Source organism: Serinus canaria, chromosome 26 (assembly GCF_022539315.1).
Source record: "Serinus canaria isolate serCan28SL12 chromosome 26, serCan2020, whole genome shotgun sequence".
Classification (NCBI taxonomy): Eukaryota; Metazoa; Chordata; class Aves; order Passeriformes; family Fringillidae; genus Serinus; species Serinus canaria.
Window position 1 is genome coordinate 1420093 of NC_066339.1, and position 69418 is coordinate 1489510.

Below are 69418 nucleotides of genomic sequence, written 5' to 3' on the forward strand. Positions count from 1 at the left end.
TGTTACTGTGATGTGTCCTCCCCTCATTGTTATCATGGGATGGCCTTGGTACTTGGGAGGGTTGGCTCGTTACTATGGCAACACCTGAGCTCCACCCAAGGTGTAAGAAAGTGACCTGCACCCCTGGAGAGCCAGGAAGGGGTTAACTGACAGGACTTTAAGGGGGTCTATAGATATAAAAGGGGGAGCATCCATTTTGAAGATGAGCACGTGGCTGATTGTCACAGGGGCTCCCAGTAATTTTTCCTTATTTAGTCCTTTTGTTGGATTTTTGTTAAGGTTCAATAAACCTTTAAAATTTTAAAAGGTTTAAATTGCTGTTTCTCACAAACCAACCTGTGCCTCACACTGGGGAGGACAGCAGGGAGTCCCTGCCTCCAGAAGGGCTTGCAAGGGCAGGAGAGGATGCAGAGAGCCCTAGTCAGGATCCCAGGGCACAGGGACACCAGAGACAGAATAAACATCACCAGGAGTGGTCCATGTGTGCTGTGGCACTCACTCCTCCCCCTCATCTGACATCTCTGTGAGGGGACACTCACTCCTGGGACAGGATCTCCCTTGGCTCCTCAGCCTTGCCATCCCTGGCTCCTCCTGGAGCTGATCCTTTGGCTTCCAGGTGGAGCAGTCAGACAAATGGTGTCTAAGTTTGATGTATTGACTAAGGTTTCTAAAATATTGGGTTTTGGTTGACTTACTGGTAAAGTTATATAATTAAAAGTAAATAAAATAAGTAAAATATTTGATTGAACTTTATATATATATTAGGCTATCATCTAATAAAGAATTTTATAACACTACTGATTTTTATACTTATAAAGAAACTTAAAGTTTACAGTTTTTTGTGGACGTAACATAAGACCTTAGGTGCAAGTTGGAATTTTTGTGTAATTTATGTTTGTGTGTGATCCAAACCAGCAGAGCTGGAGCAGGATCCAGGGGTCTGGTAATTCAGATGTGTCTGTGAGCCCAGCCATACCCTGTGGAGCCACCCAAGGTCAGGGGCAGAGCAAAGGCCACGGGAATATTCCTGGAGACCCCACTCCCATCAGGGCATCCAAAGGCTGGGACAGCTCTGCCAGGCTCTGAGTCTGGGCCTGTGGTGGCAGCTCTCATGAAGAACATGAAGAACTTTCCCAGGCACCATTCTGGAAAAGGCTGTGAGAAGATCAGAGAAAATGAGAAACAATTCTTACAAATGAGAAACAATTCTTATCTTATCTTGCTGCACCTGGTGTTTGTGAACATGCAGAATGTGTTATGGAGATCTGTTTGCCAAAGGGTGGCTTCTTAATTAACCAATAGTGATGGGGTTTTAATTAAAGGACCAAGCAGTCCACCTGTAGCAAAGTAGGGTGTAAAAAGCATGGGTTTCTTAATAAAGTAGAATTAGCCTTCTGTAAATGTCTTGAGAGTCTGCATCACTTATTACCCAGTCCTCACCCATTGTGCTGACATCTGGGGTGCCTGGGAAAGTTTTCTGTTCCTCTCTGGGACCACAGAGCTGCCACCACATGGGCCCAGCAAGGATTCCAGAGCCTTTCCAGAATGTCCCAGCAAACACCTGCAAACAGCAGAAGGTGCCAGTGCCCAGCAGTGGCCCCAGCTGGGGCAGGGGAAGGACAGGGACACCTGTCCATGCTTCCTGACAGTGCCTGGCAGCTCACAGGGGAAGGAGGTTCCAGCCTGATGCCCAGGGCACAGGGCAGCACCATCTCCAGGTGCCCCTTAACTCCTTGTTCTGGGAGGCACTGCTGGCAAAAGGGGCAGACCTGTGGCTCCATATCCTGCAGAGAAGAGGGACAGAGGTGCAGAACCAGGTAGGAGGCCTGTTAGGTGGACCAGAACCCTGGTCCAGTGTCCTACATGCTTTCTTTTGGAGCACCTGCCCCTCAGCTGGGTCAGGGAGCCACAGCCATGGCAACCCCTGCAGGTGTTGAGGTGAGGAGGGACCCTCAGCTCCAGAACTGCTCACCTGTCCCTGGAGGAATAAACTAAAACACAAGAAATTCCACCTCAAGATGAGGAAGAACTTCACATTTAGGGTGGCAGAGCAGTGGAGCAGTTTCCCAGGGAGGTCCCTGGGTGGATTCTCTCTCTGGAGATGTTCAAACCCCCCTGGATGTGTTCCTGTGTCACTGCTCCAGGTGATCCTGCCTTGGCAGGGGGGCTGGACTGTGGAGGTCCCTTCCAGCCCTGTGGTTCTGTGAATTCCCCTCAAAGTTCAGACCTGCCCTCAATCTGTGCTGGCCCCAGCACTTCTGCTCACCAACATTAGCAGCTGATGGTGGAGGATGCAGGAGATCCTGGGGGCATTGGCTGCAATCCTGCTGCTCCTGCTCTGCTGCAGCTCAGCTGGAAGAGGTGGTGGGCAGAGGGTGTTCCATGCCATGGCTGGTGCCAGCACCTGCTTCCATGGAGGTCCCAGCTGGGGATGTGGCAGGGTGAGATGGAGCAGGGGTCCCTCACTGTGCTGTGCAAAGCTTTGGAGCAGCTGGACCCTGGCATGGGGAGAGCCTGGGGTAGAGGTTCAGTGCTGGAGAAGCTGTGGGATCAAGGAGCTGTTGTGGGGGTACCAGCTGTGGGTTTCTCTGGGTCTGGATTGAAGCTACTTGAGATGATAGTTCATTTTCAGACTCAGGTGTTCATTATTTCTTATCAGTAAAACAGCCTCACTACTGTGAGTTTGGCAGCTTTTCATTAGAAGGCACAAAATGGCCAACAATCTCTTGTTCCAAGGTATTTAAAACTAAACTATCCAATTAAGAACTGACACCTGGATTATTTTCCCTTTTAACCCAATAACTGATCTCACAGTGGGGACTTTTCTGCCCAATTACAAAATGCCACCCAAACCTATGGAGAAGGAGGAAGAAGAAACCCAGGACAGCACCCTGTGCCCTCCATCCTGCTTCCATCCACAACACACTAAAAATCCCAAACCCTCCATTTCTCACCCAGTGACACACCTACACTGCTCTCTATAATCTATTTCACACTTTTGTGGATTCCAGTCTATCTTGAATTCTGGGAAACTTTCTCCATGAATGAGGGTCAAAGTCAGAGCTCCCCTGGGTGTCAGGGCACCCCAGAGCAGACAGAGAAATGTTCCCAGTGCCCTGGGTTTCCACAAGCTGTGCTGCTCCAGCAGCCTCCATCAGGCTCCCATGGCTGTGCCCCCAGCTCTGAGGGGTTGGTGTGCCCTCTCCTGTCATTTGGCAGCTGCAGCCCAGCCTGCCCCTGCTGAACCAGCCAAGGGAAGGGGAGCAGGGAGTAGGAAGGGGGATCCAAACAGGCAAGATCTTGCTCATCTCCTGTGTTTTGACCACTGGCTGGGGCTGATGGAGGAGGGCAATGGTTGGATGCTGCTCATCTGGAGCAGGACAAACATGAAGTACAACACGGCATGGCCCAGAACTCACTGGGCAGCTCAAGCCAGAGGTTTGTTTTGTTTTAGTGCTCTGTTGTCTTTCTCTCCCCCTCTGGGTTTCATGGCTCTTGAGCTGCAGGGCTGGAAAATTATTCATCCCAACCACAGCTCCCACAACACCCTCTGTAAGCATCTGTGGCTCCAGACCCCACTGCAGCCCTGGGTGGGAGGCCATAAATTCATCATCATCACCAGCCTGGCCTCCTGTCAGGCAGGAGGAGCACAGAGCAGAGGCTGTGCCACAGACACACCCTGGCTGGCACAGCCATGGTTCTCACTGGGCAGGACCTGTGGGACACTGTGTGTGACAAATCCTGCGCTGCCCTGGGATCAGGAGTGTGCAGGAGGTTTTACAGCAACTCCTGTGAGCCAGAGAGAAGTTTGAGAAGAGGATCCGTGTTTACCCCTGAAAGAATTTTCTAGCAAGGTCATTGACATAGAAACCAAGAAAGGAAGAACAGAAATAAGAGAAACCAGTCTATTCCAATAAGCACCTTGTTTGTCTTTTGTGACCAATGAGTAAAGTGTAAACTTAGGAGTTTTGTAGGAATGCATAAAAAGCAAGCATGCTAGAATAAAACCAGTTTGAAGCCTTCTGGAAATGGAGTGTTGCTCTGTATTGTCTCTGTCTCTTCTGCAGCAGGGGAGCTCCCACCACAGCTGCTGGAGAAGCTTTACTGCAGATGTCTGCAGGTTCACCCTGTGCTGGGAGCACCATGCAGATGTGCTAGCCAGATGTGAGGGCCAAGGCACCACTCACTCCTGGACCTATGGGAGCTCTGTGGGCAGCACCATGGCTCCCCCACCATGGCTTTAACTTCCCTCCTTCTGTCTCAGGGCCAGTGCCCTGGCAGCCCTGTGCCACCAGCTGTGGGTGACACCCTGTGTCCTGTCCTGGGGCTGTGGCTCTGTGCACAGACACACAGGAGACACAGGGACACTTCCCCAAGGGACTGTGGAAGGTTCCTGGTGCCTTGCCCATCCATGGAGGAGGATGGACAGTCCTGTGCTGGGCTGAGCTCCAGGATGAGAGCTGGTGTGGTGCCAGCAGAGCTCAGCCCAGCCTGTGCTTGGTCACTGCCACCCGAGCATGGCCCGGGTGTGGCCAGGTTCATGTTCTGCTCTTCTCCATGAAATCAGTTCTGTCCCACTCTGAGGCCTCCCTCCTCTGCCAGGAGCTGTGGAGGCAGAGCCAGAGCCCCTCCTCACAGAGCATGGCTTTGAGCAAAGCCCAGGCCATGATGGCTCTGAGCACCACAGGGCAGCTCTGTGGGAGAGCAGCAGGGAGAGCCTGGGGGTCTCCTGCCTCTCCTTATTCCTGGCAGCTGCCCGTTCTGGAGGAGGCAGTCCTGCCTGGGCTGCAGTGACACGTGGGAGGACTTGTCCCTGCAGAGCCCTGGGCTCCTGAGGGGTGACGCAGAGCCCAGAGGGACAATGCCCACCCATGCAGGGGAGCAGCCAGCAGCACAAGAGACTAAAACCCCATTCAGGCTTCTTCTGTGCCCCTCACAAGGCTCCTGCTAGCCCATGGCATCCCCACTGCCACTGTGACTGGCCCTGCTTTGCATGTAGGGCACTCCACAGATCCTGAAATCCTCTGAGACAAGGAGCATCAGGAGCTCTAACATCAGAACCCGTGCAGGGACACACAGGGGCCAAGGCTTCCCAGGGCTGAGTGCAGACTGAAGGAGAGTCTGATGGCAAACCCCACCTCCACACACACCTGAGGATGTGTCACCATGCTCAGGATGCTCCATGGCCTCAGCATTAGCCATGGCCCAGAGCTCCTGGGCCATGCAAAGCCAGGAGAGCCACAGGCTGTGCCCAGCAGCACCAGCAGGGTGGAGCTGGAGCTGGATCCAGGCCTGGGTCACCTCTGCTCTGTCTGAGGACATCACACCAGCCCTTCCCCACAGCAGCAGCTCCCTCACTCCTTCCAACACAGGAGGCTCTGCCTGCACATGCTCTGCAGCTCAGCTGTGCTGAGGGTGAGCAGTGACAGGAGCTCTGCTGTCGGAGTTCAGGATATCCCTCTGGCTGTCCTGGAGTGCCAGGAGCCCTGCCAGGGGGCTCAGAGACCCTGGCTCAGAGCCCAGGACACCTGTGGTTTTGATTATGACCCATGGAGCAAATCACCAACCTTAGATGAAGATCTGCAAGCCACAAAAGTATAAGTAGAATAATAATAAATTTGTCACGGGGTGAAAAATAGATTTTTTGGGGTTTTTAGAATGGGGGTTCAGGGGGCAAGATGGAGGAATCTGGGCATGTCCAAACTTTCTCCTTCTTCTTCTTGGCCTCCATCTTCTGCTGTGATGGTGGCACTTTTGGATTGGTTTAGAGCAGAAGCTCACTGTCTAACACAGGTGGTGGGCATTGGGAAGTTATGGTAAATAATGCACACATCGTTTTTTGTATAAAAAGATAACACCACCCTCGGGGCAGGCAGAGTGCCTCTGTCTGTCCTGCTGAACAGACCTTGGCTGGACAGGAGAAAGAATTTTATAGGTAAGAAACAATAAACAACCTTGAGACTGAGAACAGAAGAGCTCTGACTCCTTCCACTGCTGGGCTGGGAAAAGAGACTTTGTGACACATCTCGGGGTCACTGTGAGCAGCAGAAGTCCTGAGACTCTACAAGTGGGTGGGATTGAGTCTCCAGGATGAAAGTATCAGCATTTTCACTGCTCTTCCAGGGGTAGGCTGGAGTGGACCTGCAGGTCCTGGCAGAAAAGCTGTTGTCCTGTAGCCCAAGAATTGTTTTAAAGGCTGGATGTAGCAGGAGGGTGAAAGCTGGACACCAGAGTTGGATGGGGCTGTGTGCATGTGTGAGCAGGACACAGGGGTTTGAGACTGCTCCTTCTTGGGGGCTCTTGGTAAGGCCCCCAGCACAGGGGAGATTCTGTGCTGCTGGGCAGCTCCAAACTTCACCAGACTCTGGACAGACAAATGGCACATCATGCTTTGGACCAGGTTTGCCTTTGCAGTTTGCTCCATGTTAACATCCAGTGTGCCCTGGGGTGTCCTCCCATGGTGGCCCAGACACACAGGGCAGGTGCTGCTGCTGCAGAGCAGCCAAGAGCCCAACGCCTTGACCCTGCCTGTGGAAACTACATTTCCCTCCTGTGACCCTCCTCCTGCAGCCCCAGTGTGCTTTAGGACTTACTGGTTACATAAAAGCCATAAAGCCATCAGGCTCCCTGTGAGCTAGGCTCCTCCCAAGGCAACACCATAAATCCTTCTGTGCACATCAGAACACTGAGCTTCACAAGGCCTTTTCATGTTGGGAGCATTCACTCATCCTCCTGGAGAGCCCCTGGCATGTTGGCATCTCCCCAGGAGCAGCAGTGTCACTGGATGGTTACTGGTGCAGGCTGAGCAGCAGTGACAGGGCCCTGCACACTTGGCTGACCCTGGCACAGAGATGTGGTGACACAGGAACATTTCCAAACACCAACTGCATCCAGAACAATGCAGCTCACGAGGGCTGAGGGGGCCCGTGGGCAGCCCAGGATGGTCTGGGCTGTGCTGAAGGCAGCACTGCCCACACAGCCTGTCCAGTGTGGGAGGAAATCCAGCCCTCCATGGAGCCTGAGGCTCTGCTCCACCTGGGCTCCTCCAGAACAGGAGTGCTGCAGCTTGGAGCTGGGAGCAAGCAGAGGGGGCTGAGCAGCCCTACAAGCAGCACAGAAGGTGCCCTGTGTGCAGGGTGGCACAGAATTTGTCCCGTGTGCAGGGTGGCACAGAATTTGTCCTGTGTGCAGGGTGACACAGAAAGTGCCCTGTGTGCAGGGGTGGCACAGAAGGTGCCCTGTGTGCAGGGAGTGTCCTGTGTGCAGGGTGGCACAGGTGTCCTATGTGCAGGGGTGGCACAGAAAGTGCCCTGTGTGCAGGGGTGGCACAGAAGGTGCCCTGTGTGCAGGGAATGTCCTGTGTGCAGGGTGGCACAGGTGTCCTGTGTGCAGGGGTGGCACAGAAGGTGTCCTCTGTGCAGGGTGGCACAGAATTTGTCCTGTGTGCAAGGGTGGCACAGAATTTGTCCTGTGTGCAGGGAGACGCTCCTCCCAGCCAGCTGTGCCCTGCTGTGGCCACAGCTGGGCAGTGGTGCAGGGGACAGCAGGCAGCACACCTGGCTGGGGCTGCACAGCTGGGTGGTTCAGGGTGGGAGTAGGAGGCTCGTGGGACAGCAACTGCCAAAGAGAAACCTGATTTAGGAGAGGGAAAAAGGATGCCCAGCTGCAAAAGAGCCTCATCCCAGGGCTGGCATGGCCAATGCTGAGGTGCCCTGGGTGTCCCATCCTGGGATGCAGATCCTTGTTTTGGAAGGAGAAGCTTCTAGTGGCATCACAGGGGCATTAGGAGGAATGGCCAACCCAGTCACCCACCTGGGGCTCTCTGCTCCTCATGCCAGCTCTTGGGAGCCCCTTATCACACCTGTCACACCTCCTCACCCCACCCCAAGGCAGAAGAACGTGGAACTGTGGGCAGGGTGTGAGCCGCACTGGGACAGGGTCACTGCCTTGAGGCTGCACTACAACCCCACCCTGCCTGAGGGGAGAAGGGCAAACAGGGCCCAGATGCAGTGTTTTCCACATGAGGAATATGCTTGTGAAACCAACTTTTTTTTAAACTCTTCCTTCTGTCCTGCACTTGCAGCTCAGTGAACTGAGTTGTTCTTGTGATTTCAGCTTGTGCATGGCCAGCCCTGCTTGCAGCAGCCACATCCCTGCATGGACAACCCAGCCCCCAGAGCAGCAGGACTGCTGAGGCTGCCAGCTGCTTCCAGTGTGCAGCTGAGGCAGGTGGCTCTGCCCTGGTCCTTGGTGCAGGTTCACCACTTTGAGCCCTGAAAATGTGCCTGGGTGGGCTGGACATGCACTGCCCAAGTGTTGCCCCAGGGGAAGGAGCAGATGAGAGTGACCAGAAGCTGCTGAGCCATGGACTGCAGCATCTGGAGTGCCAAGGGACACTGCTGTGTCCTATGGCTGGGGACACAGCTGCTCTTTTGGGAACAGCTGCTGTGCTGGAGCCTTTACTTCAGCTGGACCCCTCAAAAGCCAAGCTCCCCCTTACAAGCACACACCTTCCTAGGGCTCTTTATTGTTTGTACCTAAAACCATTCCAGCTGAGACAAGGCAGTTCCCCCCAGGCTGTGCCCACAGCACACCTGAGAGCTCCCCACACCAGAGCCCAGGGGTACCTGACCATGGTGCTCCACACTTGTGCTGGGCTCAGGGGCACCACAGAGCCCCACAGTGTGCACTGAGGGGGCAGAGAGCCCTCCAGGCACCAGAAATCCCAGGAGATCTCCAGAAGAGGAGAGGATCCTGCCCAGCCCCTCGCTGTGTGTGCACTGAGAGGCTGCAGTGGGGTGTGGCAGGACACTGTCCGTGTGTCCAGGAGTCACAGCTGGCACCACGCTGGGGACACTGCCCAAGAGGTCACTGCTCCTGCAGGGCTCCTCTGTGCCAGGAGTCCCACGGTGCCCCCAGCAGCCCCCAGCTCTGTACAGGACCAGGCAGGGGCAGGCAGAAGGTGCCAGAAGGGCCCCAGGTGGTGTCAGGGCTGGTTCTGAGCCATGATGTCCTGGATGCAGCTGTACAGGAAGATGTACTGGTCCTGCAAGAGAGAAAGGTCAGAGTCAGGTTTGTGACAGAGATAACCTTGCAGTCTGCTTTAAAAAAAATCCTAATTAAGGAGCAGTGTCTGGTACCAGAGCAGGATTTGCTGTCCCCAGCAGTCCACGGTGGTACTGTGTCACCACAGCCACCCAAGCCTGCTACACCATGTTGGTTTCCCCTTCCTCATCCCCTGTGATGGGGCTGAGAGGAACATCCCATCCAAGGTGCAGAGGAACAATTTCATTTGGCTTCCCCTCCAAGGGCCCCAGTGACCAAAGAGCAACTCCAGGGATGTGCAGGGCAAGGAGCTGGAGGCTTGGGGTGTGGTAGTGACCTGGGGCCAGGAGGGAAGACCCTTGGACCAGCATCTGCCCTGCTCTGCTGTCAGCTCCTGACTCTGGTACACTGAGACTGCACCATGGGAAAATGGGGAGGACCCCTGGACCAGGAGTTTCCCTTGGTGTAGTCACAGTGTACCAGAGCCAGGAGCTGACAGCAGAGCAGGGCAGATGCTCACAGGCTCACAGAGGTACAGAAAGATCTGTGTGGGTTTAGCCCAGCTGCATTGTTTGTCTCTTTTTAGTGTCACCAAACTGATCCATCAGGTCCAAATGTGAGCTCTGGGGTCCCGAGTCCCCTGTGTTTGAAATGAGGTTCTGCCCAAATGCCAGGCTGCCCCACAATGACACCAGGCCACAAACCCAGGACTGAGTAGGCAAATGTGAGGAAGGTAAGTGGGGTTGTACTCAGGGCGCAGAGCTGGAGGCAAGGCCAGCCAGCACATGGTGTGGGCTGGAATCACGTGGCATGGCCAGGGGGGATTAGGGCTGCAGAGGGGCCCCAGCAGCATTCCCCAGAGCTCATTAATGCTCTGGCTGAGCCACAAGTCACGAGGAGCCTCCTCCCTGTGCTGGGGGCTCAGCCTCACCAAGGGTGAGCACACAATGGCTGAGGCTCGGGGTCACAGAGTGTCTGCAGTGAGTCAGAGATTGTGAAACGGGCAGTGACAGCCCAGGGCTGTGACAGCCCAGGCACACTCGGTGGCTGGCCACATGCAAGAGCACATCCCCTGGGACAGGCACCACGCTGGGGCTGGTGGTGCTTAATGTCTGACAGCTATCCCTGAAGATCCATCAAAGGTTCATCTTCCCCCTTGCTTCCCCCCAAAATCTGATGCCTCCAGCACGGCAGCAGCCGCTGACCCTGCCAGACACAAAGGGGTGCTGGCAAGCCCCCAGAGGGGTGGAGGAGGCTGGAGGGCAGCCCTGCTGCTCTGAGGGGAAGCAGCTCCTCTGCTGCCCCCCTTCAGCAGGACAGCAGCGTTTGATGGGCCCTTGCTGGGGAGTTGTGTCCCTGCAGGGCTGGCGCTGCGGGAGCACAAAGCGGCTCTGAAGAGGGGCAGGGGACGCCTGGCCCTGCTCTGCCTCCCACCACACACATGGTTCACATTAATTGAGAATGTAATTAGCTTCTTGAAGGAGGCTGTGCAGCTGGGAAGCCTTGGAGAGATCTTCCCCAGTTCTGCTGTGCCCTGTGGGGAGTGTTTCCAGGGCTATGCATCAGCTCACTCAGCAGCTGCAGCAACTGAAGCATGTCCAGAGGCACTGGTGCCACCAGCAGCCACCAGGGCTGGCACACCAAGGCTGGGCTGGCACAGAACATCCCCATCAGACAGTGCTACAGCCCACAGAGCACCTGCTAACGTGGCACTGTGTCCCACTGTCCCCCTGGCAGGCAGCCCCAGCTGTGACAGCAGGCTCTGGGTCTGGGGGATGCAGCAGGAAAGGTGCTGGCCAAGGGGAAACCAGCAGGCTCTGTGTCCCCAGCCTGACAGCCATGCCCAGGAGCCAGGGGGCAGCAGGCAGGTTGTGTAGGGTGACCCCAGAGCTCCACTCTCCCTCGAGTGCAATGGGAATAGTGCTTTATTTACTGTGAGTTCACATGCAATTTAACTGGAGAGGCCAAACTCTTGCCTGGGAAAAGTCAGTGCCCTCAGCCCTTGGTGGTTGGCAGAGCCACAGGGTGGGGAAGGAACACGAAGGAAATCCCTGCTGAGGCTGGACAGGCAGTAGGGAGCACCCAGGAGTGGGCAGGATGCTGCCAGCTCCAGGCAGGTCAGCAGAAGGCTCTGCTGCACCCTGCCCACCACCCGCCCTCCCCTTCCCACCTACCAGGGTGGGGGTCAGGAGGCAGCAGCTCCTGGCCAGCTGGAGGCTCACGCCGTAGATGTCCACGGTTCTCTCAGCTTTCATCTGGTGCAGCAGGCAGTCCAGGGAGATCAGGGTCCCCATCTGGCTCATGTCACCACTGCAGGGGACAAGGGGGGGTCACTGATGCCAGGCCAGGCAGAGCTGAACCTCTCTGGAGGAAGGCACCAGTCCAAGGAGCCATGTGGGCACTGTGGGACTGTGAGCTCTCTCTGTGTGCAAGGGAGGGTATCAGCCCTGCCCCCAGCACCCCTGCAGCCACCCAGGGATGGCCTGGGCACCGCAGCCTGGGAATGCCTGCTCCACCCATGCTCCACCAGCCCAGCCCTGTCTCCTCCCAGCCCCTGGCAGAGCACTGTGACCTCCCAGGCTCAGAACTTCCACTGGCTCCAATGGACCCAGGGCATGGCCCATCTCCAGAAGCCCTGGAGCTCCAAAGGAAAATTCCCCCCTTGTGCAGGATCCCTGCTCCAGCAGAACCACAGCTGGCACTGCAGGAGGGCTGTGCCCCCATGGGATGGGACTGTGCCACCTTGGGATGGGATTGTGCCACCACCCTGAGCCACCCTGGGATGGGACTGTGCCACCACCCTGACACACAGGGGGGCAGGACCTGTTCTGACTCTGTCAGTGGTTTTTTTCGTTTGTTTATACTATTGCATTTGTATTTTTAATTTTCCTAGTAAAGAACTGTTATTCCTGCTGCAATATCTTTGCCTGAGAGCCCCCTGATTTCAAAATTACAATAATTTGGAAGGAGGGGTTTACATTTTACATCCTCCATTTCAAGGAAGGCTCCTGCCTTCCTTAACAGACACCTGGCTGTTCAAACTGAGACAGATTTTGTCATGCCAAGGCCCTGTGCTGGCTCTGGGGTACCTGCAGTGCAGCAGGACAGGACCCCCTCTCCTGCGGGGGGGGCTGCCCCGTCTGACAGCCTCCAGCAGCTCCACCAGGCTCTGCACATCAGGCTGCTTCTTGCTGCTCCAGAGTGTGTACAGGAACCTCTGCACCTGCCTCTCCTTTGCCTTCTTCTCCTGTGAGACACAAAGAGCTGATGTGGGTATTGGGGAGGGAGGGGTGAGTCTGGATGCAGAGGAGCCCCAGCTCTCCCATCCTTAGGCTCTCTGAGGCTTTCCTAAACTTTCTGCTAGCTGGAAAGCTGTCCAGGCACCTCCACTGGGGCACTGCCCACCACCCACTCTGGCAACCTGCTCTCATTCCCCACAGCACCCTGGATTGCTCTTGGAGAGGGAAAAGAGACCTTCAAAAGGCTCAGACAGACCCATCAGCCCCCAGGACTTCTCCCATCTATCTCCTGTGTCCACTCAGTTCTGGATGTTGCAATCCAGACTCACTCCTGCATTTGTGGACTGCTGGCACTCTGCTCTTGCAGCCTGGAGAAGTCCCACAGGCCCTTCAGGCCCTCCAGATCCCTACAGACCCACCCCCAGCCAGGAGACAGCCCCATGGACACACACGTGTTTCAGTTTGAGCTGGGTGCATCTCCATCCTGAGACAAGCTTCTCTGTGTCACACTGGATGGTCAGGGTCCTTGTGCAGAGAGAGTCTCCTTCCAGGGGCCAGCACACCTCACCTGCCACCTGTGTACAACCAGAAATTTGGCTTTTTGTTGGTGGGCATTGTCTGTCATGCTAGTCACCATCTCTGGGGTCTGTGCTGGGGCTGCACCAGGAGCACTCCCAGCATCTCTCCATGTCAGTTCACCCCCCACCTAAAACCTGAGGGAGTTCCAGCAACACCAGCAGGCTCAGCCAGCTCAGCTGCCTGGCAGCTCTGCCCAGAGCTCTGAGCTGGAATCTGCCCAGCCAGAACAGAACCTGTCTCCCATGACAAGTTGTGGGAGCACCTGGGCACAGGAAAGGTTCAGCTTTAGCTAAGCTGGGTCTGCACCCAGGACTCGGGAGGCAGGGAAGAGTTGAGAGCTCTGCTAGTTCCAACTGCCCTGAACAGATTTCCCCCTCTGCCATGGCACAGGTGGGCACAGTGCCTTACCTCCCCCTTCTGCCATGGCAGAAGTGTGAGGATTGTGTGAATATCCTGTTCCCACACCAGGGTCCAGAAGTCCTCCATGGTCAGCTTGTCAGGGCCGTGGACAGCCAGGTAGTCCCTGCTGGAGCTGCAGCCCTGAGTGGGGAATGGGAATGTCACTCTCCTGCTGGAGAGGGGGCTCAGCTGGCCCAGGTGGCTGCAGGAATGGTCAGGAAGAGCAGAGAGCTCAGCAGGTCAGGAGGCAAGGAAAGAAGGGAAAGCACCAAGGGAGGCAAGTGAGGGCAGCCCAAACTGGGCAGGGGAGGGAAGGGATGTCCTCAGTCCCTGCAGTCCCCTCTTCTCCACACAGGACCACTACTGGTGATATTTCTGCCTGACATCTGGGAGGAATTATGTATCTGACTCTATTGATATTAGAAGGCTAATTAATTACTTTTTTATACCATACTATTCTATACTCTATTACACTATATTCCATTCTATCTAAACTGAATCTGCACAAGCACCCAACCCAACTCCACTGCCCAGAATCTCCTGACTGTCTGCTGCACACAGCCTGCACACAGCCTGATGGGCCAAGGAAACAAAACACCATCACTGTGGGTAAACAATCTCCTGTTCCAGATTGCAAGGCAAGATGTGTTCTATTCCCATCTCTATGGCAGCTGTCTTTTGTCAAGTGGGCAGTTTGCCGTATCTCTCTCTGAGTGATCACAATCACTCCTCCCTCGGGGAGACACCTGCTGATAAGAGGCCATTGGATGTCCCTGCATGGCTGATAAGAGCTACAGCATCCCACTGGGAGATGTGAGCCCAGGGGGAGGAGCCAAGCATTCCTACCCAGATATAATCTGGAGATTCTGGAACACCAGCACAGCTTCTCCACTGGATTTCCCAGAGGAGCAGCAGCTGCCTCTGCCCCTGGCCCTTCAGAGGAAGACTGCACCTTTCTCCAGGATCCCTGCTCCAGCAGAACCAGCCCTGGCACTGCAGGAGGGCTGAGCCACAATTCCAGTGGGACTGCTGCCAGCCCCCTGACCCACAGGGTGTCAGGTTGTGCTCTGGCTCTGGGTTGGTTTGGTTCACTGCATTGTTTATTTAATCTTTTTATTTTCTTCCCTAATAAAAAGATTATTTCCTGCTCCCATAAGTTTTGTTGCCTGAGAGCCCCTTAATCTAAAATTCATAGCAATTCGGTGGGGGAGGGGGGGAGGGGTGTGTTCATTTTCTCCATTTCAGGGGAGGCTCCTGCCTTCCTTAGCAGGCACCTGGCTTTCCAAACCAAGACACCTCCATATTGCATTCTACTGTGGCACAACAAGAGCAGCCAATGAGATAAGAATTGTTTTGATCATTCTTTTCTCTGCTTCTCTCAGTTTCAGAGAATGTGAATCCCACAGAGCACAGTGACAGGGAGCAGTGGAGCAGAGCAGGAGCACAGCCAGGATGGGGACAGGCACAGGGTGGGTGCTGCTGCTGGGGGGGATTTTGGGAAGGATGAAAGTTTGACAAGTCTCACAGACATGTGTGCTTAGCAGAAAGATTTTTGGATGTAGAATCTGAAGAAGGAATAGAGATGGAAGCAAGTTTTGATATAGAAGAAAAGAATTGCTGAGCCAGTCTGACTGGATAACCAAGAAGGCAAAGGGTGTGTTAATTAGAAGGGGTTTGTATGGCTTAGAGCAAAAAATAAACCCCCCCCCAAACAAGAAGATGTTTTTACCAAGCAGAAAGAGAGCACAGGCAAACAAGGCAGCAAATGTGGCAAGTAGAAAAAAGGTCTCAAAATTTTACACTACAAGAAAACTGAAAAATAACTTCTAGCTTGATCTGTGATGTGCTGACTGTGAGTGATTGGAGAGCAGTGCCATGAACATGGTAATTACAGGAGTTATGATGGGCTATAGATAAAAGCTAAGGTATAGATTGGTTCTACTGTATTGAGATGCTCAGCAAAGAAAAGTACAGAATGCACTGTAACCTAAACTCAGGGTCTCCAGGGCTGCCTGCAGCTGGAGCTGACAGCTGTAGGCACAGCTCTGTCACCCACAGCCCTGGACTGCTGTGACATCTTGGATGTGATAAACTGCATTTTGGAGAGCTACCTGGAGTCCTGCATCCCTCATTCAGGCTCTTACAGGGGGGGACTCACCGGGACACGCCAGACCTGCAGCAGTCCTGAGAGAGGGCCCTGCTCCAGCAGGGAGAACTTCACCCTGGAGCGATCATCTGCAAAGAGAGCAGCAGCTGGAGGGACTGCAGGGCACTCCAGGGACTGGAGGGACTCGAGGCACTCCTGAGCTCAGACAAGTTTTGCAGACTGACTGCCACACAAACCCAATCCTCCCTTCACCATTCCTGGGCAAAGGCCTCCTGCAGTGCTCATCTCCAGCCTGTTGGCTCCCACAGGACAAGTCTCTATCCCTGCTCCTGCAGTGCAGCTCACTCAGTGTCTGAGCCAGTGGAGATCTGCCTCTCTCCAAGGATAGAGAGCCTGTGAGCCCCCTGGACCTCTGTTCCAGGGTTTGACATCTCCATGGAAATTCACTATTCCTTCTACTGAGTTGGATTACCCTCCCAAGCCACCCCCTTGTCTCTTGTCCCTCCGTGGCACACCTCTGAAAAGACTCCATGAATTCCCTGTGCCTTCCTACAGGTAGTTGAAAACAGCAATAGGATCTCCCCTTTTCTTTCTCCAGGCTGATCAAACTCACCTATGCCAGTCCCAAGCACCAATTACTCCATCCCAAACACCTTAATAACCTTCTGGGGGAGTCACCAAAGCCTCAAAATACTTTCTTATGCTCTGGACTACTGGCCCTGGTTCTGTCTGGCTCCATGTGGGAGGAGAAGGAGCAGGAAGGAAGAGGATGCAAGGTGTCCCAGAACTCACAGGGCAGGATGCTGGAGGAGGGCCGTGCCTGCTGGCTGCCTGAAGATGGAGATGCAGAGCTGGCTTCTTCCTTGACAAGCTCCAGGAGAGCCTGCCAGGGTGAGAGAGTGGAGGAGGCAGTGAGGGAAGGGTCAGGACAGGAGGAACCAGGGCCTCCTGAGGACCCTTGGACTCAGCAGAGGGGTCATGGCAGCACAGGCAGCAGCCTGAGCAGGAGAGCCATGAGAGCAGCTCTGCAGAGGGCTGCCAGGGCTGTGCCATGCTGTCAGGAGAGGGCTGCTGCTGTCCAGGCAGGCACCTGGGAGGGAGGGGGTGGTAGACAGACCCTGAGCAGTGCAGAATGCAGGAGGGAGCTGTGTGCCTGGGCATGCAATGCCATGGAGAGGGGACACTGCCAGAACACCCAGGGAACGGGGGCATGGGACCACTCAGGAAGCACTTACAGGGTGTCCTCCAGCCCCAGCAGGTTCAGTCACTCCCCAGGTCCCCTCAGCACACTCAGCCATGGCAGCAGTCCCTGCACCTGCCCAGGCCAGCTCTCACCTCATACTCCCTCAGGAAGCCCATGTGGGACTTGGCTGCCTTCTGGGCACAGTGCTGGGCAAAGCTCTTCAGTGGGATGGGGCAGGACCTGGGGAGAGAGCCAGGGCATAAGGGTGAGGCTGAGCTCACTGAGCAGCAGCCAGGCTGGGTCTGCAGCAGGTGACAGGGCTGTGAGCAGACCTTCACTCCTCAAATGCCAGCAGTGTCCCAGGCTCCCAGCCCAGCCTGTGACAACCTGCTCTCCCCTAGACAGAGGCAGGTCTCAGGGGTGACACAGCCCAGGGCTCATTCCCAAGAGGCAGCAAGGACAAGGACATCCTGTTCTGCTTCAGGAGGGAGACAACCCGACCACAAAGACAAGTGCATGACCTCCAGATGTAGCCCCAGCACAGTGAGATAGGTGGTCAAAGCCATGCCCAGCTGGACCCTGCTCCATCCTCTTGGCCTCCATTAGGAGCACATCCCAAGGTCACCCAGCTGCCATGAGCCTCTCCAATTTTACAGATCTCCAGGGCATGTTTGTGGGCTGGGAAGCCAGAGGCTGAGGGAAATGCCTTCCCCAGGACAGCTCTGCACATCTCTGGTGTTGGTGTACCCAGGAGACTGCACTTTGTTCTGTGCTGCAGGGATAACCCACCCACAGCAGCAGCTGGGATGGCTGCTGGGCTTCCTGTCCTTCTGTCCTGCAGCCAAGGCTCACTGGGAGGGGCTGTGATCAGGCTGGGCAGAGTGGCAAAGCACAGCAAGGCCTTACCTCTGTGTCCCTGATAAATCCAGGAGAGGCTCCTCCAAGATCTTGTCCAGAATGCAGCTGTGCAGGAAAATGTACTGGGACTGGAAGGCAAAGGCAGACAGAACACAGAGCATGACACTGCAGAGACAGCACCAGAGGGGGCTCTGCTCCCTCTCCTAAGGGCAATGCTGACACCTTGTCCCAGCCCCAGGGACTGGAGACAGGAGACAGCCTGTGGGGCATCACAGACCAACAACATGGTGTGAGTTAAGAACTGCCTGCTAAGGGCCTGATCCTGTTCCTCAGTGCTCCAGGGTGTTTCTGAGCCTCCTGGGAGGTCTCTAAGACTGGATGTTGCTGTTGTGGGTCTAGCAGGGCATGAAGCAGCTGAAGACGCCCCCCCAGCAATTTCCACTCCAGCTGAGCTGCAGCTTTCAGCAGCAGGATGGCAGTGATAGGCTGAGGAGCAGCCTGGGGGTGCTGGGGCTGGCTGGCCAGCTCATCCAGCTGCCAGCCCTGTGAACTTCAGAGGAACTAAGTGAGGGGCCAGGGGAAAGAGGGAGCAGAGATCTCACCAGTGTCTGAATCATCAGGTACCGGTTCATCCTCAAGGAGTAAACAACACCAAATATGTCCACCACCTTCTCCTGCCTCATCTGCTGCAGCAGCCGGTCCAGCGCAATGAAGGTGCCCGTGCGGCCCACGCCAGCACTGAGGGCAGGGACAGAAAGGGTTAAACAAGCCTGACACACAGCCCTGGCTCCCTCCTGCTGCTGGACACGCTCCCAAAGGCTGCTGGACATGCTCCCTGGGCACCCAGGCACTGCCCCAGCAGGGAATGGGGCCAAGGAGCACCCAGGCTGCCCTGGGCTGGTGCTGACCACCTCCCCCTGCCCTCTCGGGTTTCTGTGGTTGAGATGACCCCCAGGTATCAGAAAGTCTTTTTTTCCCAGCCCTGCAAACGAAGAAGTTGGGATTCCTCGGCTCTGCTTTTCAGGGTTTATTTTCTCTTATCTATTCCATTCTCTCTCTGCCCTGCTGAGATCTGTCCAGCAGGTCGGGTTGTGGCACAGTCCCTGCCCTTGGGGTGGTGTTAACTTTTCATACTACAAACTACTTGTGCTTTATTTACAATTATTTCCCAATACCCATCACCTATGTTAGACAGTCTGTCTCTATCTTAAACCAATCTAAAAGTGTCACCATCCCAGCAGAAGATGGAGGACAAGAAGAAGGAGAAGAAGGACAGGACACACCCAGATTCCTCCTGTCTCTTGAACCCCCATTCTAAATCCCCAAAATTCTACTTTTTCACCCTGTGACAAATGAACTAACATTCTACTCAAACTCTTGTGGCTTGTGACTCTTCACACAAAGTTGGTAATTGTTCCCATGGACTAAAATTAAGGCACAGGTGTCTTTGACTCCATGCCAAGGTCTCTGAGCCCCCTGCCAGGGTCTGGAATCACTCAGGGCAGCCAGAGGAAAGTGCTGGGTCCCAACACTGCCCCACACCCTGGAGCTGGGTGCCAGCAGACCTGTGCTCCTCAACACTGAGCAGAAGGCTCCAGAGAGCAGCTGTGTCTCCTGGGCTTTCCCTCACTCACAGTTTGTGCACAGGTAGGACCTTCATCCCTCCCTGCCCTCTCCCATCCTCCCCCAGCATCCCATGGGGCAGAGCCTCACCTGCAGTGCACGAGGGTGGGCCCTGCATCCTTGGTGCTCTGGATGTGCTCCTGGACCAGCTCCCTGAAGGCCATGATGGAAGTGGTGGACTCGGGGATGCCGTGGTCGGGCCATGCTGTGTAGTGCAGGTGGGACACGAAGCGCTCTGCCCCCAGACCCTCCTGCAGGGGAATGCTGATGGGTGTGCAGCCCCCAGGGCAGCCTCACACCCCTGACAGCACCTGGGCACTTGAGGACACCTGGCTCAGCTGCAGGGAACAGCCAACATCAGGTCTGCACTGCCTGGTGGCTTCTGCTCCTCCAGGCTCCCCCCCAGCCCCTGCCATGCTGTGGAGGTGGGAGGGAGCACATCTGCCTTTGGCTGCCAGGGAACATGGCCTGGAAACCACAGGGACATGCTGCAGGGACATGGAAATGAGAGAGCAGGGGTGGAGATCAGCATGACACGTGCTGGACACCCCCATGTCACCCTCACTGCTCCTCAGGGCTTGGGTCTTCTCTGAGCCCCAGAAATGGCAGGGAAAGGTGAGGAGAAATGCCAGTGCCCAGCCCAAACCCCTGACAGGTCCCCACAGCCCCTGGAGTCTGCACTCACGTGCCACAGCTTGAACTCCCGTACTGTCCACTCCTCAGAGCTGCTCTGCATCAGCAGGTGCACCCTCACCTGCCCATAGGACACGGGGGCAGACTCTGATGGCCAGTAATGATCACACAGCACCTGGAGCAGGACAGGGCCCAGTCAGGACCTGGCTCCCAGGGAGATCTACAGAGCAGCAGCTGGAGGGGAGCCAGGACAGGCCTTGGGGAGCAGGCAGGGGTGTTTCCCCTTCCCGCTGGGAGCTTTGCACAGCTCTCCCTCACAGCCCCTTCATTTGGATCTCAGCCTCCTCCAGACAAAAGGACCTGTGTGGGTCTCATCATCCCTGGAGACTCGAGGAACAGTCCATGTGAGGTGGCTCACCCCCAGGACATGGCAATTTCAGATTCTGCAGACATATCTGAGGGTGATGGGCATGGTCCTGGCTGAGCTCCCACCCCAAGCTGAGGCTGAGTGCACAGATCAGCCTCTCTTCCCCCAAGCTGTCAGGGAAGCTGTGTGGGCTGTGCTCATGCTGGAGCCATATCAGAGCAGGGTTTTGTGGAGAACACAGCCCCAGCCCTGGGCTCAGCTCCCACCACCAGGGCAGGCAGGGCTGGGGCTGGCACAGACCTACCCTCCCGTTCTCCATGCACACGGTCAGCATGATGATATTGCAGACATTCTGCTCCCACACCAGCCTCCAGAAATCCTCTATGGTTTTCTTTAGGGGTCCCTGGGTGGCAATGAACTCTTGCTGGGATGTGTAGCCCTGGCAGACAAGAGCAAGATGAGTTAGCAGGTTGCCAAGGCAGGTGGGTCTTGCCCTGGGACCAGTCAGTGCCTGGTCGGTTTTTGTGGTAGAAGGAGAAATTCCGGTTGCCCTCAGCCCACATGGGCACAGTTCCCAGGCAGCTGATCTCAGCAGCAGCTGATTTCACAGGAAGCATGAGCTGCCCAGCTACACTTTCTACATATTTGGAATAAAGTGACCCACACCATTTCCCTCCAAGCAGTTCCTCATTCAGTCTAACCAGAGAAAGACAGATCTGGGCTGTCCCTGTGCTTCCCCTTGCCTGCTGAGGGCAGGGTGAGCATGCAAGGTCTCAGGGCACTTCTTTGCCCTTGGGCACACACATGCCCCCAGATGCACACAATGGCCCATGCATGCAGCGTGCCCTGCCTGTTACCTGGGAACACCTCACACAGGGGGGATGAAGGCACAGCTCCAGGCTTGTTCAAATGCAGCTGCACAGACCAGAAGGGAAAAGAGCAGGCAGAGAGACAGGGCAGTAAGCTGGGAGGTGATGGAAGAGGATAGATGAGAAGAGAGCAGAGAGACTTCCCACACTCACAGCATTTGCCATCTCACAGGCTCCATCAGTGCCTGCTACAGGGCAACCATCCCTCTCCACCTTCCCCCCAGCTCCTTGCTGGCCTGTGCCAGCTGTGCCCAGCTGTTCACCAGCACATCTCATGGCCACCAGCCCTCACAGAAGGGGACACTGCCTCAACCCTGGCAGAGTTCCTGTGACGGAGCCCTGTGGCCACATCTCAGTGGGGAAGGCAAGTGGGCACTCACTGGCATGAAGTTGGCATTGATGTAATCTGAGTGTGGATCCTCGCCCAGCTGGCTCAGCTTGACCCGAGAGTGATCATCTGAAAGAGACCCCACACAGGTGAGCCCCAGGAGCCTTCAGCAGGACATGGGACTGGGTGAGCCCCCAGGAGCCTCCACCAGGACATGGGACTGGGTGAGCCCCCAGGAGCCTTCATCAGGACATGGGACTGGGTGAGCCCCCAGGAGCCTCCACCAGGACATGGGACTGGGTGAGCCCCCAGGAGCCTTCATCAGGACATGGGACTGGGGAACCCAGTGGGAGAAGCCTCAGCAGCCCCAGCAAGGAGGCTCTGCGCTCTGCCAGGCACCTTCTCCCCAGAGAGGTGGGAACTGCTTGCCAGCTGGGCTAGCAGGGCACTGGCAAACAGAGCTGGGGTCATGAGGGCCACCAGTGAAGCTCATGGACCCCCTCTGGTCTCCTGGTGGGACCCATCCTGAGCTGGGCTCACCCAGCACAGCTGGAGGAGCTGGGCAGGATGGTGGCTCAGCCCTGCCTCAACCTTTAAGCATTCAGTCTGCAGCAGGAAAATGGAAACTGAGCCCATTTCAAGAGTTCTCCTGCACCCAGGAAAGAAGCCAGGCACTGACCCTGGCAGGGATGCAAGGTGAGCCTGTCCTTGAACACTGCCCTGTGAGCTCCCACCTGGAGGCTGGGGGAGAAGGAGGAGACAGCACTTACAGGGTAACACATGGGGATATCTGTTCTTGGAGACATTTGCTGGCAGCTCAGCCTCCACCTTGGACTGCTCCTTCCCAACTTCCTTCAGCTCCTGCAGGACAGGGGAAAAGATAAGCACAAACATTTCTCTGGAGAGCTCCTGGTCAGCTCAGCTCCCTGCTCATGGCTTGTCTGGAAGGTAAAGAGGATTATCCTCACACAGAGAACTGCTGCACTCTCCCCTCACATGGCCTGTGCACTCTGAGCCATGGTGGCTTTTCCCACTGCCTTTCCCAACAGCTTGTTCATATTTAAAAGAAAAGCCTAAGAACAAGTTCTGGGGGGAAAAGCCTTGGAAATCTACCACAAAGCTCAGAGGATTTTCTGCTGAGAAAACAGAAATATCTTGTGCTGCATCTGCTTCTGCCCCTGTCCTCATTCAAGAAGTCAGAAAAGCTTGATCTGGGGAGGGTTTGAAATTGCTGAATTTGAAGCTGCTGCAGCAGAAGAGTCCAGAGGCTGCAGGTGTTGGCAGTGGGAGCCAGGGAAGGCAGCCTGAGGTGAAGCTCACAGCCTGACCCTGAGGTCTGAGAGTGCTCCTCGACCTTCCTTCTGGCTGCAGGCTCTTTCCTACCACTGTCAGGGTGGTTCTCATCACCACCCCTCTCCCTTCACCTCCAGTCAGGGCTGGGGCTCTCTGCTCTGTGCTAGTTCACCTCATGCCACATGTGCTTTGACCAGAACTTGAACAAAACAGGTTTTGAGCAAAGGAACTGCTTGACACTTGGTCCATCCAATTTTTGGCCTCCAAGGCTGCTCCTCAGGCTGGCTGGATTGCTGGAGATGGGTGACCAGCCCTGGAGAGGAGCACTCCATACTGGACACCCAACAGCATGAGCCATGGAGTGCAGAAACCAAATGTCATCTAGGAGGTGTCACTGACACATTTTCTGAAAAATTCCTTCACCAGGATTTCTTCTCTTGGGAAGCTGGGAAGCTTCAGCTTCTCCATGTTTGCTCCTCTGCAATGTGATTTGGAGAATTGTTTACCCAGCATGTGAATTGTTTTTAATTAATGGCCAATCACAGCCAGCTGGGTCGGACTCTCTGAGTCCATCATGAGATTTTATTATTCATTCTTTGCTAGCCTGCTGATGTCTCCTTTCTCTTTCTTTAGTATAGTTTTAGTATATAATTTTCATATAATGTAATGTAATGTAATGTAATATCATATCATAATAAATCAGCCTTCTGAGAACTTGGAGTCAGATTCTCATCTCTCACCTCATCCTAGGGGCCCATAAACACCACCACAAGGAGGGTCTCATCTCACCTCAAACTCCTGGAAAAAAGCATGGTTAGCACTTGCTGCCTTCATCTCATAGTACTGCTTGAAGTTCTGCAGGGGGACTGGCCTGTGGACGTTTCTGCAGGAAATGAAGTCCAGAGGAAAACTTGCATTAGTTACTGGGAGGCCTGGCCAGCCTGCCAGGGGCCACTGGGACAGCCCTGCTGGGAGACCTGGATGCACACAGGGAGGGTTTACAGCCACCTCACTGCCCAGGGAAATAGGTCCAACAGCTGAAATATGGAGGGATTTCAGGGTGATGAGAATATTCTCCTGCTGCAGAACTCCTCCTGCAGAGGAGGTGTGGACAGTGCATTGACTTGGAATGGAGCTGGGCAGTAAATACTGGACTTGGGAAAGGTTGGTTTATAAAATAACTGAGGGGAGGAGACAGTTGGACTTTTCCTGAGTCAAAGCATGAAAAAGGAAGTAGGTAAAGGCCAGTGGGAGCTGCAGTGGGGCCATACAGAGGGCAGAGTCCAGCACTCACCTCAGGCTGTAGGTCACCATCTCCTGGGGTGGGCTGCTCTTCTGGGTTCTAGATTCAAAGCACAGGGTTAGGGAATAATGTGCTCTGACTCTATGATTTAGAAGGCTGAATAATTGCTTTATTAAGCTATTCTATATTCCACTAATACTATACTAAATTATATATTAAAGAGATATTATACTAAAGAATATTACACTAAAGAAATACTAAAGAAAAATCCATGACTGTCTCCAGATAATCATGATACACGTAGATTTAATTAGTCAAGGAATTAAAACAACTTTCACTAGTGTCCAATTAACAAATCACTTTAACACATTCCACATGTGCAAAACAACAAAAACAGTAAATAAAGATAAGAATTGTTTTCTTTTCTTCTTTGTGCTTCTCACTACCTTTCCCAGAGAGAAATCCTTAAAAACTTGTGCCTGCTGCTCTCTGTAAAGAGAGCTGGGCTACACACAGGCACTGTTACTTTTGCCTGCAGTGCAGAGATTGATGCCATGAGGTATTGTGGAGCCCTGGCAGGCACACTGCCTTGCACACCTGTAGGGTTTTGTGACCTAACTGCACATGGGCAGCTCCTCTGTCCCCTCTGCCTCTGGCTTCTGAGCTTGCCAGGCACAATTCCACCAGCCCACTAGTTTGTCCAAGTCTCTTCTAACACCCTCTCCCTGCTCTCCTCCAGGCTTGGCACTGAAAGCTGGGTATCAGCTGGCTCACGCTCACCTCTTTGCTTTGAGCTGTTTCCAGTAAACCAAAGCAAAAACAGCTGCAAGTGTCAGAAGAAATCCCACAATTATTCCAGCAATTACTGGCATTGAGAGTGGAGCTGTGTCTGCACTGGATCCAGCAGCTGGAATTGAAAGGAGAGAGTATAGAGAGAAGAATCAGTAAAAATGTTTTTAATGATGAGGGTTATGAGGCCCTGGCACAGGGTGCCCAGAGCAGCTGTGGCTGCCCCATCCCTGGAAGTGTCCAAGGCCAGGCTGGACAGGGCTTGGAACTATATGAGGTCCCTTCCAACCCAAACCATTTTATAATCCTATGAAGGGCTGCATTTATTGTATTTATTCTATTTACTATAGCCTATGAGCTCCCTCTGGCTGCTCATTACCTCTAACCTGCACAGCCAGGTAGGGAAGACGCCCTCCAGCTTACCTGAGAACATGGTGAATGTCACAGCAGGGGCCACTGGGTCATATTTGGTGAAGGCAGCAATGCTGAACCTAAAGGCAAAGCAGAGTCCTGAGTCAGGACAGCCTGAGCTGAGCACAGCACCCAGAACTCAGCACCTAGGGGGACACAACTGCTGCCTGGTTTTCTGTTATGGATTTAGGGAATGTGTGGAAATGGTCTTCCCTCCCTTTGCTGCCCCTTGGACAAGTTTGTTCCACTTGGGAAAGCATGAGAAATAGTTCAGGAAGCACAAATGGGAAGCAGCTCTCCTCCAAAGGGTTATCAGCAGAGAAAGGTAGAGTCTGGTCTCTAACAGGACACAAAAAATTAAAACCACATCGTTCATGTCAGCTGGTTAGCAGGGTTGACAAGAAAGAGCTGAGCCCTGTTTGACACTTCAGCTGGAAGGGCCAGACCTGTCCAGACCCTTCCTTGCACACACACACAAGTGGCTGGTGCATCCTCTTCCCTGTGCAGACCTGCCCCTCATCCCCTCCTGGCAGCAGGCACACCAATGCCCACAGCTCTCTGACTTTCCTTCTCAGCAGGTGATCTGGAAGGGCCCTTTCTTGTGCCCTGAATCCAAGACAAAGCTTTTAAAGGTAGCACAGGATTTTAGCAGCCAAGGGTTTGTGCCTCTGTGTGGGTGCCCACACCTGGCTGCCAGGGCACAGACCTCCTCTGAAAATGAGCCTGCAGATGCCAAGGCATGGAAGATGAGGGCTTGTGGATAAATAACTCACTGAAAGACAGGAAACAAGAACAGAAATTCTGAGTGGGAATGAGCTGTCAGCTTTTCACCACCCTAATAATCATTAATTCAGCAGCACACTCTACTGTGGATATTTAGGTTGGATATTTAGGCTGAGTGTTCCATGTACTGAGGATATTTAGGCTGGATATTTAAGATATTTAGGTCAGATATTTAGGATATTTAGGTCAAGTGCTGTTTGTACGGAGAACATTTATGTTTTTAGAGCAGCCAAACTGAAAGAAAGCTGTGATGTAACAGCAAGAAAGCTGTGGTGTCAAAGTACCTTCTAGTCCTGAACAACTGGACAGTTCAGTACATGGTGGTGACTCATGGGACTGAGTCAGGGCAGGACTAATGACAGGGCCTGGTGTCCCCTGAAAAGCTGCTCCCCCAAGGGAGGTCCCTGCTGGAGTGAGGAGCCCCAGTGGCTGGGGCAGGTGCAGAGCTGGGCCTGGCTCAACAGTGCCTGCGGTGATGGTGCTGCTGTGGAAGCCCCCTCGAGGCTGCTGACAGCCCTCAGTCTGAGATCTCTGCCCTGCTGCTCCCCCTCCATCCCAGCTGACCCCTCTCTACCCCTGCAGAGCTGAGCCTGAGGGCTGAACCAGCAAGTCCTGCCCTGAGCAATACAGAACAGACAGATTGGATGGGGGATCAGTCTCCAGGCTTCTGAAACCTTCTGAGATGCCCTGCCAGCCCAGGGACCTGGGATGGACACGGGATGGGAGTGCACTGTCAGCCATTCTCCTGCCAGGCAGGATCACACAGCACACGAAACTGCTCTCTGCTCTCCATGACCCCACTCTGCTGGAATTTCCCAGGCAGTGGCTCTCTGGAAACTCCCTTTTTTTTCCCCCTTAGGAAAAACAGCCATTCCCCACCCCCTGGGTGTTATCACCAATCTGGGCCAGTGCTGCCCTAACCAGCAGCTTAAGAGCCCCTCTTTGGCACAGGTGTATAATATTAAATATTATATTAAATAACTATTAATAAATATATTGTTAAATATTATATTAAATAAATATTATATTAAAACAACTCAGAATCAGGTAAAGTTTTCCAGGGTTGGTTCGGCAAACAGGAACATTTGGAAGGAAGGGAAAAGGAAGGGGAAAGCAGCAGGAAGGAAAAGGAAAGGAAAGGAAAAAGAAGGAAAGGAAGGAAGGAAGGACAAGAAGGAAGAAAGGAAAGGAAAGGAAGGCAAAACGTAAAGTTAAAGGACTGCAGGCAAAGGAATGAAAGGAAGTGGCGGAAGGAAGGAGGGAAGTAGTGGCGGAAGAGTGGGGCGGAAGGAATTGGGGCGGAAGGAAGGGTGGGCGGAAGGAGGTTGGGTGGGGGAAGGAAGGAAGGAAGAAGGTTGGCCCCGAAAAGAAGGAAGGAAGAATTGCGTAAAGGAAGTTGGCGGAAAAGGAAAGGAAGGAAAGGGAACGGAGGAAGGAGGAATGAAAGGAAGAGGGAAATGGAAGGAAAGGGGACGGAAGGAAGGGGCGGAAGGAAGTGGCGGAAGGAAGGCAAGGAATGAAGGAATGAAGGAAGTGGCAAGGAAGAAGGAAGTGAGAAGGAAGGAGGAAGGAAGGAAGTGCGGAAGGAAGGAAGTGCGGATGCACATTCGATGGACCGTGCCGCAAGGTACAGTGCATTACGGACCTTCCCGGCAATTCCCTGTGCGGAAGTGCGGAAGAATGGCGGACGAGAAGTGGCGGAAGATGAAGTGGCGGAAGGAAGGAAGAGTTGCGGAAGGAAGTCGGGAACGGAAAGGTAAAAAAGTGGCGGAGAAGCGGAAGTGGCGGAAGAGAAATGAAAGGAAGGAAGTGGCGGAAGGAAGGAAGGTGGCGAAGGGAAGTGGCGAAGGAAGGAAGATGGCGAAGGAAGGAAGTGGCGGAAAGGAAGGATGGAGGAAGGAAAGGAAGTGGCGGAAGGAAGTGGGCGGAAGGAAGTGGCGGGAAGAAGTGGCGGAAGGAAGTGGCGGAAGGAAGTGGGAAGGAAGGAAGTGGCGAAGGAAGGAAGGAAGTGGCGGAAGGAAGGAAGGAAGTGGCGGAGAAGGAAGGAAGGAAGTGGCGGAAGGAAGAAGGAAGGAAGTGGCGGAAGGAAGGAGGAGATGGCGGAAGGAAGGAAGTGGCGGAAGGAAGGAAGAAGTGGCGGAAGGAAGGAAGTGGCGAAGGAAGGAAGGAAGTGGCGGAAGGAAGGGGAAGGAAGGCGGAAGGAAGGAAGTGAAGGAAGGAAGGAAGGCAGGAGGAAGGAAGGAAGGAAGAAGGAAGGAAGGAAGGCAGGAAGGAAGTGGCGGAAGGAAGGAAGTGGCGAAGGAAGGAAGGGAAGTGAAGGAAGTGGCGGAAGGAGGAGGAAGGAAGGAAGGAAGGAAGGACGGAAGGAAGAATGAAGGAAGGAAGTGAGGAAGGAAGGAAGGAAGGAAGGAAGTGGCGGAAGGAAGGAAGGAGTGGCGGAAGGAAGTGGCGGAAGGAAGGAAGGAAGTGGCGGAAGGAAGGAAGTGGCGGAAGGAAGGAAGTGGCGGAAGGAAGTGGCGGAAGGAAGTGGCGGAAGGAAGGAAGTGGCGGAAGGAAGTGGCGAAGGAAGTGCGGAAGGAAGGAAGTGGCGGAAGGAAGTGGCGGAAGGAAGTGGCGGAAGGAAGTGGCGGAAGGAAGTGGCGGAAGGAAGTGGCGGAAGGAAGTGGCGGAAGGAAGGAAGGAAGTGGCGAAGAAGGAAGTGGCGGAAGGAAGTGGCGGAAGGAAGTGCGGAAGGAAGTGGCGGAAGGAAGGAAGGAAGGAATGGCGGAAGGAAGGAAGTGGCGGAAGGAAGGAAGTGGCGGAAGGAAGGAAGTGGCGGAAGGAAGTGGCGGAAGGAAGTGGCGGAAGGAAGGAAGTGGCGGAAGGAAGGAAGTGGCGGAAGGAAGTGGCGGAAGGAAGTGGCGGAAGGAAGTGGCGAAGGAAGTGGCGGAAGGAAGTGGGCGGAAGGAAGTGCGGAAGGAAGGAAGAAGGAAGGAAGGAAGGAAGGAAGGAAGGAAGGAAGGAAGGAAGAATGGCGGAAGGAAGGAAGGAAGGAAGGAGGAAGGAAGGAAGGAAGGAAGGAAGGAAGGAAGGAAGGAAGGAAGTGGAGGAAGGAAGTGGCGGAAGGAAGGAAGTGGCGGAAGGAAGTGGCGGAAGGAAGTGGCGGAAGGAAGTGGCGGAAGGAAGGAAGTGGCGGAAGGAAGTGGCGGAAGGAAGTGGCGGAAGGAAGTGGCGAAGGAAGGAAGTGGCGGAAGGAAGGAGGAAGGAAGGAAGGAAGGAAGTGCGAAGGAAGGAAGTGGCGGAAGGAAGGAAGGAAGGAAGGAAGGAAGGAAGGAAGTGAGGAAGGAAGGGAAGGAAGGAAGTGGCGGAAGGAAGTGGCGGAAGGAAGTGAGGAGGAAGTGGCGGAAGGAAGTGGCGGAAGGAAGTGGGCGGAAGTGCGAAGGAAGTGGCGGAAGGAAGTGGCGAAGGAAGGAAGGAAGGAAGTGGCGGAAGGAAGGAAGTGGCGGAAGGAAGGAAGGAGGAAGTGAAGGAAGGAAGGAAGTGAGCGAAGGAAGGAAGGAAGGAAGGAAGGAAGGAAGGAAGGAAGGAATGGAGGAAGGAAGTGGAAGGAAGGAAGGAAGGAAGGAAGGAATGAAGTAGGCCTGTCCTGTAGGCCCAAGGAAAAGGGCTGTGCCCGAGAGGTCCGGTGCCAGGCACGGCCGGCTGGGCCGGAGTGCCGGAAGGAAGGGGAAGGAAGGGAAAGGAAAAATGGAAAGAACCCCTTCCTTCCTTCCTCCTTCCTTCCTCCGCCTTTCCCCTCACTTCCTGCCCCGTCCTTCCTGCCCTTCCATGCCTTCCTTCCCTCCCTTCTGCCTTCCCTTCCTTCCTTCTGCCCTGCCGTCTTCCCTTCCTTCCCTTCCCTTCCGCCTCGCCTTCCGTCCGTCCTGTCCTTCCTGTCCCCGTCCTTCCGCCGTTCCCTTCCCTGCCTTACCCTTCCGCGCCAGCCCAGACACATACTACAGTCTTCCTTCCTGTGCCTTTCCTTTCCTTCACTTCACTGAAGGACATGGTCCCCAGCCGGTACACGCCCCATATTCTCACTTCTCTCTCCCTCTCTACCACTTTTTGCCATCCCTACCCCTCTGGAAGGGGGAAAGCTCTAGCTCATTGCACACAGAGAGATTCTCCCACAAGAACTTTCATTCCTCCTTTTCCTAATGCTTGCTCTCAGCAGGTGGCCCTCTTTAAATCACCATCAGCCATCCTTGCTGCCAGTTTTTTTAAAGTGAAATGAGATAATCTTCCAGACTGGGGGATCACAGAAATGCCTGTGGATGTGGTCACCATTTGATGAAACTGTGAGCTGCTAAATTAACAAGACTGACTAAAGATATCATTCTTTGTTAGCAGTGGAAAACCTGTTTTTCCATCAGCAGTTTTAAAGGCACCCTACAAGAAAATATGTAGGATCCTACTCACTGTCAAATAAGACTCTGAACTTATGACTGTTGGATCCATGTGTGTGTCTCAGGGGGAACTCAGACCTCAGCCTGTTTGCTAACCCAACCTCTGGACCTCCCACTGAGTAGGCACCACTGGAACTGTTTCCAAATCAGTTTCATTTTTGCACCATCTGCACATGGTTCTGAGTCACAAAGGAAGGTCCTACAAATTACAGCATCTGTTTTAGTTCCTGTCCAGGGCTGGACATCTGCTCAGCTCCTGAGACAACAAACACAGCCCTCAGCAGCCTCAGCTTTCCCTGTCTCTGCCCATGACACTGCCAAATATTTCCTGCATGCCAGCCCTGCCTTCCTCAAATGCTGCTTGGTGGAAAACCCTTGGGGATTTGGGGGTGTGAGGCTGAGGTGACATCCAGGGAGCTGGTGGCATTCTTGCAGGGACACATGCAGTCCTTTTTCTCCTCCAGCCCCTTCCCCTCAGGAGGGATGCTGACATCTCTCACCTGTACTGCTCGTTGGCTTTCAGCTTCCCATTGCAGGTGGCCCTGGACTGGCCACACTCCTCTGTCCCCACTGGCACCCTCCAGGTGTTGGGGGAGCTCCTCTGATGGAAGGGGTTGGGAATGAGCACTGCCAGGTAGGAGTCCTCTGTCCCATAGTAGTGGTCATACCACGTGCTGGACATGCTCTCCTGGGTGGGCCTCAGCACTGGAGGGGAATGTGCAAGGTGACAGTGACCAAAGTGACATCCAGGGGTCCTGCTGCCCTCCAGGGAGCCAGCACAGCCTGGGACCTGCAGGGACACTTACGTGACTCGTTGGTGGTGGCAATGACCCCGTAGTACTTGATCTGGCCGTTCTCCTCGCTGAACAGCTCGGGTGAGATGATGACTGTGGAGCTGGCCTCCACTGGGAACACCTCTGCACGCAGGGGTGGGGGCAGGGCTGGAAGAACAACCAGCAGGCACAGAGTGTCAGTGTGTCCCTGCTCCCAGACACCCCCACTCAGCCTGTGATGGTCCCAGCAGCTCAGCCAGAGCCCTGACCCACTGCAGGGCAGTGCAGCCCCCTGGGGCTCTCAGGCACCCCAAAGAGCCCCCAGCTCTGACCAGCAACACCAGGCGCTTCCTGCTGGGGTCTCCTGGGGTGTTTCCCTGTGGAAATAAGGGACTCACGCTCCACTGCTGTGCTGCAGAGCAGAGCCACAGCCTGGCTCCTCAGAGTGTTCATGCCCACGGTGCTCACAAGGATTTGGTAGGAGGAGTTTGGCTCCAGCCCCTCCAGACTGGCCTCGCTTGAAGGGATGCTCATGGTAAGCCTGGAGGTGGGGGGTCCTTCAGAAAGTCTCTCTGTCACCACCTCATAAGCCTCCACATCTCCAGGAGAGCTCGTCCAGTTCAAGTAAAGGCTCCTTGACTCTGGTAGGCACTGCACATCCTTCACTGGATTTGGCTCTGCAAAGGAGACATGGCAGGCTCTGGACCCACTGGATCAGAGAAATCCCAACCTCTGCCCCTGTCAGCAGCTGCTCCCCAGGCCAGTGAGATGAGCAGAGCTGGACACCTGCAGCTTGGGACCCTGCTGTGCCATGGGCCACAGGACAGTGGGAATGAGCAGGGCCTGAGCTCACATCTGACAGGAGACATCGACCAGTGGAGATCTGCAAAGCCTGCTCTGCTCCACAGGTAGCCAGGAGATCTCTGTGGTGGCGCTAGCTTAGGGAGCCAATGGCCACCAGAGGGTCACCTCACTGGCTTCTCCATCTTCCACCACAAGACCTCCCATGCCTCTGTTGACCCTCCAGATTTGAGGCCCCCCCAGGTGTTTCTCCCTCTTCCATCCTGCCCCTCCCTCCCTGTGGCAGCGTGTACCCACCCACAGGCACAGCCAAGGGCTTGGTGCTGCTCCAGTAGGGCCCAGCCACGCAGCTCAAGGACACAGAGTAGTTCCTGCCTGGGATCAGCCCCTGGAGGAGGTGCTGGAATTGTCCTCTGGCCAAGGAGTGCCTCCAGGGCAGGGAGCTGTTCCGGGGGTCCCGCAGCCACAGCTGGCAGTCGTCCTGCTGGCCATGGTTACTGCCCCAGGAGATCAGCATGGTGTTGTTTCCTTCAGCCACCGCTGAGAGATTTTGGGGAACTGAGGGGGCTACAACAAAAACCACATCAGGAGCAGTTACTGGTATGCACGTGCTCTCTTCTGTTCTACAGAGACAAGCAGGAGATGGGTGACACAAGGAGCCTCCACATGTTCAGTGATAACATTGCCAGAAGTGACCTTTAAATGGCAGCTGAAGGACACACAGAGTGAGGAGTGTGAGGAGATGGATTCTTCTTCCTGCTAATTAGCAAGTTTCATTAGAAACCTGCCCAAAGGGCTTTGCACATGACTCCCTGCACCCTGCCAGGGGATGGCTGAGCGTGGGAGCAGGGACTGCTGGATTCCCCAAGCAAAGTGTGGGGACTGTGGGGACGAGCACATGAAAAGGCTTATTGTGCTTATCTGCATTTCCACATTCCATAAAAAGAAAAAAAGCCCATCCTCCCCTTATACCCCATGCCAGCAATTCTCTGAGTGCCTGGAAAAAATGCAGCAGGAATGGTGGGGTGTCCCCCTGAGCTGTGAGGCCTCATGGTCCCCCAGGCTGTGGGTGTCATCTACCAGAGCAGCACTGCTGTGCTCTTGTTCAATCACCCGTGCCTGGAGGAGCCAGACTTCAACCAGTGGGGCCATGGGTCAGAGGCTGCTCCTGGAACAGCACTGGTGGCTGCCAGGCCCTGCCACAGGCAGCACGACTGCCCTGCCCCACTCTCCTGTCCACCAGGGCTTGCCCAGTCCATGATCCCATTGCTGCACTGGTACCTCCCACCCCATCTCATCCCATCCCTGGAAATATCCAAGGTCAGCTTAGACAGGGCTCTGAGCAACCTGATCAAGCTGAAGATGTCCCTGCCACTAGCAGGGGGGTTGGACTAGATGGCCTTTAAAAAGTCCCTTCCAACCCAAACCATTCTCTGACCCTATAGCTCCCTGGCTGAGTCTCTGCCCTTCCCACTGCAGGTGCTGAGCTCACCCAGTTGGGAAGGCTGAGCCTCGTGCAGGATGCAGAATCTCCAGCTCTGACACTTACTTGTCCAGTCACTGATGTTCCCTGCCGAGGCTGCATAGGGCCCTGCCATGGACACCACCTCCAGCAGGTATTTGTGTCCTGGAGCCAGGCCAGAAAAGGTGAATTTGCTGGTGCCTTTCCCAACAGAGACATTGGCTGCCACAGTGCCTGAGCCTGAGTGGTACAGGAGGAGCCTGTAGCTGTCCTGTCCTTGGGGCTCAGCTCTCCAGGATGCACTCAGCCTGTTGGGATAGCCCTGGTTTGTCATGTACACATTGCGGGGTGCCAAGGGGTCTGCCAAGACAGGATGGGACACATGTCAGCAAAGGGCCCCAGCACACTGCCTGGGGCTCTTGGTGGTGCCATCAGAAGGGATGCACCACACTGATTTCTCTAAGAAAATTAACTGTGTATTTTACAGTTTAGATAAATTACTTTTACCAAAGTTTAGGATAATTTATATTAAACAGCACTTAAACTTAGAATAATACACTTAATTTTAGAATAATAAACCTTATTTTAATACAATAGTAAAGTGATAAAATGTAACTCAAGAGTACCTAAAGTGCTAGTACTTTAGTACTTAAAGTATTTAGTATTTAAGTACTTGGTACTTAAAGTATTTAAGTACTAAGAGTACTTAAATATAGTGAAACTTAATCTTATTAACATTCAACTTACTGAATGGTTATTTTTTATCAACTTATTGAAAGGCATTCATTTATTATTTATAAATGTTTTAACTTATTTTTATATTATTAACACAAAAAGTATTAAAATCTAGATAAAATAAATTTTTTATATATATATATATATATATATTAGAAGACCTTTTAGATGGACAGCGCCCTTAGCCTCCACTGAGTGGCTCCACCCACCAGCCCAGAGGCAGCTCAAAGTCTCAGCAAACTTCTCTGTGCTTGCCTGAGCAGGGACAGCCCTGTCCCCGATGGAGTGAGACATCTGGGGAGGGGTGAGGAGGGAACACACAGCCAGCTTGGGGACAGGGGAAGGTGAACTCCCCACTGCTGCTCCCTCCTCACTGGCTCTGCCCTGGAGCTTGGCTCTGGAGCTCCAGCTGCCCTCACCCAGGCTGCTGGAGCTGATGATGAGGGGGCAGAGCCTGCTCACTGCCACTGCTTGGGCTTTGCTGGGAAGGTCAGCAGGGCCACGTTCTTGGCCATGAGCCTTCCTGACTGCCCAGCAAGGCACACATCTGTTGGAACCCTGGATGCTGAGAATTTTAAACTTTCTGTGCTGAAAGGCACAGATCCACAAGAGAACACTGCATTTGACCTGAGGCTGCGGAGAAGGCTTCCAAAATTGATTGACAGCACTGGGATTGTGGGTGTGTAGTTGGTTAGCAGTGTTTAATATCACAGGGTAGAAAACTTAGGATTTGGGGTTTTAAAATATAGAATAAATATGAAGGAAGATGGAGGTTTTTACCTTCTTCCTCCTTCTCCATGGGTTTGGGTGGTATTTTGTAATTGGACAGAAAAGTCACTGCAGGCTTCGAGGAATCAGTCATTGGGTTAAAAGGGAAAATAATTTAGCTGTCATTTCTTAATTGGATAGTTTAGCCTAAAAGACCTTGTAACAAGAGATAGTTGGCCATTTCTGTGCCTCGCTAATGAAAGACTGCAGAACTCACAGTTGTGAGGCTGTAACACTGATACAAAACAATAAACATCTGAGTCTGAACATGAACTATCATCTCAAGTGCCTTCAATCCCGACAGAGGCAGAAAAAACAAGCAGAGAAACAACACACATACCCTCACAAAAGGTACTCACACGTCCAGTTGCTGACATTCCCTGCAGGTGCCCTGAAGGAGCCAGCCACTGATGCCACCTCCAGCAGGTATTTGCTCCCCGGGGCCAGCCCCGTGAAGGTGAAGTTGTGGGTGTCCCTCCCAAGCGAGGCCGTGGCTGCCACAGTGCCCAGGGGTGCCTGGTACAGGCTCAGGGTGTATCCATCCCTGCCCCCAGCTGGGGCACCCCAGGCCACACTCAGCCTGTCGGGGTGCCCCGTGCTCAGCAGGCGCACGGCAGCCGGGGGCAGCGGGCCTGGGGAGGAAACACAGGTCACTGCCAGCAGCCACAGCTGGGCTCAGCACGAGGAGAGGCTCCACATCTGTGCCAGGCCTGCGCTGCAGGAGCTGGGGAGCCACCACACCTCGTGTTGGGGACAGGACACCCAGCAGCAGGACAGGTGTCCCCTGAGGGAGGATCCCCTCTGACAAACGCCTCCTCATCCTCAGCTTTCTCTTCTCCACCCCACTTCATCTTTAATGATGCTCACCCTGACTGGTCCCTCACATGCCAAGCCCTCCTCATCCAGGTCACAGTCATTCCCACAGCCCAAAGGGAACACCTGCACCCTGCCATGAGCACAGGTGTGTTCCCACACCTAGCTGCTGTGCAGTACAGCACAACACAGCCCCTGTTCTCTGACCAGCCCTAGAACCTTTCTGGGGAGGGAGAAGTGCTGGATTAGCCCATCTCCAGAGCAAAGACCTGCTCTCCTGGGAGGACTGTGGAGTGCTTTCTTGCACTACACTGATTCATTTGATGAACCTTTATGGTAAGCTGGTTTCTACCTGTGGGAAAGGACTCAGTGAGCCTCCTGTACACAGGTACAGTACAGGTGCCCTGTAGACGTCTGTGCTCCTGTACACAGGGAGATGGGTCAGCACAGACAGGGAATGTCCCAGCACAGACAGGGAATATCCCAGCACAGACACATCTGGGCAGCCCTGTTTTGTAGCCAGCCCAGAGACTGCAATGCCCCCATGGTGTTCAGCAGCCCAAGATAGGAAATGCCTGGTGATGATGACTGGACCTTAGAGCCCCTTTTTCTGCCTGCAGAAGGGGCTTATCTCTCTGTAAGACTCTAGGTCACTTTCCTTTAACCCTTACTATTGACAATTTCCAAAACCCTTGTATCCTATAAAAGCCCCTACTTTTGCCCAGTTTGGCAGAAGAGCTGTCCCTGAGACCTTCACAGAAGATTCAGTCAAGCCATCACTGTGGAACCTCACACAGCCTTCTCCTCTCTCTCCCTGCCTCTGCCCAAAGCCCTTAGCAAGCTGAGAGCTGAAGTCACAATGAGCTGATAATCACTAGAGCTGATATCACCTAAGATTGCTGAGGTGGCTGTGGCTGGGAGCTGCCTGGGAGCTGGGACAGGCTGGGCTGAGCAGGGCTGGGCTATCTGGACGCCACTGCAGCCCCTGGGGACACCCTGAACCCCAGCAAAGGCTGCATTACTGTTTCAGAACACGGCCCTGTTCAAGCCTACAGCTGAACATGCCAGTGCCATGCAGCCAGCAGTGTGCCCCTGCACTAACTGCTGAGTGTCACACCTGTACAGAGGTGTGTGCACATCTTCAAAGCCACCAGGTCCCGCATGAACCTCCCAACTCTCCCCAGGACAGCCCAGTGGTGTGACATTTCCCACCCCTCTGCAGAGGACACTGCTTCAGGTACTTACATGTCCAGGCAGTGATTTTGGGTGCTGTTGCCTGGTACTGTCCAGCTGTGGCAGTGGCTTCCAGAGAGTACTCATGACCCGGGGCCAGCCCCGTGAAGGTGAAGTTGTGGGTGTCCCTCCCAAGTGAGGCTGTGGCTGCCACAGTGCCCAGGGGTGCCTGGTACAGGCTCAGGGTGTATCCATCCCTGCCCCCAGCTGGGGCACCCCAGGCCACACTCAGCCTGTCGGGGTGCCCCGTGCTCAGCAGGCGCACGGCGGCCGGGGGCAGCGGGCCTGGGGAGGAAACACAGGTCACTGCCAGCAGCCACAGCTGGGCTCAGCACGAGGAGAGGCTCCACATCTGTGCCAGGCCTGTGCTGCAGGGGCTGGGGCAGCAGCAGGGTGCCACAGGCTGGCTGGGACTCTGTGGCAGCTGCTTCCTGAGACTGTGGGTGGCTACCAGGGACAGGGTGTGGCACAGGGTCAGGCACAGACTCCTCATGCTGCATCCATCAGAGAACAAGCACTGCCTTGCTCTTGCTCTGTCCTGCTCTTTCCTCTGCCGTGTCCTTGCACGGGTGGCAGAGGAAAGAGCAGGACAGCTGCAGCAGTATGGTCCCTGACTGAACTGGGAAAGGGAGATCTGGTGAAGAAGACTGCAAGGAGAGCATCACACTCACGTGTGCAGTGGGTGAGGCTGGGGGTGCTGGCATGGAAGGGCCCAGCTGTGGCCCTCACTGCCACGCTGTAGCGGGTGCCAGGGCTCAGGCTCCTCAGGATGTGGCTCCTGGCGTGCCCACCCAGCAGCGTGTGCCCCACAGGAGTGCCAGATGCTGTGTCACGGGCATCCACTACGAAGCCTTCTGCCCCTCGGCCCAGCACTGCCCAGGACACCACCAGTGCTGAGCCTGAGGGGCTGCTCAGGGTGAGGTTCACAGGGGCCAAGGGATCTGCAAAGCAACAGGGAGACAGTTAGCCCTCCTGCTCTGTGCTGGCTGCTGTGCCCAGGGCTCCTACAGGCAGGCTGGACCAGAGATCCTCTGGAGAGAAGCCTGGGCACAAAGGGCCAGGCAGGCACATGGCTTTGAGAGTATCATCCCTGGGGTGTGCTGCTGGATGTGGCAGGGGACATAACCAGAGCCTCTGGGGTGGATGGGGTGTTTGGTTCTGTGTCCAGGATGGAGTGAGGGCAGTGAGTAGAAAGGTGGGACCATCACAGAAGCTGTGGGCATGGCTTGGGATGGGAAAGGTGGTGGAGGGTGTTCTGGAAAGATAAGGTGGGGGCTCATAGTGGGGTGCCCAACCCAGCCAGCCAGACTCACATGTCCATTGGGTGACATTGATGGAAGAGGCTTTTAATGAGCCTTTCACAGCAGTGACCTGCACAGCAAACTTGCTGCCTGCTTCCAGCTGAGTCCAGGTGATGTTCAGGGCATCTGGACTCAAGGTCTGGACCTGAATCCTGCTCTGGGTGCTGAGGCTATACAGAGTAACATGGTAGTGATCCCTCCTGCCAGGGGGCTCATACCAGGATGTGTAAAGCTCTGAGGAGCTGCCTGGGTTGGTAAGGCTCAGGTTTGTAGGTGCAGCAGGAACTGTGAGGAAAAACAAGACACACGAGTCAGAGAGGAAAAGATCCACTTCTGAACATGCAGCCATGTTTGTACACAGAGACTGAGAGAGGCAGGATGTGACTACAGGTCAGCTTCCTCAGAAACCAGGCCAGGGTGCCCTCCTTCTCCTCCCCTCCCCAGGTGCCAGCACTGATGCCATCACCCATGGGTGTCAGATGCTGACCTGTGCAGCCGGTGATGTTCTCGGGGAGGGAGCGGTAGGGCCCAGCCACTGCCCAGATCTTCACAAGGTAGCATGTTCCTGGTTCCAGCTGTGACACAGTGACATTGGTGCTGTCCTTCCCTGCTTCCAGGTTCCTTGGCTGTGCAGAAGAGCCCTCCTGGAGAAGGCTGAGCAGGTATCCATCCCTGTGCCCAGGGGCAGCCTCCCAGTGCACAGCCAGAGCCTGGGCCGTGCTGACAGGGCTGGCAGACAGGGAACAAGGAGGCAGCGGGACTGTGGGAGAGAAACAGCATCACTGGGACAAACCTGGGCTGGGCAGAACTGACTCTAGCTTGGGAAGGGAGCTGGGAGCTGGAGGACTGTGGGCATCCACACAGTGCCTAAGGCTGGTGGGAGCAGGGGAGCTGTGTCCTACCAGTGTAGCCGATGGCAGTCTGAGAGGAGATGCGATGAGGCCCGGCCTGGGAAATGATCTCCACACGGTACCGGGAGCCTGGCACCAGCCCCTCCAGGTCCAGCTGGGTCACTCCACGGGGGACAGACACATTCCTGATGATGGACAGGGACTCAGCCACTGAGAGCTGCACCAAGTGATCTCTGCCACCTCCGGACTCCACCCAGCTCACGTGCAGCTCCTGGGGTTCCCGGCCAGGCTGCACACTCACGTTAGCCAGGGACAGGGGATCTGGAGGGAAGCAGAGCATGGACACCCATGAGGTGGTGGAGGAGCCACCTGGAGAAGCCAGGCACAGCCTGCCCCTCTGCACAGGGTTGAAAGAGAAGTGGGGGCACCTGACCACTGCATCTCCTGTTCTCCTGAGGGACATGCAAGCTGCCTGTGCATGTCCCCAGGGTGCTGCTGGCAGGCAGGTGCTGAGAGCACCCAGCTCCCAGTGGGCTGCTCTGTTCCACAGACAGGGAGCAGCAAGCCTATACAGGTCTCTGTGCTTCCTCTCTCACATCCCCCTCCCACCAGTCCCTGGCTGGCCTTCGGATCAGTGGTCTCGGCAGAAGGTTTAACTTGTCTGGGGAAAACCTAAGCTGGGGAAAAGGATCTTCTGGAGCCCAACACTCAGCACCTAACCTATGACATGTGCTCTGTCTTCCAGGACAGGGAGCATGCAGGTCCCACTGGAGCCCTCCCTCCACCCAGACAAATCTGTGTCACTGCTAGTCTTACAGGCAGTGTCAGATGTCCCATCCCTGCAAGAGACTGGGAATACTTCTGACTCACATGTCCACTCAGTGGCAAAGTGTGACGAGGATCTGTATGGGCCAGCGAGGACAGTCACCCTCAGGAAGTACTGAGTGCCAGGGGACAGCCCCAGGAATGTGAAGTTGTGGGTGTTTGGCCCCACTGAGGTGTTCCTCTGTGCTGCATGGCTCTTGCTGTAGAGCTGGAGGTGGAACTGGTCCACATCACCAGCAGCCTTGTCCCAGAAGGCCGAGAGCCCCATTGGGCGCCGGGTGTTGGTCAGCGTCACGCCGGATGGAGCCAGGGGGTCTGAGAGAGAGGAGACAGCCAGGCAGTGAGAGGAGGCTGTGCTGTGGGGTTGTCCTGGGCACCCTCCCCTGTCTGTGCCTGCTGGGGTTAGGTCAGGAGTCAGCACATCAAACCCAGAGCAGCCAGAGCCCCTGCTCCACAGCAGACATGGGAGAGGGTCCCCACCTTCCCCTGGGTGACATTTGGGAACATTTTCTATTCAGTGATGGGTTCCTCCTGCACTGCACACCCTTTCACTTCCAACTGGCTGAATGTGGCTCCAGCTGCCCATCCATTCTGTGTGCCTATGCACCCCTGCCTCATTCCCCACCTCCCCACACATGAGCCACTCTGAGCATTCTGCTCTCAGGGGCAGGTGGCAGTTGTGACCTGCAGCAGGGTGAGGTAGGACTGTCACACTCACATGTCCAGTCAGTGGCTGATCTCACAGGGGATCTGTAAGGCCCAGCCATAGCAGCCATCTCCAGCGTGTACTGCCGCCCAGGGACCAGGTTCTCCAAGGTGACATTGGTCCAGTCACTCCCCACAGTCACATTCCTGACCACCTCCTGGGACTTTGTTTCCCAGAGGGTCCCTGTGTAGCCAGTGCTGCCAGAGGAAACTGCTCTCCAGGAGGCTTGCAGAGAGGTGCTGTGGCCCCCATTGCTGAGGGTCAGCTGCTCTGGGGGCAAAGGGTCTAGAAAAGGAAAGGTCTAGAATCATCTGGCAGAAGCGCAGCTCCAAATGTGCTGGGGCAGGAGTCCCTTCCCTGGGAAAATCTGGACCCAGGTGCTTGGACCACTGCCACCCCTGCTGACACCCACACACCAGTCTGGCAGGGACTGGGCCAGCACAGCTCAAACTGGCAGAGAAAAAAATGTTCTGGTGCTGGAGGAGGTGGTGGGTGGTGGGGAGGGTGGCTAAAGGCAGTGACAGCCTGAGCAGTGCCACAGGAGGGTGGCTGAGGAGAAGGAGGAGAAGGGCACTGGGCTCAGCTGTCCCTTGTGCCTCGTGACTGGTAAACAGCAGGGTCAGACACATCCAGCACCACCTCTGCCTCCTGCTGAGCTTTTTGCCCAGTTATAGGGTTAAGCTGTGGAAGATGTAGGTGCCCTGAGGTGTGACATCAGGGAAAGGGATTCCTCTATATTTCCTAGTATTAAAAACTAAACAATCAATCATCATCATTTCACAATCACTCCAAAACAAATACAGGACTAATCCTAAAACCAACCTCCTCCTTTTCTTCCCCCCTCCAAAAACCCAAACAAAAATATAAATCATGATCACAAATCATCAATCATCCACTAAACTTCAACATTCTTGTAGCTTATAAAAAGCATGACACCAAAGATGTCAAGATGGCTGCCACACCCACCCAAGACAAGAGATTTGGTCCATACATCAGGGGCTGTGGCACTCACATGTCCAGTTGGAGATGCGGCGGGGTGAGGATGTGTAGGGACCAGCCACAGTGCTGACCTCAAAGCTGTACAGGGTCCCAGGGTGCAGGCCCTCGTAGGTGAAGCTCGTGACACCCCTGGGCAAGGAGCTGTTCTTCACAGGGTGCTCTGCAAGGCTGAGGAGCAGCAGGTAGCCCTCCCCTGTGGCCTTCTCCCAGCTGGCCAGCAGGCTGTAGGGGCTGCCCTGGCTCAACAGGCTCACACCAGAGGGTGCTCGTGGTTCTGCAAGGGACAAGGACAACATGACATGGGGCAGTGCATCAGGCAGGAAGATGGCTTTCACAAGGTATTTTCTGCTTTTCACATTGCTCTAGGTGACCCTAGAGCAGGGGGTTGGACTAGATGATCTCCAGAGGTCCCTTCCAACCCTAACAGTTCTGTGATTCTGTGACACTGCAGTTGTCTCCATCCCACAAAGGGCAGAAGGGGCTGCAGGAGAGCTCTGGGAGACCCCCAGCACCATGGGTTGGGTGGGTACCTCCCCACACTGTACAGATTCAATTGTCCCTGCCCAGAGTGGCAGCTCTGGGACAGCACCAACTGTGGCTCCACAGGGCACCCAGGAGAGTGAGCACAGGGAGATGCTGCACTTCCCTGCCCACCCATCCAGCTGTGCTGAGGGGAAGGCAGGCAGCTACCTGCAACCTGCCAGACAGAGTCCAGAAGGCACAAAGCAGGATCTGGTCTTGATCTGTGCCTGACACTTGCTGGCACAAGCCTGCCCAGGACCTCTGAGCCCACCCTCACCAGGAGCTGTGGGGAGGCAGAATTTCCTGCTCTGACCCACAACTTAGTCTTGAGACCAGGTGTCCCAGGTGGCCTGTCCTTGTGCCTGCCTCACCCCCAGCCCCCTCCAGGCAGCAGGAACAGCCCCAAGGGCCACACATGGGCTTTCTGCTCACCTGTCCAGGCTGCTGTGCTCCGTGCTGATGCCCTGTAGGGCCCTGCCACCACCACCACCTGGACAGAGTACTGCTGGCCAGGGCTCAGCCCGTGGAAGGTGACGTGGTCGTTGTCCCCACCAACGGAGATGTTCCTCGTTGGAGCACTGTCCTCTCCCTCCTGCAGTGTCACCAGGTAGAAGTCCCTGTGTCCCCCTGGGACACTCCAGCAAGCCTCTAAGGAGTTCTGCTCCTCTGCACTGCTCAGGGTCACATTATCAGGACTCAAGGGGTCTGGAAGGGAATAGGATTGTGTGAGTCAGGGTTATGGGGTACTCTGTACCCCTCACACTACTGAGCCTCATTCCTGCAGGGTTACGTCCAGCCTTAGACATCCTTTTGGAGCAAGCCATCTGCACTCCCCAGCACAAGCATTCCTGGATTAACAGAGTCCAGACAAAGCTGGCAGCCTTGCTGAGAAATTCCTAAAAGTCTCCTTCCACTCCATTCACATCCCACCATGAGCTTGCTGATATTCCCAGGAACTGGCCTGGACCAAACTCCTGGCCAGACGCCCCTGGCTCGTGTGTCTGGCATGGGGGAATTCTGTTCACTGGAGCAGGTCAGAGCTGCAGACAGCAACAGCAGGGATCAGCCTCACTCCAGGGCAGAAAGAAACCAGCTGGAGCTCTGGAGGCCTTCCAAAATCCCATCTGCACAGAGCAGGCTCCAGCTTCCCAGGCTAGCAGGTGGAGGAGGAAAGAGCTGGAGATGACACCTGGTGGCACCCAGCTCCTCCCAGCATACACATGAGCAGTGTTTGGCCAGTGCCAAGACAAGTCACTGGCCACAGCAGCTCTGAGTCTGCAGCTTGGCACCTCCATCCTGTGAGGGCCAACACTACCTTGGTGTTCAGAGTGAATCTGCTCTGCCCTCTTCATTTCCCTCCTGATTTTCCTGGAAACATCTGGGAGAGCCAGTTCAGGACTGGAACTTTTTACTGGGCTACAGACATGGTGTCACCAGCAAAGTCCCCTTCTTTCAGGGCCCTCATCAGCCTGAGGGCAGAGCAGAGAGTGGGCTGGGGCAATGGTGCAATAGTGGGTTCTGGGAGGGCTGCCCTCACTGTTTTGACCTGCCAGAGGCTCCTGGATTCCTTGGCTGTACTTGCACAGCACCCACCATGTTGGGAACATCCACCAGCATGAAGTGATCAGCTGCTACCACATCCTATCCTTGACAACAATCAAGAGCACCAAAAATCCATTTCATAGAATCACAGAACTGTGGAATGGTTTGGATTGGAAAGGACCTTGAAGCTCATTCATTCTCCCTTCCACTATTCCAGCCCTCCAAGCCCTGTCCAACCTGGCCTTGGACACTCCCAGGCATGGGGCAGCCACAGCTTCTCTGGGCACCCTGTGCCAGGCCCTCAGCACCCTCACAGGGAAGGATTTCTTCCTAACATCTAATCTAAATCTCTCCTATTTTAGTTTAAAACCATTCACCCCTTGTCCTATCACTGTCTGCCCATGTAAAAAGTCTTTCTTGTTCTTGTACAAGCCCCTCCCAGAGACCTCCAGTTCAAACCAGCTCAGCTGCTGCCCCCTTGCCCCATTTTTTCTGCTGCCCTTGCACAGCCCTGAGGCACATGAGAGCCAAGCCCCAGCAGCACCGAACACCAGGGGGATCTGCTGCCCTTCCATCCTCATCCTAGGGGAGAGCCCAGAGGCTGCTCCCAGTGCATCCCAGGGAGAAGCAGGCCAGCACAGGGGATTCACTGGCCCCACTATAGCAGTGTCCCAGAGCTGGGTTCTGGAGCAGCTTTTGGCCAGGTCCAAGCAAAATCAGGATTTTTGGATTCAGAGGCTGGACCAGAGTCAGGGAGAAAGCTGGGGCTCCAAGCTGATACTCACATGTCCAGGCAGTGGCATTGGGTCCCAGTGCAGTGTAGGGCCCAGCTGTGGCACTGAGCCCCAGCCAGTAGTGAGTGCCAGGGTGCAGATGCTGGAAGGTGTATCTGCTGAGGCCCCTCCTGGCTGACAGGCTCATGCTGACCTTTTGGGTGAGGAGGTTGTGGAGCTCCAGGTGGAGCCAGGCAGCCCCTGCAGCACCTGCCCAGGAGGCGATGAGGGTGGTGCTGGAACCTGGTCTGAGCCTCAGCTGGGTGGGGATGGAGGGAGCTGAGGGGAAGAGCAGGACACAGCAAGGGTCAGCACTGGGGCTGGTGGTCCCTGGAGCCTTCTCTCTCCCTCTGCGCCCACAGCTGCTCTCTATGGCATTGGGGGGAAGGTCTGGTAGGGGTCCTACTGAGGGATGTCTCTCCTGTGCCCCCTCGCACACAGGTTGGAGGTCCCTCCACATTGCCATGTTCTTTCAGGCTGCAGGGCAGAGGGGTGGCAGACTGGGTACTGCAGCATTCCCACAGCTCTCAGCAGCCAAGAGATCCAGGATCCTCAGACTGCCCCTCTTTGTTGGGAACAGGCAAATCCAAGCCATGGGTGCTGCAAGGCAGGCCCAAGTGCAAAGTTTTCCCCTTGGCCCAGGCACTCAGCTCACAGTGGAGACATGAAACACTCCAGCTGTTCCCCGCCATTCATAAGCTCCCCATCCCAAGCCTGGAGACCTCCTCCCCTTGCCAGCCTGGCACATGTGCTACATCCTTCCTGCCAAACCCTTCCTAGCACCCCTCCCTCCTTGGGCACCCATCACTCCCTACCTGTCCACTGGTGGGCACTGGTGCTGGCCTGGCTGGGCCCAGCCAGTGTGCTGACCTTCAGGGCATACTCACTGCCCGCCAGGAGCCCCTCGAAGAGGAAGGTGGAGGTGCTGGGCAGGAGGGACACGTTCCTCACCAGGCTCTGGGAATGGCTGTGCCACAGTGCCAGGCTGTAGCCGTCCCTCTGGCCGTGCCCATGTGCCCAGGCTGCGTGCAGCGAGGAGGAGCTGCTGCTGCTCAGAGTCAGGTTACGGACAGGTGAGGGACCTGCATGGGACAGGAACAGACACTGCTGGCTGCTTCTGCCAGAGCCTGAGCTGGCAAGCTGCTTACAGGCTGGTGGAACTCGCCTTTGCCCGGGGAGGTGCTGCCAGGCAGTCTCACAGGACCCAGTCACAGAATCCTGGAAGGGTTTGGGCTGGAAGGGACCTTAAAGCTCATCCAGTCCCACCCCCCTCATCAGCCTGAGGGCAGAGCAGAGAGTGGGCTGGGGCAATGGTGCAATAGTGGGTTCTGGGAGGGCTGCCCTCACTGTTTTGACCTGCCAGAGGCTCCTGGATTCCTTGGCTGTACTTGCACAGCACCCACCATGTTGGGAACATCCACCAGGATGAAGTGATCAGCTGCTACCACATCCTATCCTTGACAACAATCAAGAGCACCAAAAATCCATTTCATAGAACCGCAGAACTGTGGAATGGTTTGGGTTGGAAAGGACCTTGAAGCTCATTCATTCTCCCTTCCACTATTCCAGCCCTCCAGCCTGCCCAACCTGGCCTTGGACACTCCCAGGGATGGGGCAGCCTGTGCAGAGACACCTTCCACTGGCTGATCTAAACATCTCCTCTGCCAGTTTAAAACTCTTCCCTCTTGTCCTGCCACCATCTGCCCATGTAAATAGCCTCTATTTCTCCATTTTCAAATCCCCTCTAGGTACTAAAAGGCATTTAAAGGTCACCCTGGAGCCTTCTCCTCTCCAGGCTGAACAACCCCAGCTCTCTCAGCCTGTCTCCAGAGCAGAGGGGCTCCAGCAGGGATTCCCCAAGCACAGCCCCATGACCTCCCTGATCACTCACCAGCCTCCTACGGGCTGTGTGGGCTGCAGCATCCCCTTGGATCAGTCTCAGCAGTTCCTCTGAATGGAGCAGGGAGGCTTGGTCAGACCCAACACATAAAGGTGAAGCCATCATCACCTGGAAGCTCACCTGCTGACAGGTCCTCTGTTCCTGCTGGCCCTGTGGGTCCTGCCACCTGCCTTTCTGTGACAACCAGCTTCTGCTTCTGCCACTGCTGCCTGACACCAGCCCTTCCATTGCCCAATCTCCTCCCTCCAGCTCTACTCTCCTTTGCTAAGTTTTCCACCTTCACCTGCACTAATTTACTCAAGGATCTTCTGGAGAGATGCAGCCAAGTGCTGCCATCCCCACCTGAGATGTAGAACCAGCCCTGCCCCCTTCTCCAGCTCTTGACACAGAGCAAGGCCTGGGGGTGAGCAGTGATTGACAGAGATGTGCCAAAATTGTGGAGCAGATGCTCCTTCCTTGTAGCTATTTCTAGACTTCCAGGCATGACATTTTCCATCCTTCAGCTCTCTGTGGGCCACATCATGGGCTGGTCCATCATTACCTCCATTATTCTAGGAGGAGAAGACACAGCATGAGCCCAGCCCATACAAGGCACAGGGGCTGGACCCTTCCTCCACAAGGATGAGGGAATGACCCCTTAGACTCTGGGGACCCATGAAAGACCCTAATTCTTGTGAAAGTGAGGAAAAGCCCAACCTAAGACTCTGGGGACCCAGGAAGAATCCTAGTTCTTGTGAAAGTGAGGAAAAGCCCAACCTCCCACAAACTAGTAGGACTCCAAACAGCACAACAATCCCTGCAAGGGCACTGAGGAGGTCCTGGGAAGCCCTTACTTGTCTGTGCTGTGATGGTCTGGCTGGTGGTGTCCATGCAGGCCAGCGTGGCTGTCACCTCGATCTCGTAGTGTGTGCCAGGAGTCAGCCCATGGAACCAGAAGCTGGTGGTGTTGGGTCCAGCAGAGCCATTCTGCAGCAGCATGCCTGACCCCAGCGGGGACAGGGCAAGGAAATATCCCATGGCACCTCCCTCTGGCTCATCCCAGGACACAAGGAGGGAGTCTGAGCGGTCATGGTCACTCACACTGACATTCAGGAGGGTGCCTGCAGAGGCAAATCCAAAACTCTCAGCAGGGATTGGTGGTGTTGGGTGCCAGCCTGCAGGGCCAGCTCCCAGCCACCACCCCTTGCTGGGGTACACCATCACCCTGACCCCAAGGGCTCTGACCAGCCTTTGGGAAACACAAGAACGTTCAGAAACCTTCATGGACTCAGGTCAAAGGAAGCTGTCAAAGAGATGCTCCTAAGCATGGAGCATCTGCTCCACTGGAGAAAGACCAGAAGGCTTCAGTCACCATGGGTTTCATCCAGAGAGTCCTGGTTTAAGGCAGAGAAGTTCCCTGGCTGGTTATAATCCACTGCTCATCACCTTTGTTGGCCTGAACCCCACAAAAAGATGTTGAAGGCTCTGGGTCCACCATGAAAAGGCAAGACAGGGGGCAGGATGGATATGGCAGCGGGACCATTATGCTCCCTGCAACAGTCTCCGCCTCTGTGTGGGCTCTGACAGAGGAGGGGCAAAAGCTGCTTTGGGGGCATCCAGACAATGAGTCACCCCATCCTGCCCAGTTCAGAGGTGACATGGGAGGAGTGGGACACTGCATGCATGGAGGAAATGTGGGAGCAGAGTGGCCCCAGCCTCTGCTGAGGTGTGTCCTTGCCCTGGCTGTGCTGCACCAGTGAGGACAGTGCACTGGGGCTGTGACATCCCAATGGAGGGTCTGGGGACAGGGAAGTGGCATACAGGGCTTGGCCTAATTGATGGGTCAGTGGCTAAAACTGCTATTGAACTCCTGCCCTTGGAGCTGCTCAGGAGTCACCCATAAAACATGAGCCAAGCAGAGCCTGTCTGTCAGGCCCAAGCTGGTGGTGTGACCAGGGCAGGGTCCATCTCTGCCACACAATGTCTCCAGCAGATTGGTACACACCCCCATCCTCAGCCTTGCTGTCAGTCATGGAACCATTTAGGTTGGAAAAGCCCTTTAAGACATTGGGTCCAACTGCTCCCCCAGCACTGCCAAGTCCAGCACTAACCCAAGTCCCCAGGTGCCACATCCATGACCTTTCTATGGCACTCAGCCTTTGGAAGATGCCAGAACAGCTCTAGCGCTAATAAGACATTTGTGAAATAATTAGCACTTAAAATTTATGGTGTGCAACATGTTATGACATGCTTACATAGGGTCTGGCACAGTGAGACAGCAGGAATCAAGGACAATGACTGCCCCAGAGGCCTGCCATCCTTTACACAGCCAGGGAGGAGCAGTGTGGGGTGAGCCCAGAGCAGGGACACCTTTGGCACTGCTCAGGAGCTGTGTGTGTCTTTCCCACAGCTGAAAACTTTCAGAACTATGTGCAACTTCTGTTCCATGCAATGCTGTGGTTTGGAGCCTGCTTGCGAAGGCAAAAGGACCAGAGGACATCAGATGGACATGAACAGGTGCACATAGTGCCATCCCTGAGAAGTTCAAGTGCATATTTAGGATCAGCCAGCTCAGGAAGGGTAACATTTAGCTAACTAAATGTAGCTGGGTGCCATGGGTGAGGTGTCTATACCTGGGCCAGCTGCCCTGGGCTACTCTTGCTATCAGCAGACACCCAGAGCACCAGGCAGAGCTGACCTGAAGGCAACCCACAGCTCACTGTCCTGCCTGGCATCAGGCAGGGATGGTTTGTTACTGCAAGCTCTTTCTTATCTGATGAAGGTGTGAGTTCCCAGCCCATGTTTCTCTGCTTCTCTTGTGTTTCCAGCAGCTTCATCACCTGCCTCCCCCTGTCACCTTCCTCACATCTGCAGCACAAATGTGCCTAAAATGGGCCAGAGGCCTGCGACACCAGCATTGCTCATGTTCCCACTAACCACGCCACAGACAGGACATCCAGATACACCTCATACTCTGACAGGTGCCTGTGGATCATCCAGGTGATTTCTCACTGGCACAGGCTAATGCCATGAGGACACTGTGCTGGCTCCAGGCCTACAGCAGCCATGGGGCTGCTTTACAGATTCTGATCCTACCCAGGCAACTCCAAGGCTCTGAGCAGGGCACCTACGGCTATGCTGAGCAGGGCACTTAAGGCTGTGCTGCCACTGAGCCCAGGTGGTGCTCTGTGGAAGCAGAGAGCTCTGTCTATCTCTCACAGTGCACCCATACAGTTGGTTGCTGGAGAAGGATGAGACTGACTGTCCCGCTTCCCTGTAGCCTGTAGTTAGTCTAAAGCAGAATATTTACTCTTAACTCCAAGAGTCCTGGTCCAGCACATCTGCTCATCTCACCCTTCCAGGCATGAGACCATCTTGCCCTCCTCAGCCTAGGAACCTCCTTGCTGTGACTCACCTCTTTCACCACGTGCATCCTGGCCCTGGGGGACTGCATGGGCTGTGTGGTTGCATCCCTCGCCCTGGGGGATTGAAAGTGTCAAGTGAGAGAGGGGCAGGAAGAGCTGAGACCAACACCTGGGAGAGGTGCCCTGTGCCAGGCACAGCTCCCACCCTGACATGGCATCTGTGGGCTGTGACCCCTTTTCCTAGGAGAGCTTCTCAGACTCCCTCAGCCAAGGCAAAGAGACAGACTTGGCAGATGCAGCTTGTGGGCTGCCCTGGCCTTTTGCATGGGTCCTGGGGCTGCAGACAACACGGGGCCATGACCACAGGGGAGAAGGCCAACAAACCAGCCAGGGCACAGGAGAAGTTCTGCAGAGAGAGGGAGGGACTGAGCTCTGGACAGGGCCTGGCAATCTCCTTCCTTCTATAGGCACACCTCCTTCCCACCATCAAGGGAAGGGAGGGACCACAGACCTCAGTCCAGCTGCCACCCCCAACGGGCAGAACAGAATCCCCGAAGCCCCTGGCACCCTCCCCTGAAATCCGTTCTCTCACAGCCTGCTCCCAGCAGGGTGTGCCCGGCTTTGGACTGGCGTCAGTTCCCCCCACGTTGAAGGAAATGTCTCCTGCCCACTCCCTGTCCTGCAACAAGCCACAGCAGAACCATCGTATTCCTGGCGTTCTTTTCCCTCGGCTCTGCGGGCAGACTCGTGTCGGCTCCCCACCGATCGCGGCGCTTTTGGCAGAGGAGAGCGAAGCGGCTGAGGACCCTGGGAACAGCAGCCGAGCCAGTGCCGGGCGAGGAGCCGCGCAGCCACAGCAACAGGGACACGCCGCCGTCCCAGGCAGCGGGCCCAGGTCCCGGGGGCGAGGGGCAGCGGGGGAAGCGCCGCTCGGGATGGCGAAGCCGCTGATGTGGCGCAGCTGCACGGCCAGAGAGAGGCACCCGCAGCCCGAGCCTTTGGCCGGCGGGGCAGCCCCTGCGGCAGCGCGCTGGCAGCCGAGAGCCGCGGAGCCAAAAGGGGTTGGGGAGTCGAGCGCTTACCTGTGCCAGGGTCTCTGGGAGCCGCGACACGCACAGCACCAGCAGCGGCAGCAGCAGTGACCTCATGGGGACCTGATGGCAGCAGATCAGAGGGATGACAAAATTGGGGTGGGGGGGCAGTTTCTCAGCAGCGGCTGTCCCCAGCCAGCCCCTTGTCCCACGGCAGCCAGGAACCGTGTCCCCGCATGCTTTCCGAGCGCGGGTGACAAGATGACATCAATGGGGACTGGCCAGCGCGTGGCACCTCGGCCGAGCCCGCTGGCCCTGGGCGGGGGAAGAGCTCGCCTCCAGCCTGGGAGAAGCCCAGCGGGGGCGGCTGCCTCTCGCTGGGCGCATTTGCTGTTGTGGCCGCAGGTCCGTGTCCTCTGCTGTGACTCCGCAGCTGGCCCGGGGAGAGTGGCTGCGGGCTGCGGGCAGAGCTGCCGGCCGGGGTGGGAGGCTCTGCTGGCCCGGCTCTCGGGGGACCTCGCTGCGGGCAGGAGCCCGCTCTGGCATCAGCAGGAGCTCCGGGAGCTGGAGCGGGAAGGGCGGGAGGAGCGGGAGGGGAGGAGACGGGACTGGACTGATGGCGGCTCCAGGCTGGGAGGGCGCGCCCCAACCAAACCCAGCGCGGGGAGGGAGGGAAGGAGGGCGCAGCGGTGGGCTGGGGTGCTGGAGGGAGACGGGGCGGGAGTGTGGAGCGAGGAGTGCTGTGCACCCTCTGCTCTCTCTATGCCGCACCTCCGGGCACCCTTCCGCTCGGTGTGCTCTAATTCCTGCGCAGGTGCGTCTGGGGAGGGGGGTTTGGGTACGCCGAGGGCAGGGATGGGGGTGTTTCTGTGCCGTGCCCATGGCACCGCGGCCCGCAGGCTACGGCGGGGGCAGTGCGCACTCTGAGAGGCTCCTGGCGTGGCATCTCGCGGGCACAGAGGTGCCCAAACCACGCTTTGCCCGTCTGAGGGGCGGCTAAAGCGAGCTGTGCCGGGTGGGAGGGCGCTGTACTTCGGGGGTTGCCCCGGGGACCAGGCTGTGCCCCGGGCTGCGTGCAGGGCGGTGCTCTGCGGTGTCTGTGCAATGCGTGGCAGAATGCCAGCTCTCATTCAGAGCAGAGATGCCATTGGCTTCACATCAGCGCTGGGGATCTGGGACAGTGCTGGAAGAGGTTCAGTGATGCATCAGTCCGGAAGCCAGAACAGCTTTTGTGGCCGTGGGAGTCTATCCCAGTGGCCAGCACGGCCACCTATGGGGGCTATTCAAGCTCTGGTCATTACTGTAAGCCACTGAGCTGTCAGAGTAGGACACATCCCCCACCTGTCTTCTAGACACCAGAATCCTTCAACAGAAAACTCAGAAGTTTGTCAGGTGGGACCTGTGACAGACAGAACAACCCCCAAGGACAAGGACACGGGAAAGCTCCAGCTCTTGCATGCAGTTAAGAAGAGAGGGGACACAGGGGACCTGGTCTAGGATGCATCTCCAACCCCAGGTCCTTCCCCAATCCTTCTGACAGCCCCCAGGCTGATGGAGCCAGCTGGAAAAGGGGACAGGGAACATGAATCCCCCTCCCTTTGCATGGGCAACAGTGAATTTCCCAGGTCCCAGCCAAATGGGACTGGTGCCAGGAGTCCAGGTCCGTGATCACAGTCACGTCTCTGCAGAGGTCCCTGCCTGGACTGGGCTGAGGAAAAAGGAGCCCTGGCCCTGCAGCTCAGCCCAGCAGTGAGGGCCTGTTTTTCACTTCTGCCTAGGACTCAGAAGTTCCCTCAGCAGAAAGGTACAGCTCTACCACCAGAGCCTCTTCGTGCCACTCTGTCTCCAGACCCCATCCCCTGCACCCTGAACACAGAGATCAGGGTGGGAGCAGAAGGCAATGCCTTGGCTCCAGCACAGGCAAGATTTTTAACCTTTAATGCCCACAGCTCCAAGGGCTGAATGCCAACAATGCCATGGGTGCATCTGCTCAAGTGATGGATGCCCAGGGTAACAGCTGTGGCTCTTAGAGATCCCCTGATAAGCCTTGGGACTGAGATCCACCAGCACCTGGGGTGATGAGACTGACCCATCGACCAGTGCCACAACCAGTTCTGGGGATACCCATTCCTGCTTCTGGGCACCGGCTTGATGGGCACTGGCCACTCCCCATTTAGTGCAAGGTGAGTGCTCACAGGGACTGGGGTGAGGTCCTCTAACCCCTGAGATGGAGTACCTCCCCAGAAATGAGACAGGGGGAGATTTGGGCCTGATTGCTGCCATCTCCAGTGGGCTGGGGACTGTTTTTAAAGGCCCCTTTCCAGACCTGGGCAGCTGCAGCCAGCTGGGAGGCTGGAGCTCCTTGCTGCAGGGAGGGTTTGCCAGGTTTACCCGGGGGCCCAGGCAGGATCAAGGAGGTTACAGCTGGCTGCTCCCCAAACATGTTTGCAAAGGGGCTTTCACTGCATGTCCCCTCACAGGTCCATTGTGGGGTGCGGGCTGCCAGCACAGGTGACCACGCTGTGGATGGGGAGTGGGAGGCTGTTTGCTGCCATGAGCAGCCTGGAGGGCCACCTGGAGGGTGGCTGGGATAGAGGCAGTGCGAGCAGTGCTGGAGACTCTGGTATCCCTGGAGTGTGGCAGGTGATGGAAGAGCTGAATTCGAGGAGCCACCAGCTGATGAAGCAGGGACTGGAGGTAAGGATGGAGGGCCTTGCTGGGCTGAGAATTGTGATCCAGGGGCGTGGGATAGGAGGCACCTTAGATTTTGAAGGAAAATCCTGGAAAAAGATGTTACATGCCCCAGTGTCAAAGGCAGTGTCCCTGCAGTGGTGGCATGAAGAGGAGGGTTTCCCTAGAGTCAAGGTGAGGCTCCTGCAGCTTCAAAGCATACCAAAGAGCAGTTCCAGGCCAGCAAGAGGACAAAGCCCACCACTGGGACACTCCAGCTAGGAGTGCCTGCCTGGCCCTGCTGGAGAGAATCCGAGTCCATGCATGGTTACTACACCTGCCTGGGCTCCGCCTTGGTGCCCCTGCTCCAGCCTCTGCAAAGCCAGCCAGCTCCAGCTTCAGCACCAACCTCTGCTGCTGTAGCCCTGCATGGGGCCACCATTCCCCCCTGAGGGAGTCTCTCTGGACAGTGGCTTGCCCAAGGAACAAGGGGTCTGTTCTACCTGTTCTGGTTTCTGAGCTGGGCAGCCAAGCAGGGATTTCTGGAACACAGTGTTCCCTTGGATCTTGCTGCCATATTGTGCCACTGCCCGTGTCTCCCCGACCAGGAGGAGAGATAACCTCACTTGGCTCGAAGATGGGCTTGGAGGATGCCTTGCTGCCCACCAAGATGGGATTGGCCTCTGAGCATGGACCAGGAGACATCCCAGCAGCTTTCAGAGCCTCTGCATGTCCTGGTGGCACAGCAAACTGTCACCCCCTGCCATGGGGACATGTGTGTATACCAGCCCCTCTTATTTAATCTCGGGTCCCAATGGCTGTGCTCCCTCAGCTCAGGGAGTTTGGGCTGTGGCTGCAGTGGAAACAGCCCAAAGCACTGCTGGGAGCCAAGCTGAGGCCCTGTCCCTGGCACTGCAGGGTTCAGCAGCCTCCCCATGGGACAGAAGCTGCTCATCCTGTGCCAGCCCTGCCTTCCCCACAGCCACCTCAGTGACACTGTGCCACCTCAGGTAGGGACACAGAGAGAGAGACAGCCTTCCTTCAGCTGGGAATGCTGGATCTCCCCTCCAGTCCCCCCTGACCATGAAGCCTTCAGCTGTGCCAAACCTAAAGACAACTGCAGAAGTTTCTCCACCCAGCAGCTGGAACCAGGCCTGGAAACTCAGGGGCTGCCGAGTCATCACATTTTCCGCAAAGCAGCAAACGCTACTGCAAGGGGCAGGGGGAGGGGGACACCCCGCAGCCCGGGGGGATGAGGATGCCCCCCCTGCCCGGGATGGCTGCAGGGCTCAGCCCACCAGGGCTGGGAGGGGACAGGGGCTGTGCCTGTCTGCCACAGCCACCGCCTCTGGCAAGGGGCAGAGCCCCAGCTTGGGACTGACTGCTCATGCCCTGTCGCCCCGGGTACATCATCCAGGAGCAGAGTTGGGAAAGGGGACCCCCGACAGCGTGCCTGTCATTGTGGTGTCCGGTCTTGCTTGAGGTGAGGAACAATAGCCTCAGTGCAGTGCAAAGGCCCTGCCTGGCAAAGGCTCCGGGCTGTCCTCCCGAGCTGAGCCAACACCAGAGCAGAGCAGGGCCCACCCACATTGCTCTCCGTGCACTGGCCTCCTCTCCAGGTGCCAGGGGCATGGAGCTGGCAGCATTGGGTTTGTCCCTGCTAAGGCATCTCCTGAGTTGAGCACGGTCATGCACACCTGGAGGAGTCAAGGCCTCCCTGGGAAGCACCTGCTGGGGTGAGGATGGGCAGGGTGGACAGCAGAGTGCCCACCTCACCTAAGGGTCCCAGCTGTGTCACAGGGTCTGTGTGAGGTGACAGAGGCAGGTGATGCTCCCAAGGCTGGCCATGGGCAGAGCCTTGGAGGGCCCCTGCCAAGGGACAGCATGTGGCCGAGCACACTCCCCCAGGGGCTCAAACTGTCACTCAGAGGGCACAGCCATGACCTGGTGCTGTGGGCAATGCTGGCACTGCACAGAGGAGCCTCTACTGCTGTCTGGACATGCCCTGATATCTCTGTGAGAGCTCTGCCATCCCTCCCTGGGCAGGATTCTGTGCATCCAGCCTGGCACCATACAACAACATATGCCCAGGGGGCTCATGATACGTGGTTCTAATGCCCCTGGGACTGGGCTGGGAACAGCTCTGGGGCTCCTGTCCTGCCTCAGGCCAGCACCAGCCCTTTGGTCCCTGTCCCTCAGTCCCTCCCAATGCCCACCAGCATTGTGAACTGCCCCAGGCCACAGTTTCTCCCCTCTGCTACTCTGAGGTGCTGAGTGCTGCCCAGGGCTGCAACGGAGGAACAAGAGGAACAGGCTGCTCCCAGGGCAGAACCTGCAGAGGATGCAGGTGCCAATGGGACCTCTCGCTTTCCAAAGTTCACACGCCATGGTTCTCCAACCCTAAACCCTAGAGCACTGAGATGCTCCTTCTCCAACCCCTGGCAAGCGTTTAATCATTCCCACATGGAGCCCTGCCAGCACTGCTGCCGCCTCCTGACCCATGCTTTGATACCTTGGAGCTCTTCCCATTTTGCAGAGGCGGGAGGGCAGGCACGCAGTGGGGGATGTCACCCCTCCTCAGGGCAGGGCACAGCCACGCTGTCCAGGCTGAGGGGCAGCCATGAGTGGCAGGACTGACTCTGTCACCATCACCTGGGTGATGCTCTTGGCTCCCCACACTCGCTGCTGCAGCCCTGGCAGCTGAGCCGGGATGCCTGCGGGTGCGAGCCAGGTGCCTTGCAGAGCTGGGAGCGCAGGGCTGCGGTGACTCAGAGCGCGCCCAAAGCCGGCAGAGCCGGGCAGACCTGCTCTGCACCCCTGGGGCGTGGGTGCCGCCCCTGGGGCTGAGCAGGCTCTGCTTCCCCTGGCCAGGCAACAGGCACTCACAGGGGAGAGCTGAGAGCAGCCTGGATAGTGCCGGTCCCAGACCTACTGCATGGTAGTGCTGGGGCAGCACCTGGCTCCAAAATCACCTAAACCATTGCCAACAGCCTGTGGAATCCTGTGGGGGTCTGCTCCCACCCTGTGATGCAGTGCCAGCACAGGCTGGCAGCAAGGGTGCCCGATGGTGCAAGGATGCCATGCACACAGAGTTGAGAAGTAGCCATGAGCGGCTCCCAGTGTGCCAGGCTCTGTTCCCAGCTCAGCCGTGCTCAGAGGTTGCCCATCCCCTGCTGCCCCCTGAGTCTGTGGCACCAGGTTTGCCTGCACCGTGCCAGGGCGCAGGAGGTCCCACACTCCTTTCCCTGGTGCACACATCCTGGCTTTGACCAGGTGTCTGGGAAAAGGGAGGGGGACAAGGAATGGGACCCGTACCTCACCTGGAGGGTGTCCCTGGTGTGGTCCACAGCCTGTTCCTGCGCGCTGGCGCGTGCGGTGTCAACTTGGCACGCTCACACTCACTCGTTTACTCTGCTGGTGCGCGGCCCTGACGTTCAAGTCTGGGCTGGACCGGCGGGAAGGCCCGCCTGGGCTCGCCCAGCTCTCAGCTGCAGGATGCTGGGGAGGAGGGATCAGCTGGTCAGGGATGTCTCCCATGGCCCCTTGAGGGCAAGGGTCTGCACCCCAGGGGCAGGAGCTGTGTGCCAACACTGCAGGATGGGCATGGCTCACTCCTCCCTGCACCTTACCAGAGTTTGTCCCACATGCTGTGGTTTCAGCCAGGTGCTGGGGATCTTGGTCATGCTGAGCATCCCCTCATGCTGCTGCTGCAAAGAGGATCAGGGAGAGCCCCAGGACAGTGATGAAGTCAGCACAGGCATCCAGCCCATGCACCAGCCCTGAGGGTGTCTGTGGTTTGTGACTGCCAAAGGCTTTCCTGCCCAGAGCCCCTTCAGACCAGGCACCATCCCAGAGTAAAGGCATTCTGACCCCTCAGTTGCTCGTGAGGAGAGATGGGGAGGAGCTGGTGCATTGGCTCAGGAGGTGCAGAGCATTCCAAGAGCTTATCCAGAATGGCACTTATCCTCACCCTGGTGAAAGGGGGGCAGCTAGTCCCTGGGGACAAGGAGAAGGGTCTAGCCAGGGCGTTTGGAGCAGAGCTGAGAGCAGGTCCCAAGGCACTCCTCCTCCCATCTTGGTGGATGCGGCAGGAGGAGGTGCAATAGCCCCGGCACTGTGTGTGTGGACTCGTCTCCTCCAGTCCCAGCTGTGGGCAAGGTCTGCACCTCACAGGTCCCATCTCCTTGGCAGAGGCAGGCAGGATGAACCCAGCTTAGCCTCACATGGGAGCAGTGGGTTCCTTCAGGCTGTGCAGCCCATGGTGGAGGAGTTCTGCACCCAACCCTTGCCAGTGCCACAAAGGAGGCTCCCACATTTCAGCTGCCACTCAAGGTATTCAGCCTTCCCCCAAAGGGCACCCATCCCCACCTCATCTGGGCTAAGATTTCTGCAGACAGGGAGAGGGACAGCAACAGAAAGCCCCGGACACTGCTGCCACACTCCACAGTGATGTGAAAACCCAGCCTCCAAATTTGGAAAGCAGCTCAGTTTCCAAATATTGCCATGAGCTGAAAATCCCAAGTCAAAACTAAACCAGCCCCAGCCTCCAGTTCAAAGTTTCCTGTATAAAAACAAACCTACAGACAGCTGCATTTGCACACAAAAGGTTTTGTTTTCAGGAGGAAGGTTTCTTTTTCAGAGAAGTAAACACAAAGCCTGCCCATCTTTCATGTCACAGGGTAGGAAGGAGATCTGCCTAGCAGCTCAGGTCACAGGCAGGGCATTGTCCCATCTTAGTGCGTGGCTGCTTTTCTCTCCTTTGTGCCCTAGCCTGTGCCAGTGCCAACACCCATGCCCCCACCAATGCCACCACCACCACCATATCCAGTGGCAAGCCCTGGACTGAGGCTTTTTATACCCGTTCCTGTGGCTGTGACACCTCTGAGTGTCCCAGGGCATGGGGACTGGCCTTGGCACTGCAGCAGTGCTGGGAAGCTGCCACGTGGCACCCGGGGGTGCTCCTGTCCCTGCAGTGTGGCTGCAGCCCTGGCAGTGCATGCTTATGCAGCTCCTCAACTTCTCCTGGCATCTCCTGCAGCTCCTGAAGACAAACACGAGTCCATCCTGAAGAATGTTAGCAGTGCCTGGTGCTTTCTGCATCCAGCCCCCAGCACAAGCACAGGAGGAGCTGGGGGATCCCTTCAGGGTTCTACTCCCCCAGCCCAGCTGCAGGGAGCCCCAGCACCACCCTCCTCAGGCTGAGGCACGTTTGGGGCTGGCACAGCCTGGCTGCTCCCCAGGGCGCTGCTGTGGGCAGCCACACATCCCAGCGGTAGCTGCTGCTTGGGACACATCTTGGCCACAGGCACAGCTCCCACAGCCACTGGTTGCCAAAGGCTCTGCTGGCACATGCTCAGCCTCCCCTGGAGCTGTTGCAGTTCTAGAGCAGGGGTGAGGCGGCCACAGAGGGATGCAGGATCAGCACCCTCCACTGCTGCTTGCTGAGTTTTGTCTGTCCTTTCAGCCACAACCTCTGCTGCTTGACTAGGGTCAGTGGGACCATTCACAAGGTCCTCTAGAGCGACACACAGCTCAGCCCTGTCTCTCCAGGAGTCCCCAACAGTGTCCATTGAATTGGACATTCTGATTTGAGGGTTTGGGGGCATGGAGCATCTCTAAGGCTTGGAGACCTGCCCAGATGTCAAACTTGGAGTGCTGGTTCCTACCCAAAGCACTGGCAGAAGCTATTTTCACATCTGAGCTGGAACACACCTGCCTTGCTTCAGTTTACCATCCACACACCAGGAAGCAGAGATGCTCTGCTGCTGGAGGGGAGGGAGAGCAGACTGGTAACAGTGATGCAGCAAGCTTTTCTGAGCCTCCTCATTCCCTCCTGGGCTCTCATTAGCAGTGTGTTTGGCATCTGGGCTGCAAAGCCACGCTGTCCTGCATCACTCGTGGGTGGTGGCTGGGTTGGGTTGGGCTGGGCTTGCTGCAAGGCCTAGAGGAACAGCCCCAAGGCTCAAAGGGATCAGCCCCGCTGCCGCTTCAGCTTGAGCCACTTGGCTGGGAGAGCCTAAAACAACAAACATTGCAGAATGAGGGAATGTTTCACTGCTTCTTCTGGTTGAGTGGTTTCCTGTTTTCTAAGGAGCTCTTCCAGCACCTCTGGGGCAGAGGACTTGTCTGCACAGAGCCTGGTCCCAGAGCAGACCCCTGTCTGGGAGGCAAGTTCTGCTGCTTGGCATCTGGCAGAGCAAGAGGTTGCAAAAGAGCAGCTGTGACCTTTGCCAGAGACCTGAAGCAGGAGTGCTGGAGGTTAAGATTTTTCCTTTTTTTCTTTTTTTTTTTTCCTTTCTCTTAGCAAATTTTGTCCCATCTGTTGCCTAAGAGATGATAAGGACCAGTACTTAAGAGAGGAAAGAAGTGGCCAAGGTGGGGGAAAGAGTGCAGCTGGCTACTTTCTTAGCTGGGGGGGTTTCTTTTGGGAAGGGCAGAGATACCCCGAGATTTGGGCAGGGGGGTGAAGGACTGGGCTCACAGCTCCTGGCCCTCTCTCTCGCTCTCAGATCTGAGGGGAACGGTCTAGTTGCTGCCACTGCTGAGGGGAGAATTCACTGCCACCACAGAGTCAAGCCCGGTACTGCTTTGTCAGGAAAATCCACAAATGCCAGAGGTTTATGTTCAAAGAGGAGAGAGAGGAGTCCTGCACTTTTATTTGAATAAAGGCAGAGAGCGCACCTGCGAGCGATTCTCTCCTGAATTTTGGAGGGCACAGCCTCCTTTTATCCCAAACTCCCGGTCCCACGCTGCCTCTTCCTCTCCATTTTGGCCGAGGTACTGGGAAGGTACAGCCTTCCCGAACCGCCTACCACATATTCCCCCTTGAACCTACCATTTTACCCCCAAAGTTCAAAAGTTCAGGCTTGTGCAGACACTTCCCTGTTTCAGGAGCCAAGCTGTCTGGGCTCTACAACAAACCTGCTGCCCTAAGCTAGTAGAGACATTAAAATCCATTTCAAAGACCTTAACACCCATACCTTCACCCATCAAACTGTTTGTAAAGACATTAGCTTTCCTCTCAGCTTCTTCTTTACTATGGGTGAGCCTTTGGTGTAAGAATGGCGTTGAACTGGGACCTTACTAACATCCGACCTCACTGCAAAAGGGCCTTCACCATCTACTGCGGCACCTCGGGGGAGAGACCCAGGACCCGACCCATTCTCAGGGGTCTGCCTCTGCCCAGCCCCGCCGTTCCTCTGTTTTTTTCACTACACTTTAACCCAGCATCCCGTGCCTGCCGGGACACCTGAGGCTCAGATATTGCTCAGAGTTTCTGCTTCATTCCGTTTGACACCCCGGCTGTGCCCGCCTCTGCCGCTCCAGCCGCCGCTCCGAGGCTTCTGCCACAGCCCGTCCCGCCAGTCTGAGGGGCACCGGGCCCGGCTGCCCCGTGGGTGAGTGAGGGAGCCGTGAGGGAGCCCCTTCTCCATCTCTGCCACCCTGAGGGGCACCGGGCCCGGCTGCAAACGGGCGTGTGAGGGAGCCCCTTCTCTATCTCCCCCGCCCACCATCACCGCCCGAGGCGGACGCGGCCGAGCTCGCGACACAGCGCCCCCGACAGGCGCGGGGGAATCACCGCCCCTGCCCTGCCCGACCGGGACCCAACAGCGCCCCTGGTGGCCGCGCCCCGAACTGCAGCAGAGGGGAAAGGGCCCGAGCCGGGAGAGACTTGGATTGGGACTGGGAATGGGAAATGGGACTGGGAATGGGAATGGGAATGGGAATGGGACTGGGAATGGGGAATGGGACTGGGAATGGGAATGGGAATGGGACTGGGAATGGGACTGGGAATGGGGAATGGGACTGGGAATGGGACTGGGAATGGGGAATGGGAATGGGAATGGGAATGGGAATGGGAATGGGAATGGGAATGGGAATGGGAATAGGAATGGGAAGGGGGAATGGGATGGGATGGGACTGGACGGGATGGGAATGGAATGGGACTGGGATGGGATGGGATGGGATGGGATGGGAATGGGAATGGGAATGGGAATGGGAATGGGAATGGGAATGGGAATGGGAATGGGAATGGGAATAGGAATGGGAAGGGGGAATGGGACTGGGAATTGGACTGGGACTGGGAATGGGAATGAGGAATGGGACTGGGAATGGGGAATGGGACTGGGAATGGGAATGGGAATGGGGAATGGGAATGGGAATTGGAATGGGAATGCGGAATGGGAATGGGAATTGGAATGGGAATGCGGAATGGGAATAGAAATGGGAATGGGGAATGGGAATGGGGAATAGAAATGGGAATGGGGACTGGGAATGGGAATGGGACTGGGACTGGGAATAGGTAATGGAGAATGAGACTGGGAATGGGAATGGGAATGGGACTGGGAATGGGGAATGGGACTGGGAAGGGGGAATGAGACTGGGAATGGGACTGGGAATGGGAATGCGGAATGGGAATGGGAATGTGGAATGGAAATGGGACTGGGAATGGGAATGAGGAATGGGACTGGGAATGGGAATGGGGAATGGAAATGGGACTGGGAATGGGAATGGGACTGGGAATGGGAATGGGGAATGGGACTGGGAATGGGAATGGGACTGGGAATGGGAATGGGGAATAGGGAGTGGGAATGGGAATGCGGAATGGGAATGGGGAATGGGAATGAAGAATGGGACTGGGAATGGGAATGGGACGGGGACTGGGAATGGGAATGGGGAATGGGAATGGGGAATGGGAAAGGGAATGGGAATCAGAATTAGAATGGGAGTGGGGAATGGGAATGGGAATGGGAATGGGAATGGGAAGGGGGAATGGGACTGGGACTGGAAATGGGAATGCGGAATGGGAATGAGGCTGGGAATGGGAATGGGAAGGGAATGTGGAATGGGAATGGGAATGGGCAATGGGGAGTGGGAATGGGGAATGGGAATGGGAATGGGACGGGGACTGGGAATGGGAATGGGGAATGGGAATGGGGAATGGGAAAGGGAATGGGAATCAGAATTAGAATGGGAGTGGGGAATGGGAATGGGAATGGGAATGGGAATGGGAATGGGAATGGGAATGGGAATGGGAAGGGGGAATGGGACTGGGACTGGAAATGGGAATGCGGAATGGGAATGAGGCTGGGAATGGGAATGGGAAGGGAATGTGGAATGGGAATGGGAATGGGGAATGGGGAGTGGGAATGGGGAATGGGAATGGGAATGGGAATGGGAATGGGAATGGGCAATGGGACTGGGAATGGGACTGGGAATGGGAATGGGACTGGGAATGGGAATGGGAGTGTGACTGTGGGGCTGTGGTTCTGGGTCACTGGATCTGTGGTTCTGTGTCACTGTGTTTGTGGTTCTGTTTGTTGTTGCTGCCAGTGCATGATTGTTCATTTGCCTTTTTTATTCACTCTAGTAAAGGACTGTTATTCCTTTTCCCATATCTTTGCCTTAAAGTCCCATGATTTCAAATTTATCATAATTTGGAGGGAAAGGGGCCATATTGTCTAATCCAAGGAAGCTTCCCACCTTCCCTGGCAGATACCTGTACTTCAGACTAAGACAAGGAGACAGCTGTTCCTTCCCCTCTGGGCCAAGAGCATCCATGGATGTGTGGTTGCACCCAGGCCAAGGACACTGCCTGTGTACACAGCCTGGCTGGTGAATCTCACAGACAGCTTCCCATGGCCTGGCAATCTGGGCATGGCCAGCAGCTCCTCAGGCTGCCCAGCCCAGGCAGTGCCATTCCTGGGCCTAGTGTAATATGCAGAAAGACTTTAAAACTCAAAGACAAAGTGAGTTACAAAGCAGATATGTATTTTTGGTTGGATGCATGTGGGATACTTCTATAAAGACATGTGCATCTACTTGTTCTTAGTGTTCTTTTTTATCCTCTAAAATGTTACATACACATTAGGTTCTGCAATACATCAATGCATATTCATTTCCTGCCTCTCTCTTGTCCTGCTTTGTGTGTTAATTATCTTATCCGTCCCTTGTGCTTTTGTACTTGTGTCTTGTGGTCATGTTGGGGGTCCTTGGGGGTCACAGGGGGATGAAGTAAATAGTCTTCATCAAAGCTGACTTTTTCCCCTTGTCTTCTTGCACATGCTAACTGATCCCACAGTCCAGACCATGAGGTGGGTTTGATCTGAGGTTGGTTTGAGTTGGAGGTCCAGAGGAGTTTTGTTGTTTTGGTAGCTCTGTAACTTTGTCCTGTTTTGATGAACGTCATCCTTCCCTTATCACACATCCCTGCATCCTCTCATGTTGCTTTAGTACATATACCCTGTCTCTCATGTATACCCTGTTTTCCCTTTACAGGCATTTAGCACAGTAAAATGCAGCAAATATGAAACCATATTTCATCTCAATATCTATTTCTAATCAATATATGCCTCTAATTCCTAACCCCATGTGTCAAGCACACTCTGGCTGGTGCTGTGGGGAACAGGAACAGCGTGGTGCTGCAGCCCTGCAGGGTGAGGCAGAGACAAGGGCACATCCCTATTGTCTCCATCTCCCCACTCCAGCTCCAGCCAGCCCAGGCCATGCACTCTGGCTGGTGCTCAGCAGGTCCTGTGCAGTTTCAGTGTTGTTCCATCCCTGCTCCCCCTGAGCCTGTCTGCAGGGTGCACACAGGTAAGGTCACCCTGCCCAGTGGTGCCAGACACATGATGTGGTTTAATCTGAGATGTAACACACGACAGATCTCCATTGTTCATCAACCAAACAGTCTGGTTTATTGCTCAGGGCTTGCTTTTACAGGTAATTCAAAGTTCCCAGCTCTAAACAGCCATTGGTCTAATCCCCACGCCTCCCACACTCTGAACCAGTCAAATCCTTGTATTTTAGGAGAGTTGTTATTGGTTGAAACCTCTGTCAGTCAGCCCAGAGGCTGGTTTAGGGAACTGGGCTGGGTTTCTGATTTATAACAGGATTAATGTTCAGTACAAATCAGCTTGTACTGCAACAGGTGACCACCCAGCTCTGCCACTGCCCCTCTCCTCCAGCCCAGAGACCTCTGCCCATCTCTTCTGCTTCTTCCCTGCCTGTCACTGAAACTCCCCTCTGCCCTGGAGGGTACCAGGGCTGCTGGAACCATCCCAGCAGGTCTCCACAGAGATATTTTCTCCATTCACAAACATACCTTTTCCCTCCTTTAGTGCACATTATTAAAAGGGCCCATGGCAGAGTGTGCACTGTGTCAGCCCTGGGGCCTGGCTGATCCCTGGGGAAGGGGCAGCAGAGAGGATGCTGCCACACAGGGAGATTTTCACTGCTTGGATGTGTCCTGGCTCCTCGTGGGAGACAGGACCCATCTGGACCTCCTCAGGGTCCAGCCCTGGATCGTTACATGCTCTGTCATCCCTGACCATGACAGAAACATGAACCAGCCTGTCACCGTGATATTTTCTGAATAATCCCTTTGCCAGGATTTCTTCTCCTGGGAAGTTGAGAAGCCTCAGAGAAAAATGTAAAATAATTTTTTACTGATTAAAAAAATAATAAAATAATTTTTTACTGATTGCTTCTCCTGTGTTTGCTGCTTTGGAATGTGGTTTGGAGATTGTTTACCAACAGGTGCATGTTTGATTGGTTTAGTGTGAATTGTTTTTACTTAATGACCAATCACCATCAGCTGTGTTGGACTCTGAGGAGTCAGTCCTGAGTTTTTATTATCATTCTTGTTAAGCCTTCTGTCTGTATCCTTTCTCTTTCTTTAGTATAGCTTTAGTATAACATAACATAACACATCAGCCTTCTGAGAACACAGAGTCAGATTCCTCATCTCTCACCTCATCCTGAGGATCTCACAAACACAACACCAGCCATTTGCAGGGACGGAGCAGGAGGCAGACATGGTCCTGTCAGAGCCCCAGAGCCAGGCAGCTCTGCAGGTTCCAGCCCCCTGCACATCTCCTGCCTAGGATGCTGCTGCATCAGGGCTCTGTGGGGCCTCCAGCTGGACTCCAGCTCCCCAAAGCTGAGCAACACCAAAGCTCACGCAGGTGTCCCCCATGTGCTTCTGGGGACAGGCTCAGGAGGCCCCCAGGAGAGGGGCAGGCAGAGCTGCCCAGGGGGCTGTGACAGGAGCTGGAGGTGCCCCTGGCAGAAGCAGTGCCCAGGTGGGATGTGATCTGCCACAGTGCCATGATGCCAAGCTGGCAGGGGAGCAATGGCAGGGCAGGGTGCCTGCCCCAGCTGGGAGTAGAGCTGGCTGCCTTTGCCCCCTTCTCTGCAGCCTTGTGGGTTCTCAACTGCTGCTTCTCCTCCTCTGCCCCACAGGCCAGCAGCATGGACCCCTGGTGCCCTGTCCTGCTACCACAGAACTGGGCCCCAGCACCAACTTAGGTTCAGCATTACAGAGGAACCCACCCTGCCCCAAAATGCCCCTCAAAAGCCAGAGGTGAGGTGTGGGGGTAGAAGGACAGTGAACCAGCAGCTGCGGCCCTGCACAGTGACCACTGGCACTGCCCACCAGGCACCACATCTGTGATGTGCTGCTGGCCCCAGGGGTGGGAGGCCCAGAGCTTTGCTCAGGGTCACCACAAACACCACCCTGGTGCCAGCCCTGACCCCGTGCCCCACTGGCAGGAGCAGGGCAGGGTGCTCAGCAGCCCTGGGGGTGGTACAGCTGCTGTCTGGCAGGGCACAGCTCTCACGGGCAAGAAGCCAAACATTTCTGCTGCATCCTGAGCCGTGGTGAACACCAGCTGCTGCCTGCATTTGTCCTCCAGTGCTGCAAGCTCCATGGCTCCATCCTTGGACTTGCTGGCAGGAAAGGTGCTCTCAGCCCCACAGCAGCTAGGGACCCCTCTCAGCCCCAACAGCAGAAGAAAATAAACTAAAAAGCTCACAGCTTTTTTGCTTTTCCTCCAGATCTGGGGCATCTGTGGCTCCAGGCACTAAAAAGCTCGCAGTTTCTTTGCTTTTCCTCCAGATCTGGGGCACCTGTGGCTCCAAGCACCACAACTTCCCCACTGTGAGCAGACAGGAATATTTCTGACACCTGGAACCAGGACAAAGCAGACCCCATGTGCTGCAAGCTCCTCTGGCTCACACCTCCAGCCACAAGACCAAGAGAACTCAGAGGAATCACAGGAGGAGCAGGCATGGCCCAGCCTGGCAGGTCCCTGGATTTCTGAGGCCAGAAAGCACAATCCAGAGCAACTTTCAAAGCAGTCAGGCCCACATTCTGGTGTGGTAGGAGCTGGAGGAGCAGCATTGGGCAGATCCATCAGCTCTGCATGGCTGCCCTCTGGCTGCCTCTGCACATCCAGGCCAGGCTCCTCCAGCTGCAGGGACGTGACCTGGGGCTGCCAGGGCTCTGCCTCTTGCCGTGCAAGAATCATCACAGAGTTGTTCAGCTTGGAAAAGCCTTCTAAGAGCACCATGTTCAAACACTGCCCTAGCACTGCCCTGCTCACCACTAAGCCATGTCCCCAAGTGCCATGTGAGAAACAACCTGTCAATTTTTAACATTTCTGAAGGTTGTGAAAAATGCCAATCACTTGTTTTTAAAATTTTAAAAGTTTAGTAGCAATAAAATGGTTATAAAACTAGTAATATAATTAGAGTAATAATAATTTGGATCATTTGGATTAGGACAATATGAGACAATAAAAACAAAGAGTTACAGACAGTCCGGATACCTTTTCTGGGCAACTTAAGCCCAGAAAGGACCCACGTTAACAGAGGATTAACCCTTAAAAGCAACAGCCTGTTGCATATTCATACACCTCATCCATGATGCACAAATTCCATCCAAACACAGGATTCTGTCTGGTCAGTGTCAGCTTCTTCTTCTAAATCCTGATGGCATCTTCAGGTCTGAATGAGGCAGGAAGAAGTTTGTTTCTTCTGCTAATGGAGCAATAAATTAACTTTCTCTGAAAGATTCAGGTGTCCTGTGGCTACTAGCCCTTTGGGAATATGTCATTCCTCTCTTTCAAAAAAAGTATCTTACTCAACATAGTTTCTATTTTAACATTATGTTATACCTAAAACTATATTTAACACACTACTAAAGTGAATTAATACAGCATAACCTTCTAACATAACACATATAATATTCATTTTAATATTTGCAAAAAGCCAATCATAAAATATGCATTTTTCACACATGCAAGAAGAGAGAGTTGTTCAAGTTGGAAAAGCTTTCTAAGATCGTCAAGTTCAAACACTGGCTCAGCACTGCCCTGCTCACCACTAAGCCATGTCCCCAAGTGCCTTGTGAGAAATGACTGCTCACTTTTTGAAATTTTTGAAGGTTTATTAAACTTTAACAAAAAAATACAATAAAAGGACTAAATAAGGAAAAATTACAGTGCTGTGAGCCCCAGTGACTACCAGCCATGTTCTCATCTTCAAAATGGATGCTCTGCTTTTTATGCCTCTAGCCTCTCTTAAAGTCCTGTCAGTTAACCCCTTCCTTGCTCTCCAGGGGTGCAGGTCACTTTCTTACACCTTGGGTGGTGCTCAGGTGTTGCCATAGTAACGAGCCAACCCTCCCAAGTGCCCCAAGTACCAAGACCATCCCATGATAACAATGAGGGGAGGACACATCACAGTAACACAACTCTACATCTACAAGACTTCTCTTAACACACACACACAATGTTCACCTTTCATTGAGACCCAACCATCTCATCACTCATCTACAACAGCCACATTTACCTGCCTTTGTCTCCAGCCTGGGCAGGCTGTGCCAGTGTCTGATCACCCTTTCAGTGAAGATTTTTTCCCTAAAATATAAGCTGCTGGCACATCCTCCGTGGCCCTTTGGGCCCAGGCAGCATCATGTGCACTCTGTCCTTAGCAAGGTTAAGAATCTTAACCCCTGAGCAGTGACTCACTTATTATTGTTGTTGTTAGTAATGAAGGGATGGGTCTATTTTTGGTTAAGAATGATTTATGGTTTAGATAAATATTAGTCTCAGAGGTTGTGAGATTTTAAAGGAGTAAGTATTTGGTTATAGTTTAAAGTAGTCACAAGTTTCTTTGTTATAAGGCTTTTTAAAGTAATAAATAGCTGCTACAGGGTTGCTTTTTTTTTAACTCAACACTTTTACTTACTTATACTGTATTGTTGTATTACTGCTATTTTTATTCAATGGGCTTCTAACTCAGGTATACACATATGCTTTTATTATAATTTTCAGAAACATATGAAAGTTTAACTTTTCAGTTGAATAACTTTTTATAACAAAACAAATCCGCCAGTATCTGTAGAAGTTTCTGTTTTTCCAACTCCCACAACTTGCCATTGGCCAGACTCACCACACCTATTTCTGCAGCACACACTGGCTAAGAATGGGCTATTTTAAGCCCCTTTCTAGCTGCTGTCAAAGGCTAGGAGAAGATCTGTGCCTGTTGAGTTTTAAATTCTTTTTGCTAGGGTCGGGATTAAATGTGTGATTTTTTGTTGGGACTCAGATGTTTATTAGTTCTTATCTCTGTTACAGTCTCACAAACCCTGAGTTCTACAGCACTTCACTCTAACAAACTAAAAATGGAGCCCCATCTCTCTCTCTCTACAAGGCCTTTTAAGGATAAACTGTCTAATTAAGAAATTACACCTAAATTATTTTTATTTTAAGAATAACTAACTAATAACTAATTAACAATGAATAATTATTAGTAATTTATAATCAATGAATAATTAATTAGTAATAACTAATTTACTAATAACTAACTACCTGTGGCCTGCAATGTGGACTTTTTAATCTAATTACACAATACTACTTAAACTTATGAAGAATAAGATGAAGAAGAAGGAGCAGCCTCTGCCTTAAAACCTCCATCTTGCTTTATATATATATATTACTATATTATATAATAATATAGGGTTGGGGAGACTCAGGATTTCGCCTCTATTGCACGAAATTCCCCGTGAGTCTCCAAGTGTCATTTCTGGGGTCTGTTTTTTACAGTCAATTGGGCTCTGGAAGGGGCTCTTCTTTAGCATATTTTAGCATATTATCGTAGTTTTTCTTTCTTGCTAACATGCTTCCCAGAACCAGTGGATAATTGCTGGAATCCTGTCAGGTGAAAACTTTCTGGGATGAACTTCTGATGATGCCTATCAAATGCCTCCTGCTGGGGTCTTGTCAGATGGAAAGAAATCCCTTGAAATATCCATCCCTGGAGACAATGTCCTTCTGGTGTTGGAATCTCCATTCTTACCAAGTAATCTATTACTGCTTGTTGCCTGACACTGGCTTGGTACACAAGTGTCT

General features: G+C 54.9%; 1 protein-coding gene across 6 annotated transcripts; it reads right to left on the reverse strand.

Annotated features, from left to right (window-relative positions):
• Positions 1-8507: 8507 nt before the first annotated feature.
• LOC103822435 (receptor-type tyrosine-protein phosphatase V-like) lies at positions 8508-56700 on the reverse strand. 6 transcript variants are annotated; one of them, XM_050985108.1, is made up of 40 exons: positions 56543-56700; positions 50604-50675; positions 49572-49635; positions 47011-47277; positions 45093-45359; positions 44290-44556; positions 42395-42667; positions 41454-41714; positions 40454-40726; positions 39781-40050; positions 38962-39231; positions 38547-38819; positions 38072-38344; positions 37430-37699; positions 36771-37043; positions 35072-35344; positions 33297-33569; positions 32045-32314; positions 31345-31623; positions 30980-31114; positions 30674-30878; positions 24979-25046; positions 24547-24673; positions 23818-23865; positions 23313-23406; positions 22001-22091; positions 21283-21359; positions 20338-20472; positions 19719-19841; positions 19124-19284; positions 18013-18148; positions 17459-17538; positions 16705-16792; positions 16162-16252; positions 15421-15497; positions 13272-13403; positions 12737-12859; positions 12135-12292; positions 11220-11355; positions 8508-9046 (listed from the first exon to the last, which is right to left on the reverse strand). In XM_050985108.1, the coding sequence occupies exons 2-40, from the start codon at positions 50667-50669 to the stop codon at positions 8987-8989; spliced, it is 6807 nt and encodes a 2268-aa protein (XP_050841065.1). In that variant the 5' UTR covers positions 50670-50675; positions 56543-56700; the 3' UTR covers positions 8508-8986. The 6 variants fall into 6 exon arrangements, 5 of the variants coding, with proteins under 5 accessions (XP_050841065.1, XP_050841064.1, XP_050841066.1 ...); XM_050985107.1 differs by having other exon boundaries at positions 56538-56676; XM_050985109.1 differs by lacking the exon at positions 36771-37043 and having other exon boundaries at positions 56538-56676.
• Between the last annotated feature and the right edge of the window lie 12718 nt (positions 56701-69418).

Excerpts from the sequence above, each read along its gene's own strand:
- LOC103822435 (XM_050985108.1), bottom strand. The coding sequence starts at position 50,669 with ATGAGGTCACTGCTGCTGCCGCTGCTGGTGCTGTGCGTGTCGCGGCTC. Across the intron at positions 31,115-31,344 it reads CTGCAGCACAGCAGTGGAGC|CCCTGCCCCCACCCCTGCGT; the intron begins GTGAGTCCCTTA and ends TTGTTCTTCCAG. Across the intron at positions 23,407-23,817 it reads ATGGTGACCTACAGCCTGAG|AAACGTCCACAGGCCAGTCC; the intron begins GTGAGTGCTGGA and ends CATTTCCTGCAG.